The following is a 72,089-nucleotide window of genomic DNA, read 5'->3' on the forward strand; positions in this document are numbered from 1 at the left end:
AAGTTTATCAAAACAGACAGGAGCCTTAAACTGGTGCCAGGGGTAACCTGCAACCCCACCATCTAGTGCCCAGTTTAAAAAACAAACAGGCTAAAACCTGAAACTGGTGCCAGGGGTAACCTGCAACCCCACCATCTAGTGCCTAGTTTAAAAAACAAACAGGCCAAAGCCTTAAACTGGTGCCAGGGGTAAGCTGCGGCCCCACAATCTAGTACCCAGTCTTAGAAGTAAACAGGTCAGAGCCTTAAACTGGTGCCAGTGGAAACCTGCGAACCCACAATCTAGTGCCCAGTCTAACAGAACAGGCTGGAGCCTTAAACTGGTGCCAGGGGTAAGTTCTGGCCCCCCATCTTGTGCCCAGTCTAACAAACAAATAGGTTGAATCCTTAAACTGGTGCCAGGGGTAACGTGCAGCCCCATCATGTAGTGCCCAGTCTTAGAAACAAACAGGGTGGAGCCTTAAACTTGTGCCAGTGGTAACATGCAGCCCCACCATCTAGTGCCCAGTCAAAGAAATAAACAGGCCGGTGCCTTAAACTGGTGACAGCAAAAACCTGAGACCCCACCATCAACTGCCCTGTCTAAAAAAAAACAGCCCGGAGTTCTTAAAACTGGTGCCAGGGGTAACCTGCAACCCCCCCATCTAGAACCCAGTCTAACAAACAAATAGGCCAGAACCTTAAACTGGTGCCAGTGGTAGGCTGCGCCCGCCAATCTAGTGACCAGTCTAACAAACACAAAGGCATAATCCTTAAACTGGTGCCAGGGGTAACCTGCAGCCCCGCCATCTAGTGCCCAGTCAAACAAATTAAACGTCCGGAAACTTAAACTGGTGCCAGGGGAAACCTGCGAACCCACAATCTAGTGCCCAGTCTAACAAAATAGGCTGGAGCCTTAAACTGGTGCCAGGGGTAAGCTGTGCCTCCCCCCATCTTGTGCCAAGTCTAACAAACAAACAAACAGGTTGAATCCTTAAACTGGTGCCAGTGGTAACATGCAGCCCCACAATCTACTGCCCTGTCTAACAAATAAACAGCCCGGAGCTCCTAAATCTGGTGCCAGGGGAAATCTGTGGCCCCCCCACCTAGTGCCCAGTCTAACAAACAAACAGTCCGGAGCCTTAAACTGGTGCCAGGGGTATGCTGCGCCCCCCAATCTAGTGTCCAGTCTAACAAACTAATAGGTTGAATCCTTAAATGGGTGCCAGGGGTAACTTGCAGCCAGATGCGGATTGGCCACAGGTCTCACCAGGAAGATTCCCGGTAGGCTGACGTCTCTGTGGGACCTGTTTTGTGTGTTGTCATGTGGCCCACCACCCACATGACAGTCAGCCCACTGTACTCAGTACATTGCATTGTCCCCATTCAATCTGTTATTCCATCTCTACAGTACAGCAACTCTGCCATCCAGTGATGCTTCCATGGCTACACGGTATGTTATTGTTTTTGTGCTGCCCATATCGGGCCACTTTTACAGAATTTTACAGGGCCACCTTTTAGTTCACAATCCGCCTCTGCTTGCAGCCCCATCATCTAGTGCCCAATCTTAGAAAAAAACAGGCAGGTGCCTTAAACTCGTGCCAGGGGTAACCTGCAGCCCCACCATCTAGTGCCCAGTCTTAGAAATAAACAGGCCGGTGCCTTAAACTGGTGCCAGCGAAAACCTGCGACCCCACAATCTACTGCCCTGTCTAACAAATAAACAGCCCGGTGCTCTTAAATCTGGTGCCAGGGGAAATCTGTGCCCCCCCCCCCTCCCCATCTAGTGCCCAGTATAACAAACAAACAGGCTGAATCCCTATTATTGAACACCCACAGGGACAGGGTGTACGAGATGGAGCCTATCCCTTTCATGTGCTCAGTGTGGCAGCTCGGACCACTGTGCATTCGTGGACCTGCTTATTGCACATTCACAGCAGTCATTTCATACCCTCCAACTGTTCGTTTTTGGCAGGTACAGTACCTTTATTTTATGGTCTGTACTGATATTTGGCTATCCAAACTTCCATTGAAAGTATAGGAAAAGGGGTGTGGCCACAACACCCCCCCCCCCTTCCTTTACCCGTGGCAACGAACCCTTCCCTAATTTAGACCGATTTTTATGTTTTATCGACGCCAGAATGCTGGCAGTGGGGTGAGTGCTGAGTCCCCTTGTGGACTTGCAGCGCTCACAACAGGATCTATTCCCACTCTATGGGTGTAGTGGGAAAAGCCCTGGTACACCGGAATTCCGGCTGTCGCCATTATCAGTTGTCGGGATTTCGTGTCGGTATCCTGAACGCCGGCATTTTAACTGCAACCCCACTAGGGACCCAGCTTGGCAATGTTGTGAGTACTATCAAATTATTGTATTATTTACCCAGTTTTAAACATTATATTACCCACTTTCATATTTTTGCAACAAAAAAAAACTTATATAATTAATTGTGAAAGTACAGTATATGCCCATCACAGCAAGAAATTGGACACATTTAAATGAAGTGTTAGCTTGTAAATAAGCCTGAACACGTGGCTTAAATACTGTACTATGGAAGTTCATTTAAAAGACAGCAGTTGGTGCAGCACATAATACTGCCTAACCTAAACGTATACGCATTACATCATATGAGAAGAAGCAGGTTTTCTGGGTATACAGCACGAAACTCTCCTCCTTGCACTGAGAGCCCTGTGTTTGTACAGCATTAGTAGTAGGCGAAAACTCCTGTAACCTAAAACAATCGCAGCTGGTAACATAACACAGCCTCGTGTGGGGGGGGAACAGTGGCTGTTACTCCATTCTCTTTGGAGATATACGGTAGAAGGGCAGTGTCAGACCCGGTTCTCCTGCCACCGAGGTTTAAAGTTTCAGCAGTAGATGTGAGAACACAATGCTCTGGATGACACACAGGCTGCATGAGTGCAAGGTGACAGTGCGGCCGCCTTACTGGATAGAGCTGTGCTTGCCCTGTCATAAGTTTAACCTTGTACATTACAGTCACTTTGATCAGGATAGTATTAAGTCAGGATAACCGCAGCAAGCAGAGAAAGCCCTGGAGGGGAGGAATATGGGTGTATAAAGGAAGAATAATTACTGGTACGTAATTTCATAGTAACTGCACACACCCATATGAAGAAGTTTTGACTTGTCCCCAAGAAGCAATGACCTACTCGTCTGACGATCTCTCTGCCTGAGATTTGTCTGTAGCCTGCCATCACACCGGAATCACTGTGACATCTGGCCGATTGCACAGTTACAGTATTTTCTATGTGTAGCCTACACTAGGCGACAAGTCCTGTGCGATAGCTCTAGGGGAAGCGTTATCCTCTGATAGGAGAATGGCTGATTCCTCCACGCTGCTGGACCTGAGAGACATAGAGATCAAGCTGGGGCGCAAGGTGCCCGAGAGTCTGGCCAGGTCCCTCCGGGAAGAGCACAGTGATTGGAAGAAGGATGCCACAGACGGGTACTCGGACTTTACAGAGACCCGGGATAACCTCCCCCAATCTAGCACACTGGACAGGCTGGAAACTAAAATACAGCTTCTCAAACAAGATATGGTAAGTTAGTATGACTGGTGAAAGATATGAGGGCACTGACTGATCAATATGCAATATACAGCCCTTGTGTTTACAGAACTATCAGTTTATGTTAATGGTTCTTTTGCTATAAATGTTGTCTTTTGTCATGGGATGACTGCTGTGAAATTGAAGCAGTTGCAAATCCTAAGGAACAGGTGCCCCTAACATCCGTGTATTTAGCTACATGTGTCTCTCACAACAGAAGGGTCTACTTCAGTACACTGCACCAGTGCTACGAAACAGATGGCTCTCCAGCTGCTTTGTGACTACAAGTACCAGAATGCCATTTAGCAGAACAACCAAATGTTGCTTAAGTTAGTTCTCCTGCATGAGTTTAGGATTTATCTAGCATTTTTTTTTTTTTTTAAGAAAAACACGGGTTACTTTTTGTCAGGAGCTAATTAAGCTACTGTAAAAGCATATTTTGGGATTGTGAGAGGACACTGGAGTACCCAGAGGAAACCCATGCAAACTAAAGGGAAAATATGCAAACTCCACACAATTTGGGCTACAGTGAGAATCGAACCTGGGACATAAGTGCTGTGGGGCAGCAATGCTAACCAACGCACTACCGTAGTATTGCCATATGTATGGATAGATAGAGAAATAGATAGATTGATAGATAAATCCATTACAAAGTTTCTTTTGTTGTACTTTGTAAAATAGTTGTAGCTGCACGATTTGCAATTAAACTAGGATAATCTTTACTACTGAATCTAAATTAAAGCCAAGTGAAAGCTTCCTATAGCTGAGCTGCACCTGGAAATTATGTGAAATATATCTGTCTTGGGTGTGTATAAAAAATTCTATCTGAGATTATGCGATAATATAATAGTTACCTACAGTATATGAAGGGTATGTAAATATCACCTGTTCCCTCTAGTGGAGAGCTATTGTAATGGAATTACAACTGCTGTCAGGAACCCAGAAGTGTAAACGTTGATTTAAAGCTGCAAAAGTCTTGTTCAAAATTGTTTTACTTTTGACCAACATTGAGTTATTTAACACACATCAGAGACAGCAAACTTTTTTGGGTTCACTTGCTTGCATACAGAACATCATCTACCAATTACAGGACCACTGGACATAAAATGACTCTCATTAGTTACTTTATTCAACACACTTCTTCAGAGCATATTTGGAAAATAAAAAAAACACGAAACACAAATTGATGGCCCACTAAATCTAAGCTTTTTCCATTTTAAAGCAGTCATTCTGTTTGACAAAAATTGCAAGCCCTGCAATGAGAAACATGGGCGTTACGAATTGATAACACTACATGTAGCCAAATCTGATATTACTTTTCATAAGCCAAACAATGTACATTTGGTTATTATAACTGTGCTGTAATGAGTCATTAATTATGAAGTAAATAATTTTCTGCAAGAGCTGAACAATTAGTACCCGCAGCACATCAATCACTGGAAAAGCAGAGTTATGTACAAACATGGGATCTGTTATCTTGAATGTGTGCGCCTGGTGGTTTATCAGATAAGGTTTTTGTTTTCTGTATTTTGGAACATGACGCTTAACATAGATTTGGTTTAAAACCCCATTGGCCACTAGCCAATAATTGATTTTGAGCCCGCTGCCCTCCAGGGCCCCTAGGCAACTAACTGATTTTGGGACCGCTGCCCTCCAGGGGCCCTAGACAATTAACTGATTTTGAGCCTGCTGCCCTGCAGGGCCCCTAGGCAACTAACTGATTTTGGGCCCACTGCCCTCCAGTCCAGCCCTGCAAATTTATGAATGGTGGTGTCTATTGCTGTCTATAGTAAGTTAGGCTTTATGAGAATTGGTAGTGTAGTTAAAACAAAATAGATTAAAAAAATACATAGTCAGTGTGAGCACTAGAAGACTCTAGTCCTTGCTAGAGTCGTCTGCGTTTTGCAGGTCTTCTTCCTACTGTTTATGCACAAAACACTGGGAATGTGGCAGTTGCGCCATTGTCCCAGTGATTCTTCAGCATCACTGCAGTGGATGCAGCTCTGCCACAGGAACCTATATTGGCACTTAAAGACCTAGATATTATAAATGGCTAAAGTCACTTATGGCTTGGAGTCTGCTCCAGCAGTGTTTTCCTCACCTGTAGCTGCCAATAACTACTTATCCTCACTGTGGAAAGTGGGAGGAAATGTCTAATGTCAGAGTGTTCTTTTACAATAAAGTTTGTTGAATATTTTTTATTATATGCAGCTACAGGCATGATAGAGGCCTGTTTTGGTGCATGTGTCGACCCTGAATATAACCGCACAGGTGCATAAACACTGATGATGCATCTCAGCAGTAAACGCCAATGGGGTGACTTATCATTTACCCACTTTGGCTTGCCATTTTTATTTACATACTACGGTAAATGTGTCTTGCTTAGGCGCAGCAGAAAAGTAATTATTATGGAGGTAAGTGTACCCTGACGGGTCTATTTATCATCATATTCAGTGTGATCTGTGTGCGATATTAGCACCTAGGATCGCATTAAAATATGCGATAATGGCAGCTATATGTACTGTATGATGCAGCACCCGCAGCGACAGGGGCTCCTTATCGGATCTCGTCCCTGTGATGTGCTTAGTGTGAAAATAGGACTACTGCGCACGTGCTGACCACATGCACAGCAGCCATTTCCAGGGAACCCTCTGCTGGACAGGTTTGTGCATACCTCCCAACTGTCCCGATTTTTGCGGGACAGTCCCATTTTTTGGGGACTGTCCCACCCGCGGGCCGCAGTGTCCCCCGGGTGGGGGGCAGTTGGGAGGCTAGTGTCACTGCTGCACTGCTTAACAGAGCAGCGGTGAATAGACGCTGTGCGCATGCACACAGCGTCTATTCAGTGGAGACAGCAGGAGAGGGGGCATGCCAGCGGCTCACAGAGTGCTGGGCATGCCCCCTCAGTGACGAAACTGGGGGGCTTGGCTCGCGATCGCAGGTCCTCCCGTGAAGCCATGCCCCTTTTTCATAGGTCACGCCCCCTTTTCAGGAGCGAGTGCAGTGAAGCCTCACGTGTGTCCCTCTTTCGATGAGATCAAAGTTGGGAGGTATGGGTTTGTGATGCTACACATGCTCATATGCTACAACGAGCAACCGCTATCTTCAGCTGAGGGAGCAATCTTCGGAAGGCTTTGCATTCTGAAAATTGGTAAATCTGGCATCATTGCATCCCCCATAGAAACCTATCTGATTAAGAAAAAATAATCGAGGCACAAAAAAACAGCATTATCAAAATGATAACCATATTGATTCTTATTGTGCAATGCAACTTTTGATCAAGGCAAACCTGCAGTAATGTGGTTAAACAGAGATGGAGTAAATATATATATAAATATACATTGTATACCTTTTATAACTAGATGTGCAAACGAATTGTGATTTATACGTAAGAATTTAAGTCAATTACCTAATTTAAGTAATTAACTTAAATACTTATGAAACATACTATATATAGATAGAGAGATAGATAGATGTGTTGTTTTACCGTCTAGTGTTATGTTTGCCGATAGTCATGGACGTCACTTACTTTATGGTTTGGAGAATCATATTACTCAGTATTTCCATGACTGTATTTTCGCAGTGTACAACTATCATCACCATACCACATGTTGTTAATGAAAATAAAAATAATGGAAACGTTGAACTATAAATATATTGGAAATAATAGGGCAGGAAATAATAACTGTGAAATTAGTCCTTTTGTCCTCATGAAGTGTACCTATTACCTTTATATAATATGCTGCAGTGGGAATACTGTTTTGGCATGTGCTCCAGGGACTTCATGAAAAAAAATATATAAATAAATAAAACAATAATAACTTGAGCAGAACTTTATTTACCATTATAATTCAAGTGTACTGGCACAGCTACCTGTGGGCCTGATTCAGAAATGTACGCAAAAGGCAACGCAGCAGCTGTACTAAAATATGTAAAAGCCACATGAGGTGTTAAGTGTTAAAAATGCCCACTGCGGGCTACTGTGATCCATTTGACACAGCAATGGATGCACTGCACAAACATTGGGCGGCCATCGGACATCTGAGTAACCCTCAGGTTTCTCTGAATTACTAAGTGCAACAGGATAGAGAAATGCTGAATGTGGTCAATAGGCTGCTAGCAATTGGTGACTAGTAGTAATTATTCTGGTACATCATATCATGAACAATTAAGTGAATTTAAGCTGCTTTATTTATTAGTATTGTAATAGTAGGGTTGGACGTGATATGCCGGCGGTCAGGATCCTAGGGGCCCGAAGACCAACTGTGGCATCCTGATGGTGAGAATCCCGACAGGGACTAGGTATGTATACTTACCTTCCCCCAATGCCTCCCTAACCGTAACCCTCCTTTTCCGCAGCCTAAACCTAACCTTTTTTCCGCAGCCTAACTCTAACTCTCCCTGGTGGTACCTAAACATACCCCCCCCCCCCTTCACACAGCCTAACCCTAACCCTCCTTTTTCAAGAGCCTAAACCTAACCCTCCCCCACAGCCTAAACCTAACCGCCCTCCCCCCCCCCTCCCCCTCACGCGGCTTACCTGTCCACTGCCCTGGCAAACCCTCATTTGGGATCCCGGCGGTCTGGATTCCGACGTCGGGATTGTGATCTTTGTGAGGATGCCGGTGCCAGCATTCCGAGAAGCGTTGGGATTCCAGCGTCAGTATTTCAACTGCCGGGATCCTGACCGGATCCCCAGTATTATGTTATCCTTGTCCAACCCAAACAACAACACAGAGCAGAAAGAGCAGACCATTACAAATGATAAATTCAGTGGCAAACAAATTCACAAATTTAGTAAATTATTTCTTTGGCTAAAAGGTGGGTATATAGATTGTTTGTCAATATGAAATTTAGATACTACAGACATATCTTCATTGTGGACACAAATAAATAGACAATACATTTTGCAGTAGTAAATACAAAAATGGAGAATGTATAAAAAAAAATACCCCGTGTACTGTACATTTGGAACCAAGGGCCTGATTCATGTTTGTAAGTAAAGCAATTAAAAAAAAAGCACATAACTTTGTGTCTGGAACAAACCATGGTGTAAATTTACTAAGATGGGAGTTCTATTTAAGATGGGATGTTGCCCATAGCAACCAATCAGATTCCAGATATTAGAAGATGCTAGATAAATGAGAAGTAGAATCTGATTGGTTGCTATGGGCAACATCCCATCTTAAATAGAACTCCCATCTTAGTAAATTAACCCCCATGTTGCAATGCAAGGGGAGCAAATACATTTCTATTTTCTCTAACGTCCTAGTGGATGCTGGGGACTCCGTAAGGACCATGGGGAATAGACGGCTCCGCAGGAGACTGGGCACACTAAAAGAAAGATTTGGTACTACCTGGTGTGCAGTGGCTCCTCCCTCTATGCCCCTCCTCCAGACCTCAGTTAGATTTCTGTGCCCGGCCGAGCTGGATGCACACTAGGGGCTCTCCTGAGCTCCTAGAAAGAAAGTATATGTTAGGTTTTTTATTTTACAGTGAGACCTGCTGGCAACAGGCTCACTGCAACGAGGGACTAAGGGGAGAAGAAGCGAACCTACCTGCTTGCAGCTAGCTTGGGCTTCTTAGGCTACTGGACACCATTAGCTCCAGAGGGATCGACCGCAGGCCCAGTCCTTGGTGTTCGTTCCCGGAGCCGCGCCGCCGTCCCCCTTACAGGGCCAGAAGCAAGAAGATGGTCCGGAAAAGCGGCGGCAGAAGACTTCAGTCTTCACCAAGGTAGCGCACAGCACTGCAGCTGTGCGCCATTGCTCCTCATACACACTTCACACTCCGGTCACTGAGGGTGCAGGGCGCTGGGGGGGGGGCGCCCTGAGCAGCAATAATATCACCTTGGCTGGCAAAATAACCACAATATATAGCCCCAGAGGCTATATATGTGGTAATTACCCCTGCCAGAATACAGAAAAAAGCGGGAGAAAAGTCAGCCGAAAAAGGGGCGGAGCCATCTCCCTCAGCACACCGTCGCCATTATTCCCTCACAGTTCCGCTGGAAGGAAGCTCCCTGACTCTCCCCTGCAGTCTACACTACAGAAAAGGGTAAAAAAGAGAGGGGGGGCACTGATTTGAGGCGCAGAAAATATTATAGCAGCTATAGGGGACATAATTCAGTTAGTCCCTGCATTATATAGCGCTCTGGTGTGTGCTGGCATACTCTATCTCTGTCTCCCCAAAGGGCTTTTGTGGGGTCCTGTCTCCTTTAAGAGCATTCCCTGTGTGTGTGTGCGGTGTGTCGGTACGGCTGTGTCGACATGTTTGATGAGGAGACTTATGTGGAGGCGGAGCAGATGCCTATAAATGTGATGTCACCCCCTGCGGGGCAGACACCTGAGTGGATGGACTTATGGAAGGAATTACGTGCAAGTGTCGACTCCTTACATAAAAAATTTGACGACAGGCCAAATACGGGACAGCCGGCTTCTCAGCCCGTGCCTGCCCAGGCAATTCAATGGCCATCAGGGGCTCTAAAACGCCCACTACCTCAGATGGCAGACACAGATGTCGACACGGATACTGATACCAGTGTCGACGACGATGAGTCAAATTTAATGTCCATTAGGGCCATTCGTGGCATGATTGAGGCAATGAAAGAGGTTTTACACCTTTCTGATATAAACCCAGGTACCTCAAAAAAGGGTATTATGTTTGGGGAGAAAAAACTACCAATAGTTTTTCCCCCATCTGAAGAATTAAATGAAGTGTGTGAAGAAGCGTGGGCTTTCCCTGATAAGAAATTGGTGATTTCAAAAAAATTACTAATGGCGTTCCCTTTCTCGCCAGAGGATAGGTCACGTTGGGAAACTCCCCCTAGAGTAGATAAAGCGCTCACACGTTTGTCTAAAAAGGTGGCACTACCGTCTCCGGATACGGCCGCCTAAAGGAACCTGCTGAGAGAAAGCAGGAGGCTATCCTAAAGTCTATATATACACACTGGTGTTATACTGAGACCAGCTATTGCTTCAGCGTGGATGTGCAGTGCTGCTGCTGCTGCTTGGTCAGATTCCCTGTCAGAAAATATTGACACCCTGGACAGGGACACTATATTGCTTACCATAGAGCATATAAAAGACTCAGTCTTGTACATGAGAGATGCACAGAGGGAGATCTGCCGGCTGGCATCTAGAATAAGTGCATTGTCCATTTCTGCTAGGAGAGGCTTATGGACTCGGCAGTGGACAGGGGATGCAGATTCTAAAAGGCACATGGAAGTTTTGCCTTATAAGGGTGAGGAGTTATTCGGGGACGGTCTCTCAGACCTTGTTTCCACAGCAACAGCTGGGAAGTCAGCATTTTTACCCCATGTCCCCTCACAGCCTAAGAAAGCGCCGTACTATCAGGTGCAGTCCTTTCGAACCCAGAAAAACAGGCGGGGAAAAGGCGGGTCCTTTCTGTCTAGAGGCAGAGGAAGGGGAAAAAAGCTGCACCACGCAGCAGGTTCCCAGGAACAAAGTCCTCCCCCGCTTCTTCCAAATCCGCCGCATGACGGTGGGGCTCCACAGGCGGAGCCAGGTTCGGTGGGGGGCCGCCTCAAAAATTTCAGCGATCAGTGGGTTCGCTCACGGGTGGATCCCTGGATCCTTCAAGTAGTATCTCAGGGGTACAAGCTGGAATTCGAGACGACTCCCCCCCGCCGTTTCCTCAAATCGGCCTTACCGACAATTCCCTCGAGCAGGGAGGCTGTACTAGAGGCAATTCACAAGCTGTATTCCCAGCAGGTGATAGTAAAAGTACCCCTACTTCAACAAGGACGGGGTTACTATTCCACACTGTTTGTGGTACCGAAACCGGACGGTTCGGTGAGACCCATTTTAAATTTTAAATCCTTGAACACATACATAAAAAAATCAAAGTTCAAGATGGAATCGCTCAGGGCGGTCATTGCAAGCCTGGAAGAGGGGGATTACATGGTATCCCTGGACATCAAGGATGCTTACCTGCATGTCCCAATTTACCGTCCTCACCAGGAGTACCTCAGATTTGTGGTACAGGATTGTCATTACCAATTCCAGACACTACCGTTTGGACTGTCCACGGCACCGAGGGTGTTTACCAAGGTAATGGCAGAAATGATGATACTCCTTCGAAAAAAGGGAGTTTTAATTATCCCATACTTGGACGATCTCCTAATAAAGGCGAGGTCCAGGGAGCAGTTACTGGTCGGAGTAGCACTATCTCGGGAAGTGCTACAACAGCATGCCTGGATTCTAAACATCCCAAAGTCACAACTGGTTCCTTCCACACGCTTACTGTTCCTGGGGATGATTCTGGACACGGAACAGAAAAAAGTGTTTCTCCCGCAGGAGAAAGCCAAGGAGCTGTCTTCTCTAGTCAGAGACCTCCTAAAACCAAAACGGGTATCGGTGCATCACTGCACACGAGTCCTGGGAAAAATGGTGGCTTCATACGAAGCAATTCCATTCGGCAGGTTCCATGCAAGGACCTTCCAGTGGGACCTCTTGGACAAGTGGTCGGGATCGCATCTTCAGATGCATCGTCTGATAACCCTGTCTCCAGGGACCAGGGTGTCTCTACTGTGGTGGCTGCAGAGTGCTCATCTTCTAGAGGGCCGCAGATTCGGCATACAGGACTGGGTCCTGGTGACCACGGATGCCAGCCTTCGAGGCTGGGAGCAGTCACACAGGGAAGAAACTTCCAAGGACTATGGTCAAGTCAGGAGACTTCCCTGCACATAAATATTCTGGAACTAAGGGCCATTTACAATGCCCTAAGTCAGGCAAAACCCCTGCTTCAAAACCAGCCGGTACTGATCCAGTCAGACAACATCACGGCAGTCGCCCATGTAAACCGACAGGGCGGCACAAGAAGCAGGATGGCGATGGCAGAAGCCGCAAGGATTCTCCGATGGGCGGAAAATCACATAATAGCACTGTCGGCAGTGTTCATTCCGGGAGTGGACAACTGGGAAGCAGACTTCCTCAGCAGACACGACCTACACCCGGGAGAGTGGGGACTTCATCCAGAAGTCTTCCTACTGTTGGTAAACCGTTGGGAAAGGCCACAGGTGGACATGATGGCGTCCCGCCTCAACAAAAAGCTAAAGAGATATTGCGCCAGGTCAAGGGACCCTCAGGCGATAGCTGTGGACGCGCTAGTGACACCGTGGGTGTACCAGTCGGTCTATGTGTTCCCTCCTCTGCCCCTCATACCAAAGGTACTGAGAATAATAAGAAGGCGAGGTGTAAGAACGATACTCGTGGTTCCGGATTGGCCAAGAAGAGCTTGGTACCCGGAACTTCAAGAAATGATATCAGAGGACCCATGGCCTCTACCGCTCAGACAGGATCTGCTACAGCAGGGGCCCTGTCTGTTCCAAGACTTACCGCGGCTGCGTTTGACGGCATGGCGGTTGAATTCCGGATCCTAAAGGAAAAGGGCATTCCGGAGGAAGTCATTCCTATGCTGATAAAAGCCAGGAAAGAAGTAACCGCAAACCATTATCACCGCATTTGGCGAAAATATGTTGCGTGGTGTGAGGCCAGGAAGGCCCCCACAGAGGAATTTCAGCTGGGTCGTTTTCTGCACTTCCTACAGTCAGGAGTGACTATGGGCCTAAAATTGGGTTCCATTAAGGTCCAGATTTCGGCTCTGTCAATTTTCTTCCAGAAAGAACTGGCTTCACTGCCTGAAGTTCAGACTTTTGTAAAGGGAGTGCTTCATATTCAGCCCCCTTTTGTGCCTCCTGTGGCACCTTGGGATCTCAATGTGGTGTTGAGTTTCCTAAAATCACATTGGTTTGAACCACTTAAAACCGTGGATCTCAAATATCTCACGTGGAAAGTGGTCATGTTATTGGCCTTGGCTTCGGCCAGGCATGTGTCAGAATTGGCGGCTTTGTCGTGTAAAAGCCCTTATCTGATTTTCCATATGGATAGGGCAGAATTGAGGACTCGTCCCCAGTTTCTCCCTAAGGTGGTATCAGCTTTTCACTTGAACCAACCTATTGTAGTGCCTGCGGCTACTAAGGACTTGGAGGATTCCAAGTTACTGGACGTAGTCAGGGCCTTGAAAATTTATGTTTCCAGGACGGCTGGAGTCAGGAAAACTGACTTGCTTTTTATCCTGTATGCACCCAACAAAATAGGTGCTCCTGCTTCTAAGCAGACTGTTGCTCGCTGGATTTGTAGCACAATTCAGCTGGCGCATTCTGCGGCTGGTTTGCCGCATCCTAAATCAGTAAAAGCCCATTCCACGAGGAAGGTGGGCTCATCTTGGGCGGCTGCCCGAGGGGTCTCGGCTTTACAACTTTGCCGAGCTGCTACTTGGTCAGGGGCAAACACGTTTGCTAAATTCTACAAATTTGATACCCTGGCTGAGGAGGACCTTGAGTTCTCTCATTCGGTGCTGCAGAGTCATCCGCACTCTCCCGCCCATTTGGGAGCTCTGGTATAATCCCCATGGTCCTTACGGAGTCCCCAGCATCCACTAGGACGTTAGAGAAAATAAGAATTTACTCACCGGTAATTCTATTTCTCGTAGTCCGTAGTGGATGCTGGGCGCCCATCCCAAGTGCGGATTGTCTGCAATACTTGTATATAGTTATTGCCTAACTAAAAGGTTATTGTTGAGCCATCTGTTGAGAGGCTCAGTTGTTATTCATACTGTTAACTGGGTAAAATATCACGAGTTATACGGTGTGATTGGTGTGGCTGGTATGAGTCTTACCCTTGATTCAAAATCCTTTCCTTATTGTGTCAGCTCTTCCGGGCACAGTATCCTAACTGAGGTCTGGAGGAGGGGCATAGAGGGAGGAGCCAGTGCACACCAGGTAGTACCAAATCTTTCTTTTAGTGTGCCCAGTCTCCTGCGGAGCCGTCTATTCCCCATGGTCCTTACGGAGTCCCCAGCATCCACTACGGACTACGAGAAATAGAATTACCGGTGAGTAAATTCTTATTTTTTCTGTGCAAAGTAAATACTGGCTGCTTTTGCATGTAGCTCACAAATGTTAGACAGCTTTATTTTTACACTGCATTTTAGATTTCAGTTTGAACACACCCCACCCAAATCTAACTCTCTGTACATGTTATATCTGCTCCACCTGCAGTCCAACATGGTTTTTGCTCAGTTGTGTGCTTTTTTACTTTATTTACAAACATGTGATGGGGAATATAGGTGGTCATTCCGAGTTGTTCGCTCGGTAAAAATCTTCGCATCGCAGCGATTTTCCGCTTAATGCGCATGCGCAATGTCCGCACTGCGACTGCGCCAAGTAAATTTGCTATGCAGTTAGGAATTTTACTCACGGCTTTTTCATCGTTCTGGCGATCGTAATGTGATTGACAGGAAATGGGTGTTACTGGGCGGAAACAGGCCGTTTTATGGGCGTGTGGGAAAAAACGCTACCGTTTCCGGAAAAAACGCAGGAGTGGCCGGAGAAACGGGGGAGTGTCTGGGCGAACGCTGGGTGTGTTTGTGACGTCAAACCAGGAACGACAAGCACTGAACTGATCGCAGATGCCGAGTAGGTCTGAAGCTACTCAGAAACTGCTACGAGGTGTGTAATCGCAATATTGCGAATACATCGTTCGCAATTTTAAGATGCTAAGATTCACTCCCAGTAGGCGGCGGCTTAGCATGAGCAAATCTGCTAAAATCCGCTTGCGAGCGAACAACTCGGAATGACCCCCATAGATTGTAAGCTCTACTGGGGTAGTGACTGATGTGAATGACTGAAATATTATCTGTAAAGTGCTACAGAATATGTTTAGGCTATATAAATAACTGTTAATAAATTATAGCACTGATCCTCTTGACAAATTCCTAATTGACCAAATCGTCTTGTTTATAAGAGCAGTGAATGTCATTTTTGAACTGATGGCAAAACATTGCACATGATATTTTAGAAGTGTAATAATCACATGTTACTGTACAAGAAGGTTCATTTCAAAATCTCTGCTGAATATTACAATATTGCTGACATATAACATTGTAATACCCAGAGCCGGCCATAGGCATAGGCAAACTAGGCAATTGCCTAGGGCATTTGATATGCCTAGGGGCATCAGTAGCTTCTGCTGATTAAAATGATATGCGGCATGCCTATAGTCTGTGTGTAGCATTTCATATGCAGATACAGCCACAGTCTCACACAGTATATAGGCATGCTGCATATCATTTTAATCAGCAGAATCTGCTTGTGCATCATAGCCACATAGCAATGCAAATAAGATGCATTTTCATTAAAAAAAGGTGCCCAACGTTAGCATTGAGGCAAGATTTATGAGTACACATCTGTATCCAAGCAGAGGCAGAGGTCACAGTGTTAGTGGCTGTGTGCATGTGAGTGGGTTGGTTGTGCAGTAGTGTTTGGAATATGTGTAAGGAGCATTATGTGTGTCATGTAAAAATGCATTAATAATGTGAAACATATGTGTAAGTAAGGGGCACTATGTGTGTCATTATGTGTATAAGAGCATTAATAATGTGCGGCATATGTGTAACAGTGTACTACTGTATGTGTATCATTATGTGTATAGGGGCAGTAATAATGTGCAGCAAATGTGTAGGGGGCACTATGTGTGTCATTATGTGTATAAGAGCATTAATAATGTGTGGCATATGTGTAACAGTGTACTACTGTATGTGTATCATTATGTGTATAGGGGCAGTAATAATCATGTGCAGCAAATGGGTAGGGGCACTATGTGTGTCATTATGGTCTCATGTGTAAGGGGCATTACTCTGGCATTATGTGTATAAGGTGCTCTACTATGTGGCGTTGCCTATAGAAAGGGCACTACTGTGTCGTCTAATGTGACTAAAGAGCAATAGGGTGTGGTGTAATGTGAATAAAGAGAAATATGGTGTGGTGCAATGTGAATAAGGGGCTCTACTGTGAGGAGTAATGTTTATAAGGTAAAGTGATACTACTGTGGGATGTAATATGAAATATGGACACTATCACCTGATCAAATGTGAATAAACTTGCAGTATTGTGTGGCGTAACTGGAATTGGGGTTACTATTGTGTGGCCATGCCCCTTGCCAGGAAAAACACACCCCTTTTTGGGCTGAGCACCAAATGTGCGAACTGTTCCTCTTTAAAATATAGGGGGCACAAACACCAAAATAAGGACTGCTATGGGTGAGGGGTGATAGTGCTGGGAAAGAGGTGCAAGGTCAGAGGCAGAACCAGCAGTGGTGCTAGGGGGCACCAGCCAAAATCTTGCCTAGGGCATCATATTGGTTAGGGCCGGCTCTGGTAATACCAAAGTTTAAACCTACCTACTTCTCTACTCAATTAGGAGTTTCCCCATTTGGATAGAAGCTCACCACTGACACTGTAAAAATAGTTATGAAATAAAAATATTAACAAAATAAGACCTCCCGAACCTAAACAAATCTTGCCCCTAAACCACCTATTGTCTGCAAAAGTCACACACTTCCCACTAAAGTGGGATATATGGGAGGTACTGTATATAATGTTGATCTTTTTGTGAGCTATCTACAGTACATATCTGCCCTTTTTTGTGAGATACCTGAGTCCTATGGGAGAAAACAAAAATACAATTATTATTATTATTATTATACTAATACCCAGTAGCCCCAGAATGTTTAAGGTTGGGCTGGCCTCCACCCAAACCCCCCCAATACGAGAGAGCATTTTCCTCCGCATCCTTCTCCTTTGAAAAGACTGCCACCACAGCGTGTTATGCCCCATGCTCTGTACTAGCTGGCTCTTCACAGATGCATTACTGGGAGGAGGCGTGGCCATGCTGAGCCTGCTGGGACATAATCCTTGCCTCCCCCCCAGTAATGCATCTGTGACGAGCCAGCTAGGACAGAGCATGGGGAATAGGTTGGTTCTAAATTGGAGTGGGAGAAGGGACCTTCTGACATCACTAGGGGAGGAGACACGTCACCAGGGGGAGGAGCTATGGCCGAACAGGGTACACGAAAAGTCCGCTCGCCATGCTTCGGGCTCGGTGGCTCGCTCCACTCCGTTTCGCTCGCCACCAGGTTACTAAAGGTAACAGTTGGTGGCGTGGATAGTAGAGAAACTATCCCGCTGACCTAGCTCCTCCCCCTTGTGTAAGTGGCTCCTCCCCCTGACTTAAAAGGTCCATTAGGCCACTTGAATCTAGCATCTACCATGGGGAATAGCACGCTGCAGCGACAGACGTTGGAAAGTAGGTCACCACGGGGATCCGGAGGTAAGCAATTCCCCTCCGCAGCGCCTGCGCCTCTGCTATGGGTTTTTTTTTTGGGGGGGGGCATGCCCCTTTTTGCCCCCACCCCTGTTCTGATGCCTCTTTTACCGCCAAACTATTGCAATTTAAGCATTTGTGAGGACTGAAAATTGTTCCCTGAGTCATGATTTTTACTTCAATCCTAGGACACTTGTGAGAAGTATCCCATGCCTTTTCAATGCTGTATATAGTTTACCAGGGGCAGCTGCATGCAGCTTTGAAGGAATGTTTTATAGTAGTTGGGTGGGGTGGCATTTAAGTAGCATTCTTAAGCCTATTAATCATGCTTTGAGGCTGATAGTTCAGAAAAGTTATTTAAGTTAAAGACCCTGTACACACACTGAATACAAATAAGAAGGAAAGAGGGTTGTCTTGGGGTGAGGCACAAAATTACAATAAAACTAAACTTTTATTCTGTTTAATAATAATAATAAATGTTTTACAATTCTTGACAAAACCAATAAAATATTTAAAAGCATGTAGACACAGAAAAGTTATGTACAAAGATGTGAAACAAAGACACCACAACCAAAGTATTCCCACAGTGTGATTTATTATGCTAATTCTTCACATCGGATCAGATTTGTGGATATAAATATGTAAGTCTAAGTTACATGTGTGTGTGAGGGTGGTCTTCTGTTTGCCGGCGGCCGGGCTCTCGACGACCAGCATACCGGCGCCGGAATCCCGACCGCCGGCATACCGACATCTTTTCTCCCTCTTGGGGGTCCACGACCACCCTGGAGGGAGAATAGAATGCGTAGCGCGCCACCGTGCCCGCAGCGTGGTGAGCGCAGCGAGCCCGCAAGGGGCTCATTTGCGCTCGCCCAGCTATCGGTATGTGTGTGTGTGTGTGTATGTCTCTCTATATATATATATATGTATAAATAATTTTAACAAGTCATAATACAGATGTGTTCTCATGCATTATTGCAGCAGTCATACCTAACGGCACTTCTCGGCACACAAGTTCCATACGACTCGGCTTGTGTCAAGCGTCTTTTTCACTGGAATGTGCATCTAAAGTTGCAGAAAATGTAGCAATTGGATGTGACAAAATTGCTAAACAAGGCTGCACTGACTAATTTGATGTGACAATTGCACATCTGTGTGCAAATGAGAATTAATCTGTATATGATGGGGTGGTCTTTAGTTTGCCGGCTGTCGGGATTCCCGCGCACCGACACCTTTTCTCCATCTTGTGGGTCCACGACCCCCCTGGAGGTAGAATAGATAGCGTGGCACGCATAGCGCGCCACCGTGCCCGCAGCATGGCGAGCGCAGCTTGGCGAGTGCAGTGATCCCGCAAGGGGCTCATTTACGCTCGCCCGCCGAAACGCCACAGCTCCTCACAGGTCACTGTGGGTGTGTGATGGGTGCAAGCAGGGATTGACATCATGACATCTCTCCCAAGCCTCAGGAGACGCTATGGACAGAGGCAGAGGGCGGAGCATTTCGGCATGTAGCGGCAGCTCTGATCGGCTATCTACAAGTATTATCAGTGAGAGAAGGGGCCAGGCTCAAACCTTCAAGGGGTGTGGTATGTTAGGTTGACATGGACCATGTTGACATGAGAACGTTGACATGATCACAATGTTGACATGCTTAGTCCTCTTCCATGTCCTGCCGGCCAGCATTTCCAGAGACCTGTGCCAAGCAGCAGTTCTGATGAGTTTTCTCCCAGTATACCTAATTACCTACCACTAATTGATCCCCTAGCTGTGACGTGCGGTGGGGTGAGGCAGGTGAAGCAGGGCCTTTCCGGGCCTATACTAACGTTTCCTCCAGAGTTTTGAGCATAAAAAGTATATGAAAAATACAAAGAATATATTAGAAATATCTTCTTTGTATAATTCTAATCAGTTTTATGGTCAAAACTCTGTAGAGAAAAAGTCTATGGCAGGTGAGGCAGTGCATGCGCACAGCATCTATTCAGTGGAGACAGAGGGAGAGGGGGCATTCCAGCAGCTCACAGAGTGCTGGGCATCAGAGCCGGCCTTAGGCATAGGCAAACTAGGCAAATGCCTAGGGCATTTGGTATGCTTATGGGCACCAGCAGCTCCTGCTGATTAAAATGATATGCGGCATGCCTATATTCTGTGTGTGACTGCGGCTGTATCTGCATACGTTACAGCGTATTCCTGGAAATCACTGTAATGTAGCATTTTGTATGCAGATACAGCTGCAGTCGCACACAGAATATAGGCATGCTGCATATCATTTTAATCAGCAGAAGCTGCTTGTGCATCCTAGCCACAAAGTAATGCAAATGAGATGCATTTTCATAAACAAAAGGTGCCCGACATTAGCAGAGCTGCCAGCTGACTCATGCCAGGTATCTCCTGCAGAACTAGCGGCGGTGCTAGGGGGCACCAGCCAAAATCTTGCCTAGGGCATCATATTAGTTAGGGCCGGCTCTGCTGGGCATGCCCCCTCAGTGACAAAAACGGGGCATGGCTCACGATCGCTGGCCCTCCAGCGAAGCCGCACACCCTTTTCCACAGGCCACGCGCCTTGTCTGGTGGGCGGGCGCTACGCGCGCAAACGTGTCCCTCTTCGTGAAGATCTAATGTTAGGTATGATAATGTAACTTAACCGTGTATAATAAACAATAGTAGAAAACAAAGTAGCTATTAATCAATGTGTCCGTATTCAATGTTTGTTTCATTTAAAACATGAACTCTCTTCAGAGTCCATTATAAATACATCAAATAATTGCATTGCAAAACTAAATCAACTAGAGGGACAAGAAGTTTTCCACAGACTTCACTATCTTATATTTGGATCTATGGCCTTCACTGAAAGCTGCTCATTAAAATTGCATTTTAGTTAAATTTTGCCCTAAACCATCACAACCATTTGCATTAAACCTTCACTCTCCTACAATGAGGGGTTAATTCAGGTATCCACAATGTGCTCTTGCAGCGGTGTGAAAACACCAGCAACAGTACAAAAAATCGCCTGCAGTATGCCCAAATTTTGGCCGGAAATCACAGGGCTTCTGTAAGTGTCGCATATGCTCTTCCCAGAGTGAACAGGCCTTGGCTTATTGAATCATCTACTAAAAGTTTTTGGCACCAAAATGTAATGTCATTAAACAAGATTCTTGTTTTCTAAATGTTACAAATAACGAGAAATGAGAGGAACAGACCATTCATTTTATGTATTTCATTGAAGATATTATTTCTCTTACAGGGGCCTATAAGACTGCAGGGAAAAGTCTGAATGTAACAAATCTCTTTGGGGTGGTTATGTTTACTTCAAACAGCAGATTCTTTCAGGCATAACATACTCGGAGCAGATTATTTGATGTCTTAGCTCAGACTTTTATGCATATCCTGGAACTTGTTTACCTTAAACAATGAGCAGTTTCATTCATTTTAGGGTTAATTTGCAGCTATACTTACACATAATGCTTACTCTAGTCTGTTGCTAAAATCACATTCCATGCACTTGTACATTCAGTAACTCTGATGGAACATGTCTCCCTCTAGGTATGTTTTAAAGAATATATCTGTAACTGGACTTTGCTCTTTAGTTTTAAACTAGTTGTTGCAATTGTTAATGAGGAGATATAGCAGATCCTCTCACAGGAATAATAACTTGTCAAGAACGCTCATTCTTATTTCCATACATCTTTCTCCACTGTTCCAAGTACCCCCCATCCACACACCCAGCCCTAACCCGCCCTCTATACTTACATTTGGGATGCCGGCTGTTGGGATTCCGGTGTCAGTCTCCTGACCCTGGGGGTCATGCAGATCCAAATGCAGCCATGCGTCTGTACGCATCAGGGGGCTGCTGAGTGATTCACATGCAACCCTTCCGATTAAAAACATGACAGCGGACCGCCTGACAAGCTTGTGACATCGCTCATCACGGCATGTGTGTACGGAGCCACAATGAGTGATGTGCACAATGTGACATTGCGGCTCCCTCCCTGGCAGCGTCTGCAGGTCCCTTCCTGGCAGCGGCTCCCTCCCCGGCAGCGGCTCCATTCTAGCTTAGCCCACTGCCCCACCAATGTATTTTCTCCCACTGCCCCACCAACGTAATAAAAAATTTATTATAATGGTTAATATATATGTGTGTGTGTGTGTATATATGTGTGTATATATATGTATATGTGTGTGTGAGTATATGTGCGTGTGTGTGTGTATATATATATATATATATATATATATACACACATGCGATCGATCGGTGGTACTCAGAAATACAACAGCACACCATGGCAGATATGGTCTACGTTTCGTTAGTTTACAAAACATTGACCGTACCCGGCGTGGTGTGCTGTTTTATTTCTGAGTGCCACCGATCGATCGCATATTGTTGGACCCAGGTCTGATATTTATCATTGAATGGTTGTGCTGCCACATCTGTTTGTGTGTGTGTGTGTGTGTGTGTGTGTGTGTGTGTGTATGTATATATATATATATATATATATATATATAAACAGAAGTCCAACAATGTGGAGGTGCACTCTTCCAGTTCAATGATTTCTCACACGTTCATCTTTCACAATAGCTTTATTGCAGTCAAATCTAGGCTTATTTAATCGACGTTTCGATCCTCAGTTTAGGATCTTTATCAAGATAAGCTTCCAGTTTATGAGAGCATCATATATTGATTACTGGAAAAACATAAAATAAAACATATACATACATTAAACAAACACAATACAAAATGAAAACAAACAAATAAAACATTAGTGGACCACCACGCCCTTTTTGGTTGATTATAAAAAAAGATTCATTAATCACCAGAGTGAATCGTACGTATTGACCAGTGTCTATATAAGTCATAGTCGTGTGTGGGCAAATCTACACCGCGGATATATATCACACCATATGTGGATACCAGGTGTCACCAACCTATAAAATAGGTAAACACTAGCTACAAAATGTCGCTAGCCCTGGACACTTACTCACACTAATCAATATGTCAGGTTCAGACAATGCCAGGTCTGTAGGGTTAATAAGGCCATATTCAAGCAGAGTTTCTGTAGATAAATAAACCAATGCATATATCTGAAAAAAACACTCAAACTTACTAACATGTGTATAGTACACATTTTCACCTATCAGTGAACACACACCCAAGTACTTACTATTAGGTTCATTAGAGTTCACTTCTCATGGGACGACTGAGACAACCAAAATAATCACTGCAAGCAAATACACAATAAGCCAACCTCTTAGTCCTAGAGACCACCAGTGCAATTGCTGTCATACCACAAATATACAAACTACAGTACTCACAAAGGGTGTTCGAGTCCTCACCACCTCTACAGCCACACAGCTTAGAAGCTAATGGGCTGTCCTTAAATACCCTTCAGACCGGAAGTGTATAGTGCACCCTCTCTAATCCATCCCTGAACGCTCTCATGGTGTACAAAAATCACACGAGTCAAGGCTGCCGTCCTCGCTGGCATCTATCCGACCTCCCTATTACTTGAAGGCCCGTCCTGCTGTCGATATACCGCCGCATAGGTGAAAAGCAACAGTCGCGACTTCAGTGGAACGCAAATGCGTTCCACAACCCGGAAGTCGGAAACCGGAAGCGCCGTGCGCTCCGGTCTCTACGATAGCCAAATAGGTTCAGACAGATAATTCACATTACTGACAGGCGAAACTTCAGTTAATACAGAAGGGGAGAAAAAAACATACATACTGGAGGGGAGGATACGTACAATCCACTAGGGAATATAAGAATAGATCACAAGGGAGCTTAATAGTTCTAAAACATGCTCACAGCTTAAATCATCAAAGGGACGCAGTGGTCACTGTGTACAGACATATTACAAAAATCATATACATCCAATAAAAAAAATTCAAACCTCTATGTGTTACAGTATGAGACCGTAAACAGAAACCTCCAAGATTAATTATCATGCATCTGAGTAATCTTCCTCCATAATTGATACCATCAATATTTATTAAGGCCCTCATTCCGAGTCGTTCGCTCGGTATTTTTCATCGCATCGCAATGAAAATCCGCTTAGTACGCATGCGCAATATTCGCACTGCGACTGCGCCAAGTAATTTAACAATGAAGATAGTATTTTTACTCACGGCTTTTTCATCGCTCCGGCGATCGTAATGTGATTGACAGGAAATGGGTGTTACTGGGCGGAAACACGGCGTTTTATGGGCGTGTGGATGAAAACGCTACCGTTTCCAGAAAAAACGCAGGAGTGGCTGGAGAAACGGGGGAGTGTCTGAGCGAACGCTGGGTGTGTTTGTGACGTCAAACCAGGAACGACAAGCACTGAACTGATCGCACAGGCAGAGTAAGGTTGAAGTTACTCAGAAACTGCAAAGTAGTTTGTAATCGCAATATTGCGAATACATCGGTCGCAATTTTAAGAAGCTAAGATACACTCCCAGTAGGCGTAGGCTTAGCGTGTGTAACTCTGCTAAATTCGCCTTGCGACCGATCAACTCAGAATGAGGGCCTAAACACGTAATTATTGACCAGTAGTTTCCATCCCCCCTCGTTAAAAAACAATTTACCCATCTCACAATTTCTACGAGTAATGCGTATCAATAATGACGAAGAAATTAGGGAGAAACAATTGGTGGAAATGAAACAGAGGTTCAGAGAAAGAGGTTACTCTACCAAAGTGATCAGCAACAGTTTGCGTAGAGCCAGGAACCTATTCAGCAAAAAATCACCTAAGGTTGTTGCTAATGATAATCGTATGATTTACACTACGAAGTTTGACAATTATGCACATTTTACACGTAAAACATTGCGGAAGCATTGGCCAATCTTAAAATCTGATCAAGGGTTACCATTTACACACACAAACCCACCGATGATGGCTTACAAACGAGGGCCTAATTTACGACAGATGCTGATGAGGCCTACATTAGTACCTGAGACTAAGTTGAATTTTCTTCAGATTATGAGTAAAAAACCGGGCTCCAGTATGTATGTTTTTTTCTCCCCTTCTGTATTAACTGAAGTTTCGCCTGTCAGTAATGTGAATTATCTGTCTGAACCTATTTGGCTATCGTAGAGACCGGAGCGCACGGCGCTTCCGGTTTCCGACTTCCGGGTTGTGGAACGCATTTGCGTTCCACTGAAGTCGCGACTGTTGCTTTTCACCTATGCGGCGGTATGCTCGACAGCAGGACGGGCCTTCAAGTAATAGGGAGGTCGGATAGATGCCAGCGAGGACGGCAGCCTTGACTCGTGTGATTTTTGTACACCATGAGAGCATTCAGGGATGGATTAGAGAGGGTGCACTATACACTTCCGGTCTGAAGGGTATTTAAGGACAGCCCATTAGCTTCTAAGCTGTGTGGCTGTAGAGGTGGTGAGGACTCGAACACCCTTTGTGAGTACTGTAGTTTGTATATTTGTGGTATGACAGCAATTGCACTGGTGGTCTCTAGGACTAAGAGGTTGGCTTATTGTGTATTTGCTTGCAGTGATTATTTTGGTTGTCTCAGTCGTCCCATGAGAAGTGAACTCTAATGAACCTAATAGTAAGTACTTGGGTGTGTGTTCACTGATAGGTGAAAATGTGTACTATACACATGTTAGTAAGTTTGAGTGTTTTTTCAGATATATGCATTGGTTTATTTATCTACAGAAACTCTGCTTGAATATGGCCTTATTAACCCTACAGAACTGGCATTGTCTGAACCTGACATATTGATTAGTGTGAGTAAGTGTCCAGGGCTAGCGACATTTTGTACCTAGTGTTTACCTATTTTATAGGTTGGTGACACCTGGTATTCACATATGGTGTGATATATATCCGCGGTGTAGATTTGCCCACACACGACTATGACTTATATAGACACTGGTCAATACGTACGATTCACTCTGGTGATTAATGAATCTTTTTTTATAATCAACCAAAAAGGGTGTGGTGGTCCACTAATGTTTTATTTGTTTGTTTTCATTTTGTATTGTGTTTGTTTAATGTATGTATATGTTTTATTTTATGTTTTTCCAGTAATCAATATATGATGCTCTCATAAACTGGAAGCTTAGCTTGATAAAGATCCTAAACTGAGGATCGAAACGTCGATTAAATAAGCCTAGATTTGACTGCAATAAAGCTATTGTGAAAGATGAACGTGTGAGAAATCATTGAACTGGAAGAGTGCACCTCCACATTGTTGGACTTCTGTTTAAATATTGTGGGTCTACCATGTATATGGAGATTTCCACTAGGAGCACCCCACTGTTGTTATAACATTCCGATGTGAGTGCAGGAATATACTTGTTATATATATATATATATATATTTCTCTAACGTCCTAAGTGGATGCTGGGGACTCCGTAAGGACCATGGGGAATAGCGGCTCCGCAGGAGACTGGGCACAAAAGTAAAGCTTTAGAACTACCTGGTGTGCACTGGCTCCTCCCCTATGACCCTCCTCCAAGCCTCAGTTAGATTTTTGTGCCCGAACGAGAAGGGTGCACACTAGGTGGCTCTCCTGAGCTGCTTAGTGAAAAGTTTAGTTTTAGGTTTTTTATTTTCAGTGAGACCTGCTGGCAACAGGCTCACTGCATCGAGGGACTAAGGGGAGAAGAAGCGAACTCACCTGCGTGCAGAGTGGATTGGGCTTCTTAGGCTACTGGACATTAGCTCCAGAGGGACGATCACAGGCCCAGCCATGGATGGGTCCCAGAGCCGCGCCGCCGGCCCCCTTACAGAGCCAGAAGACAGAAGAGGTCCGGAAAATCGGCGGCAGAAGACGTCATCTCTTCAACAAGGTAGCGCACAGCACTGCAGCTGTGCGCCATTGCTCTCAGCACACTTCACACTCCGGTCACTGAGGGTGCAGGGCGCTGGGGGGGGGCGCCCTGAGACGCAATAAAAACACCTTGGATGGCAAAAAATGCATCACATATAGCTCCTGGGCTATATGGATGCATTTAACCCCTGCCAGAATACATAGAAAAACCGGAGATAAGGCCGCCGATAAGGGGGCGGAGCCTATCTCCTCAGCACACTGGCGCCATTTTCCCTCACAGCTCCGTTGGAGGGAAGCTCCCTGGCTCTCCCCTGCAGTCACTACACTACAGAAAGGGTTAAAAAAGAGAGGGGGGGCACTAATTACGCGCAGTATTAAAGATACAGCAGCTATAAGGGGAAAAACACTTATATAAGGTTATCCCTGTATATATATAGCGCTCTGGTGTGTGCTGGCAAACTCTCCCTCTGTCTCCCCAAAGGGCTAGTGGGGTCCTGTCCTCTATCAGAGCATTCCCTGTGTGTGTGCTGTATGTCGGTACGTTTGTGTCGACATGTATGAGGAGAAAAATGATGTGGAGACCGAGCAGATTGCCTGTAATAGTGATGTCACCCCCTAGGGGGTCGACACCTGAGTGGATGAACTGTTGGAAGGAATTACGTGACAGTGTCAGCTCTGTATAAAAGACAGTGGTTGACATGAGACAGCCGGCTACTCAGCTTGTGCCTGTCCAGACGTCTCATAGGCCGTCAGGGGCTCTAAAGCGCCCGTTACCTCAGATGGCAGATATAGACGCCGACACGGATACTGACTCCAGTGTCGACGGTGAAGAGACAAATGTGACTTCCAGTAGGGCCACACGTTACATGATTGAGGCAATGAAAAATGTTTTACACATTTCTGATAATACGAGTACCACCAAAAAGGGGTATTATGTTCGGTGAGGAAAAACTACCTGTAGTTTTCCTGAATCTGAGAAATTAAATGAGGTGTGTGATGATGCGTGGGTTTCCCCCGATAACAACTGATAATTTCTAAAATGTTATTGGCATTATATCCTTTCCCGCCAGAGGTTAGGGTGCGTTGGGAAACACCCCCTAGGGTGGATAAAGCGCTCACACGCTTGTAAGGGCTCTACCCTCTCCTGAGATGGCCGCCCTTAAGGATCCTGCTGATAGAAAGCAGGAGGGTATCCTAAAATGTATTTACACATTTGTGTTATACTGCGACCAGCAATCGCCTCAGCCTGGATGTGCAGTGCTGGGTTGGCGTGGTCGGATTCCCTGACTGAAAATATTGATACCCTAGATAGGGACAGTATATTTTTGCCTATAGAGCATTTAAAAGATGCATTTCTATATATGCGTGATGCACAGCGGAATATTTGCCGACTGGCATCAAGTCTAAGTGCGTTGTCCATTTCTACCAGTAGAGGGTTATGGACACGACAGTGGTCAGGTGATGCGGATTTCAAACGGCATTTGGAAGTATTGCCTTATTAAGGGGAGGAGTTATTTGGGGTCGGTCTTTCAGACCTGGTGGCCACGGCAACAGCTGGGAAATCCACGTTTGTACCCCAGGTCGCCTCTCAACATGAGAAGACGCCGTATTATCAGGCGCAGTCTTTTCGTGGACAAGCGGGCAAAAGGTTCCTCATTTCTGCCCTGTGACAGAGGGAGAGGAAAAAGGCTGCAGAAATCAGCCAGTTCCCAGGAACAGAAACCCTCTCCCGCCTCTGCCAAGCCCTCAGTATGACGCTGGGGCTTTACAAGCAGAATCAGGCACGGTGGGGGGCCCGTCTCAATGAATTTCAGCGCGCAGTGGGCTCACTCGCAAGTAGACCCCTGGATCCTTCAGGTGATATCTCAGGGGTACAAATTGGAATTCGAGACGTCTCCCCCTCGCCGTTTCCTAAAGTCGGCTTTACCGATGTCTCCTTCTGACAGGGAGACAGTTTTGGAAGCCATTCACAAGCTGTATTCCCAGCAGGTGATAATCAAGGTACCCCTCCTGCAACAGGGAACGGGGTATTATTCCACACTGTTGTGGTACCGAAGCCGGACGGCTCGGTGAGACCGATTCTAAATCTAAAATCTTTGAACACTTACATACAGAGGTTCAAATTCAAGATTGAGTCACTCAGAGCAGTGATTGCGAACCTGGAAGAAGGGGACTACATGATGTCTCGGGACATCAAGGATGCTTACCTTCATGTCCAAATTTACCCTTCTCACCAAGGGTACCTCAGGTTTATGGTACAGAACTGTCACTATCAGTTCAGACGCTGCCGTATGGATGGTCCACGACACCCCGGGTCTTTACCAAGGTAATGGCCGAAATGATGATATTCCTTCGAAGGAAGGGAATTTTAGTTATCCCTTACTTGGACGATTCCCTGATAAGGGTAAGATCCAGGGAACAGTTGGAGGTCGGTGTAGCACTATCTCAGGTAGTGTTGCGGCAGCACGATTGGATTCTCAATATTCCAAAATCGCAGCTGGTTCCGACGACTCGTCTTCTGTTCCTAGGGATGATCCTGGACACAGTCCAGAAAAAGGTGTTTCTCCCGGAGGAGAAAGCCAGGGAGTTATCCGAGCTAGTCAGGAACCTCCTAAAACCGAGCCAAGTCTCAGTGCATCAATGCACAAGGGTTCTGGGTAAAATGGTGGCTTCCTACGAAGCAATCCCATTCGGCAGATTCCACGCAAGAACTTTCCAGTGGGACCTGCTGGACAAATGGTCCGGGTCGCATCTTCAGATGCATCAGCGGATAACCCTGTCACCAAGAACAAGGGTGTCCCTCCTGTGGTGGTTGCAGAGTGCTCATCTTCTAGAGGGCCGCAGATTCGGCATTCAGGACTGGGTCCTGGTGACCACGGATGCCAGCCTGCGAGGCTGGGGAGCAGTCACACAGGGAAGGAATTTCCAGGGCTTATGGTCAAGCCTGGAGACATCACTTCACATAAATATCCTGAAGCTAAGGGCCATTTACAATGCTCTAAGCTTAGCAAGACCTCTGCTTCAAGGTCAGCCGGTGTTGATCCAGTCGGACAACATCACGGCAGTCACCCACGTAAACAGACAGGGTGGCACAAGAAGCAGGAGGGCAATGGCAGAAGCTGCAAGGATTCTTCGCTGGGCGGAAAATCATGTGATAGCACTGTCAGCAATTCCGGGAGTGGACAACTGGGAAGCAGACTTCCTCAGCAGACACGACCTCCACCCAGGAGAGTGGGGACTTCACCCAGAAGTCTTCCACATGATTATAAACCGTTGGGAAAAACTCGACAGGTATTGCGCCAGGTCAAGGGACCCTCAGGCAATAGCTGTAGACGCTCTGGTAACACCGTGGGTGTACCAGTCAGTGTATGTGTTCCCTCATCTGCCTCTCATACCCAAGGTACTGAGATTGATAAGATGGAGAGGAGTAAGCACTATATTCGTGGCTCCGGATTGGCCAAGAAGGACTTGGTAACCGGAACTTCAAGAGATGCTCACGGAGGATCCGTGGCCTCTACCTCTAAGAAGGGACCTGCTCCAGCAAGGACCCTGTCTGTTCCAAGACTTACCGCGACTGCGTTTGACGGCATGGCGGTTGAACGCCGGATCCTGAAGGAAAAAAGGCATTCCGGATGAAGTCATCCCTATCCTGATCAAAGCCAGGAAGGATGTAACCGCAAAACATTATCACCGCATTTGGCGAAAATATGTTGCGTGGTGCGAGGCCAGTAAGGCCCGACGGAGGAAATTCAACTGGGTCGATTCCTACATTTCCTGCAAACAGGAGTGTCTATGGGCCTGAAATTGGGGTCCATTAAGGTTCAAATTTCGGCCCTGTCAATTTTCTTCCAAAAAGAACTAGCTTCAGTCCCTGAAGTTCAGACGTTGTAAAAGGGGTACTGCATATACAGCCTCCTTTTGTGCCTCCAGTGGCACCTTGGGATCTCAATGTAGTTTTTGGGTTCCAAAAAGTCACATTGGTTTGAACCACTTAAATCTGTGGAGTTAAAATATCTCACATGGAAAGTGGTCATGCTGTTGGCCCTGGCCTGGGCCAGGCGCGTGTCAGAATTGGCGGCTTTATCCTGTAAAAGCCCTTATCTGATTTTCCATTCGGACAGGGCGGAATTGAGGACTCGTCCTCAGTTTCTCCCTAAGGTGGTTTCAGCGTTTCACCTGAACCAACCTATTGTGGTGCCTGCGGCTACTAGGGACTTGGAGGACTCCAAGTTGCTAGACGTTGTCAGGGCCCTGAAAATATATGTTTCCAGGACGGCTGGAGTCAGAAAATCTGACTCGCTGTTTATCCTGTATGCACCCAACAAGCTGGGTGCTCCTGCTTCTAAGCAGACTATTGCTCGTTGGATTTGTAGTACAATTCAGCTTGCACATTCTGTGGCAGGCCTGCCACAGCCAAAAATCTGTAAATGCCCACTCCACAAGGAAGATGGGCTCATCTTGGGCGGCTGCCCGAGGGGTCTCGGCTTTACAACTTTGCCGAGCAGCTACTTGGTCAGGAGCAAATACGTTTGTAAAATTCTACAAAATTGATACCCTGGCTGAGGAGGACCTGGAGTTCTCTCATTTGGTGCTGCAGAGTCATCCGCACTCTCCCGCCCGTTTGGGAGCTTTGGTATAATCCCCATGGTCCTTACGGAGTCCCCAGCATCCACTTAGGACGTTAGAGAAAATAAGAATTTACTTACCGATAATTCTATTTCTCGTAGTCCGTAGTGGATGCTGGGCGCCCATCCCAAGTGCGGATTGTCTGCAATACTGGTACATAGTTATTGTTACCAAAAAATCGGGTTATTGCTGTAGTGAGCCATCTTTTCTAGAGGCTCCTCTGTTATCATGCTGTTAACTGGGTTTAGATCACGAGTTGTACGGTGTGATTGGTGTGGCTGGTATGAGTCTTACCCGGGATTCAAAATCCTTCCTTATTGTGTACGCTCGTCCGGGCACAGTATCCTAACTGAGGCTTGGAGGAGGTTCATAGGGGGAGGAGCCAGTGCACACCAGGTAGTTCTAAAGCTTTACTTTTGTGCCCAGTCTCCTGCGGAGCCGCTATTCCCCATGGTCCTTACGGAGTCCCCAGCATCCACTACGGACTACGAGAAATAGAATTATCGGTAAGTAAATTCTTATTATACCCCCATTATAATGAATTTTTTTTAAGTTGATGGTACAGTGGAAATTGGTGGGGCAGTGGGTGAAAAAAACTTCATTGGTTCCCCCTTCTACAGCCCTGCCCACACACCCAGAAATGCCTCCCCAATATTAAAATATGTAAAAAAGGTGCCAATTCCAAAGACATCTTTTGTCTTTCAAATTGTTTGAAAAATTGCTTAGTGTGTACACTCGGCCCTACACACTGATCGAGAATACTGAAAGATATGAACGATCTCATTCATTAATGAACGAGATACCGTTCATATCTTTGAGTGTGGAGGCACCAGCGATGAACAATGCGCGGCCCAGCGCTCGTTCATCGCTGGTGCCCCGTCGCTTGTGCATGCAGGCCAATATGGACGACCTCATCCATATTTGCTTGCACTGCTATGGAGCCAGGTGACGGGGGGGTGAAGAAACTTCACTGCTCCCGTCACTGCCCCCCCCCCCCACTGCCGGGTCACCCGTCGGCCGTATCCGCCGTCGGGCAGCTCGGCGGCGAATAGACAAATGTGTAGGGCCCATCAGCTTCGTTTGTCAGGGCTTTGGGAAGTTCAAGGGAAATTGTTCATCTTCCACATTGTTCATCTTTCACATTTGTCATCTCTTCTAGTGTTTAGGGCCCTTAAGCAATCTAGTCAGACTGCTTAGACTTTAAGCACACATCGCCACGTGTGTACCCCCCTTTACTGTTCCAGCAGTGTCAATGCCTCTGTGAGATTATATTCATACAGTATATTGCACCAATAAGACCTGCTAAAAGTGCCAATAAAATGGTCATGGCTACTTGTTAGTAATTAGAAATCCGAACCCTGCATATATATATATATATATATATATATATATATATATATATAGTATTTTTTCTAAAAAGTGTAGAGCATTAATAAAACACAATGGTATATACAAATAGTCCTGTGCAACGTGACAAAAAACACAGTAGATGTGGCTGTATTTTTATATTCCTCTTACATGTCATAGTGTTATCGTACACCCCTCTTTCATTCCTATGATCACTTCAGATGTATGTGCTCACAGTACTACAAACACATTCTTCACTGTTTATTTTAATTGCATGTTTGTCTTGCTTTATTATGTGACTCAGTGTCTTGGAGGTATGTCTGTCATTTAATGTTTCCCTTCATGGAACATATTGTAATAGCTTTCTTGTGGTTCTATAGAGAAACAATATCAGTTACATATAGGGTTAGGACAAGATCTTGATTTGATACCAGAATAATTTTCATCTTACAATAATATTTGCTTTCAGGTTAGTAGAATCTTCTCAGGCTGTGATGACATGATACTGAACCAATGTAATAATTGGATAATCAGGAACAAGCAGTTCTATCCCAAGAAAAAACTTTCAACGGCCGAACAATGCTCTTGGTGTTAGTGCTGGTCCTTCAGTTATTTTTTTCATTTCCTCGTACACGTCTTGACAGAGTTCACCAGTCTCAGAAACATTGCAATGCTTTTTAGAGCATTTTCTAACAGACAGATGTCATCTACTGTATTATGTATGCAAAATATAGCCAAAGTGTGTACATAGGGCTTGATTCTTAGGGGTACTATAGTGCGGGCAGGGCTGTTTCCAGACAACTTGGCTCCCAGTGCAAACAGTGAATACATGCCCCTGCCCCCCAAAGACATTGTAAAATGTGCCCCCCTCCCCCCCCACAACATTGAAAAATACTATTTTGCGCACTCCCTCCCGGCGAGAGGAAGTGACCTCATTAAAATAGGCAAGGCCTCCCTAAAATGGAAGTTGCTGCTATCCATTACATCTGACCATTTGTTTGCTGTGTCGGACGAATAAAAAATCGTGTGTTTTTGAAAAAAGCACTGGTCTGCTTGATTCCTGCCACCCACACTGTGAGGGATGTGAAAGATACCTTTTTGTGCATGCGAGACAGGACACTAATGTAAGTGTTACTCCAAAAAGCTAAGCTCATTTTAAATGAATGTACCCCCGATGTTTGGTGACAGAAAGATACCTTTATGGGAAAGCGAGACAGAACTATAAAGTGAGTGTCTTTCTAATAAACGGGAGAACATCTGAAAGAAGTTTTGGATGAAGATAAAAAGTCTCAAGTTGTTTAGTTTTAAAATTTTATTATTTTAAATCAGCGCTAGTTTGCAACCATTTATTGTTTTTGTATCCATTTGTTCTATAGGGATTAACAAGGGAAAATCCCATGTGTTGCAAACAAGCAGCTTTTATCTGGTAGCGCAGGGCTACATACATATACGGTTCTCAGGATAATACCACTTACACCCCAGTTTTTGACCCTGCATCAACAGACCTCAGCAACCACAGGAAAGAAAAAAATTCCACCATATTAAGCCCCACACATTAATGCTCCTTGCACCGTATTATACCCCCTGCGCCATATTATGCCATACACTGCAATGTCCGTGATGCATTATGCCCTACAGTAAGGCTTCTAATTACTTTTAAATTACCTACTCGTCATGCTCGTTGCCAGGGGTGTAATGCTCGTTGCCAGGGGTTTCATGCACTTGGTGTCATGCTCATTTCCGGGAGTGTTGCTTGTTGCCAGGGGTTTCATGCTCTCAGTGTAATGATCATTGCCAGGGGTGTAATGCTCGTTGCCAGGGGTTTCATGCACTGGGTGTCATGCTCATTTCCGGGAGTGTTGCTTGTTGCCAGGGGTTTCATGCTCTCAGTGTAATGATCATTGCCAGGGGTGTAATGCTCGTTGACAGGGGTTTCATGCACTGGGTGTCATGTTTGTTGCCAGAGGTGTTGCTCATTGCCAGGGGTTTTATGCTCTCAGTGTCATGCTTGTTGCCAGGGGTGTAATGCCCATTGCTAAGGATTTCATGTGCTGAGGGTCATGCTCATTGCCAGGGGTGTTGCTCATTGCCAGGGGTTTCATGCTCTCAGTGGTATGCTCGTTGCCAAGGGTGTAATGCTCATTGCAAGGGGTTTCATGCTCTGGAAGTCATGCTTGTTGCGATGGGGATGAAATGCTCATTGCCAGGGGTTTAAAGCTGATTGGCATGGTCAGTCCCTCCTATTACCATTGCTGACTCTCACCCCTACCGCCTATAGTACTCTGCTTGGAGGGCAGAATTTCATGAAATAACGTGGTTGCATTGTAACATTTGTGAAACTTTCACCCCCGGGTGGAATGCTATGGGTGTGAGGAGGAAGAGCGGTATTAGCAGCCAGCAGATGCCGTGGCGGGCTCTCCATGCGGGTTAGCAAATGTAGAGATGTTGCCCACAGAAACCAATCAGATTCTACTTATCATTTTTCTAGCACCTTCTAGAAGATAATAACTATCTGATTGGTCACTGTGGGCAAAAGTAACATTTTTGTAAACCCACATGAATTTAGTAAATATACCCCTGAGTTGGGAATAAAGTAAGAAAGAGCAAGTAACTGTGCACCTTGGTAAACCCGTGTTGCACTGCAGGTGGGTCATACTTGGATTTTAGATTTATATTTTATATTTTTATTTTTTTATTGAAATTTAGAGATTTAAATAGATATGGTCACTGCCATTGATGTCTGCAAAATATCGATGGTAGATAGCCGATGTCAGATAGTTTTGACGAATGGTTTTCCACAATCAATAGTACAGAGCACACACCCATTTCCCTAACCACCCCCTCCCCCTTTTTTTTAATGCACGGTAATGGATCAGAGTTCCGCCCCCTGATACACCCACAATGCCTCTCCCCCTAGTTCTGATTGACTGGCAGCCAAGCCTTTTATACAGCAGGGATGACTATCGGTGTGTGAAACCATCAATGGTTTCCCTGTGAATGGTTTATACGAGCAATAGTAGCCATCGATAGTGACAATTAATGGTTGACCCACTGATGGCCATCCTTAGATTCAGATTTTAGAGGGGCGTGTCCTAGCTCAACTCAAATTTGTAGTGTACAAATAAAGCTGTCCAGCATTTGTGGGCTACATGTAAAAGCAGCCAGTATTTATCATGCAAGGTTGCATGCAAAAACAATACATGCATTTTTACCACCTGCAGTGCAACATGTTTTGTCCAGGTGCACAGTTGCTTGCTCTTTCAAACAGTGGGGCAGATGTATTAAGCCTGGAGAAGTGATAAAGCAGTGATAAGTGGAAGGTGATAACGCACCAGCCAATCATTACGGGTTTGAAAAATGACAGTAGCTGATTGGCTGATGCGTTATCACTTATCACTACTTTATCACTTCTCCAGGCTTAATATATCTACCCCTTTATTCCCAACTCAGAATCAAGCCCATAGTCTTAAAGTGCTTGAAACACAAAATCATTTAAAAAAAAAAAAAAAATTCTAATATTACCAGATTTTTAAATAGTATTCTGGTGACAGAAGAAGTAGGCTGTGCATAGTGTTGCTACTCCTCTGCAAGCTATGCCTTTTATGGAAGAATTATAGCTAATATACACTATGTTTAATCATCGAGGAGGCTCTAGTATCTTTAGTAACTGTCCCCTGTGAGGCGGTGGCTATTTTGGGAGGGACGTTTTAAGTAGTTCTGACTATTGAAAGGAAGCAGGCATGAGCGAACAGGTGGCCGCAGGGGGAAGACACCCCCACACCCCTTGGGGAGACACCACCTGACAAGGAGCAAAACCCCTTGACAATGAGCAGAATCCCCTGACCATGAGCAAATCTCATTGACAACGAGCAGAACCCCCTGACAACGAGCAGGTAATGCACAATTATTGCGTGGGCATATTATGGTGACAACGGCATTAATGTAGGGGCATAATATGTTGTCAGGGGCATTACTGTGGGGACCTAATATGATGCAAGGGGCATAATATGCTGTTGCTCTGTATGTGCATAGGATGTTGTTTCAAATATATATTTAATGATATTATATATATATATATATATATATATATATATATATTTTTTTTTTTTTTTTACTCTTTTTTTGGGGGGGATGGGGTGTTGCCTATTTTGTCAGTCCCGGGCACCACAATTTCTGATGGCAGCCCTGAGTATAACCTATCCATGAAAGAATGTAATATGCTTTATATTTTGTAACTACACAACATCATGAACACATTAATTTGGCTATCTTTAAAATATGTTTTTGTTTTTAATCTGATATAATCCTCATTAATTATTTTATACTCTTTGCTTGTCTTATTTAGAAAAGGTTTACATTCTACAATATACACTACTAAGACACTCTAATTGGCTTAGACTGTACAGTCAGCTTCGACATTGGCTCATCCTAGATATTCATTTTAAGGAATTAGTGTTGAAATAATCATCTTACTTACTGTACAGATGTGTCCTTATACATGTAGCCTCAATATGCCACACAGCGGGAGATGCCTGGCAGAAGTGAGCTGCCAGGTCCTGTGCAACTCTGCTTAACATCAGACGTATTGTTTTGCCAAAAATGTGTCTTAGCATAGCAACATGTTGCAACTAGGATGCACCATGTGACACTTGTATATCTGTGTGCGACTGAGTCTATAGGAAGCGCAAAGGAACTTGGAGTGGGAAAAAAGCCTCGACCACTGCACTGCTGCGTAGCACTTCATATGCAGATTCAGAGATTCAGTCACGCACAAGTATCGCATATCAAATTAATCAGCACAGTCTCCCAGTGCCCAGCACTAGCAGAGTCTCACGGGACCTGGTGTTCCAAGAAGATCTGTTTGGTGCGACTGCAGCAAAGATATATGAGGACACATCTGTATGTCACATACTGCTTGGAAATACTTTAAACATCCCAGACCACAATGCCAGTCTATATTCACCAGCTTATTGTCTAGGGTGCATTTGGGTACGAGGGAAGCAAGACTTATGGTGATTAGCTGGAGAGCAGGGACACCTAGTAAAATAACATTTGGAGAATTGGGGGGTAGGGAGTGACTAAACATTATACAATCATGCATATACTGTCTTTAAGAACATTTTGTTCCTTTGTCTTACTCTTTTGGAAAAGCCCTGCAAAATGTTTTCTTGCAATAAATAGTAATATTTTCCCTGTAAGTATGCAGGTGTGTTACACTAAGGAATGTGTCTGTATATTTCAGCAAGTAGTATTCTTATCAAAACACAAGCTTATAATAAGGCTTCAGACATGAAATAGAATCTAGTCGCCTTTAGTGGAGTGACACAGATGGTATTTATAGTCAAACAAAGATAAAGATTTGATTCCTCAACACAAATAACATTGTCTGTGTCAAGTTACTAGAAGAACAAGTCTAATAAGAAGATTAGAGCCAGACATAACTCTAAGCCGTGTAAAATAAGTTCTGTATAAACTGTGTCTTGGTGCGAACCACATGTCACCCACAACAAAGCCAGCAATATATATACATATATGAGAAGAGGTGGAGGGCTGGGATTTTTTTATATTCTTTCACACATCCTGCTATAGGACAATGCTGTCTGGTAGCAGGATTTGGTATTTATGCGACAAATATCAACACTTTAGGCTTCAGACAGCATATCAGTTTTACAATCCCTTAGTTATTGTAGCTTTCTTTATCCTTTTAGGTGAACAGTATTTGAAAAATGTATTCAGAAATTACACATATGAGTTAGCAATATTAGCAATTTACATATTTGCCAACCAAAAAAATATTATTTCAATATATGAAGTATGGAGCAACAGTAAATGCGTTGTTCAGTTTTTACCATGACTTGTACCACAATATTAAAATACAGTGTAGCAAATGAAAGCTCTTAGGCCATAGATTTGCAGAATTATATTGGCATTGTAATTGGTTGCTTCATTTTGGATTTATGTGGCAAAACGTCTGCCTGTCATTTACAATACATCACCATTGTGCTCTTTGAAAATGTGACAGTAGGTGAACTCTCCCTGTGCATCTGCTGGGTGACCTGGAACATTTGACCTGCTGGGTGGTCTGAAAACTGTGGCAGTTATTTGCAGCCACCCACTAAAGGATTTTTTTTACTCCAAAGAAGGTGAAAAGGGGTAAAATGTTCTGATCAGCAAACATTTGCACAGTTGAAACAAGCCACATCAGCTAGTCTTTTATATAATGCTGCTAAGTGTCAGACTACTGTGTATGCAGTTAGATCTGGGGAAAAGGCAGTTGTTCCTGTGCATTTTATTTCTCCATACACTTGACTCGGAGCACAGCAGCTCCCTATGACTTGCTGTGAGAAGCGGATAAACACAGCCATGACAGCAGCCACCAGGATGTAAGACACTATTGAAACCACCAGTAGATAAGTTGAGCTGTGCAGAGAGATTTGTGTGTGAAAGAGAATGGAGAAAAGTAGGGGAGGGAGAAGAACAGGGGGAAATGATGGAATGGGGGAGAGAGAGTGTGAACGGGATGTAGTCAATTCAGCGTACAGAATACTGCGCACCAGGGTTATTCCCACTCGTGGGTGTCCACGACACCCAGAGAGTGGGAATAGATCCTGTGGCAAGTGCAGCGAACCACCGAGCACCACTGAGTGCTGTGTGGTGAGCAGACTTTTAGCGCTCGCCCCGCTGCCAGCATTGTGGCGGGAGGGATGCCACTGTTGGGATATGGACAGCCAACATGCCGTCTTGTGGTAATACATACAGAACCCGTGTGAATAGATGGAACAGAGAGAATGGGCGAAAAGAAGACAGTGAAAGAGGGTTAAAGAAAACAGAGAAAAAGTAGAGAAACAGGATAAGATGAAAGTAGAGAACACAGTAGGGGAGAGAGAGAGCAGGGGGCAAGGGAAAGATGAATGCAGGTCTAAATTGGTAGTTAAGATTATAAATCATTCCTGTTTCTTTTGGGCACCCCCTCGTATCTTGACAACAATATCAGCATAATAATAAGCATTATGATCAATCATTGCTGTTCACATTTTATGTGTTTGTTAGGTCGTGAGTGTTATGAGAATATGAAGGACATATTTACCATACTGAATAAACCTTCATACAAAATGTTATGACATCTGGACAAGATCCCAGTAGAGGTGCAGCTTGTACTTATTATGTTTATTGTAGGGAAACGTGAGCATGTAGACCGTGCAGAACAATATTTGTATTCTCTGGCAGGTGTACAATAGTTTTATCTTGTAAGGACTTTTGAGGAGGAAAAAAAAATATTGAAACTTTAATTTGACTCAACTTGAGATAATCTAAAACAATTAGGATTGACCTTTTTAAGTTTAATAGACTTTGCAAAGCTACTGTACGCTCACAATTAATATATTTTATTTTCAAAATCTACAGTGGGGCAAAAAAGTATTTGGACAGCCACCGATTGTGCAAGTTGACCCACTTAAAAAGATAAGAGAGGTCTGTAATTTCCATCATGGGTACACTTCAACTGTGAGAGACAGAATCTGAAAAAAAAAACCCAGGAAATCACATTGTATGATTTGTAAACAATTTACTTGTATATTCTTGAGGAAAATAAATATTTGGACACCTGCCAAGCAGCAAGATTTCTGGCTCTCACAGACCTGTTACTTCTTCTTTAAGAAGCTCTTCTATCCTCCACTCGTTTCCTGTATTAAATGGCACCTGTTTGAACTGGTTATCTGTATAAAAGACACCTGTCCACACCCTCAAACAGTCAGACTGCTACCTCTCTACCATGACCAAGACCAGAGAGCTGTCTAAGGACACCAGGGACAAAATTGTAGAGCTGCACAAGGCTGGGATGAGCTACTCAACAATAGGTAAGCAGCTTGGTGAGAAGAGATCAACTCTTGGCGCAATTATAAAAAAATGGAAGAAATACAAGATCACCGACAATCTCCCTCGACCTGGGGCTCCATGCAAGATCTCACCTCGTGGGGTATCAATGATCTTGAGAATGGTGAGGAATCAGCCCAGAACTACACGGGGGGACCTGGTCAATGACCTCAAGAGAGCTGGGATCACAGTCACAAAGGTTAGCATTAGTAACACACTACGTCATCATGGATTGAAATCCTGCAGCGCCCGAAAGGTTCCCCTGCTTAAGCCAGCACATGTCCAGGCCCATCTAAAGTTTGCCAGTGACCATCTGGATGATCCAGAGGAGAATTGGGAGAATGTAATGTGGTCAGATGAGAGCAAAATCAGACTTTATGGTATAAACTTCACTCGCCGTGTTTGGAGGGAGAAGAATGATGAATGGCATCCCAAGAACACCATACCCACTGTGAAGCATGGGGGTGGAAACATCATGCTTTGGGGCTACTTTTCTGCAAAGGGGGCAGGACAACTGATCCGTATTAAGGAGAGGATGAATGGGGCCATGTATCATGAGATTTTGGGTAAAAACCTCCTTCCCTCAGTAAGAGCATTGAAGATGGAACGTGGCTGGGTCTTCCAGCATGACAATGACCCCAAACACACCGCCCGGGCAACTAAGGAGTGGCTCCGTAAGAAGCATTTCAAGGTCCTGGAGTGGCCTAGCCAGTCTCCAGACCTCAACCAAATAGAAGATCTGAGGAGGGAGTTGAAAGTCCGTGTTGCCCGGCGATAGCCCCAAAACATGACAGATCTAGAGAAGATCTGCATGGAAGAGTGGGCCAAAATACCTGCTACAGTGTGTGTAAACCTGGTCAAGAACTAAAGGAAACGTTTGACCTCTGTAATTGCCAACTGAGGTTATATTACAAAGTATTGAGTTAAACGTTTTGATTGTCCAAATATTTATTATCCGCAAGAATATACAAATAAATTTTTAAAAATCATACAATGTGATTTCCTGTTTTTTTTTTCAGATTCTGTCTCTCACAGTTGAAGTGTACCTATGATGGAAATTACAGACCTCGTTGGTGCACATTGAGACGATCCTCAGGCAGTGGTATTTACACTAACTTATGTCTCTTAAGACGAGGACCCTATTATCGGTTTCCAATACTATAGGAGAGTGAACTACAGGGACTTCTCTTATGCTTAATAGTATCTTGTATTCCAATAGCAAACAGAGATGTAATAATGCGACGAGGCAGTTACAATATGCCTTCCCTATGAACAGTGAGAGCAGCAGGAGTACTGAAAATAATTGTCTGTGAATAAGTTAATGAACTAGTGGGGTTGTTCGGTACTGGTATTGGATGAGGAATGACCAGTTCCTACCTCAATAACTTTCAGATAGCAGAAGATCTGCTAGTATACAAGCTGTCTCTAGAGTCTATCACTGGTTTAGTAGGTGCCAGATATATTAATAGTAACTCCGATGCAGTCTATTCTGTACTTTAATAAAGTTTCTATTGCTTACACTCCAATATTGTAGAAGTGGTTTCTTCTTATAACTGTAACTACCGATATCTCCCAAGAATTGTCTGTCACTCTCTCTAATGAGGCTGCTGTATGACGAAGTGGCTGCAGGTGATAGTACAACTGGCTGTGTCTCTGACAAGGCTGGGCTAAGCAGCTGGCTATATCTCTGACAGGGCTGGGATAAGTGTGAGACTAACAGCTGACTGTCTCTCCTGCTGTAGAGCTGAATTTTGGATACCTTTTACACACCTCTAATTATGCCTTCTCTGTCACTCCTGGCTGCCGTTACCTCCCCTGGGGGTGTATCATTACAACTGGTGCCGGCCGCTCCTACTGACGAAGTAATGTCCAAGCCCGCCTCCCGCTATCACTCACCGCTCTAGGACACCTTCTTTAGGGAGGTCTGGTCGAGCAGCGCCACCTCTGATCTGCCCGGTGAGTGACCTCACGGATGCCGCTCCCCACAGCTACACAGAGCAACGCCCAGCAGACGCCTCCTCCGCTCCACCCAGCGGGATTTACTGATGCCGGGTCCCGCTGCCGATTACCGCTCGCAGCTGTCCCGCTATTCACTCCACCGTAAGTCTCTCCTTAGATTTGGCTACCAAACGGGGGTGCCGCAGTTTCTAGCCAGGTCCACGGGCCGTGCGCAGCTCCTCTCACCGTTGCTGAGTCCCGGGCACTGAACCCAACGGTCTTTCTGGGTGTCCCATTTATCTCCTTCTCCACAGTTGCCCGGATCTGTCCCGCCAATCTTTGACTGCACGAGCTGGCTCGTGTTCCACAGTTGCCCCTACATCATCCCCCTCTTCCAAGGTTTGGGCTCGTGTCACTCTGCCCATATTCCCTGCGGCACTACTGCGTGGGTCAGTTAATCTTTCCCTCTGTGAGGGGGACATTTATTACTCTCCAGGAGAGCAACTATATTTATATTTTAGTAAAATTCCTCTGTGAGAGCTTTTGTAAATCTATAAAATTTAAATTTTACTTATTTAAACTTGTACACAACATATAGAAGAACTATAGACCTGCAACTTGCACAATAGACCTAGCAGGGTATTACACTAACATTTCCTATTTGTATCAAATGTGTGCTACACTTTGAGAGTCCTGGTACAAGAAATATATTAACTGATATGCAGTACAGTCTAAAGCTTGATGTGGGGGAATTTAAATTTTGTCACATTATGGGCAGATGTATTAACCTGGGGAAGGGATAAAGAAGTGATAAAGGAGTAATAAGCGCATGGTGATAACGCACCAGCCAATCATTACGGATTTGAAAAATGACAGTTAGGAGCTGATTGGCTGATGCGTTATCACCTTGCACTTATCACTGCTTTATCCCTTTTCCAGGCTTAATAAAATGTTTATTCCTATAATACCTTCTCCAAATATCTATCATTACTATTATTAAACTATCATTTTATATTTCTTCCAAGCTCTAGTTACCAATGTGACGTCATGATCTTTAGAAGTGTCAGACACGTGTAATATTATATTATATAAAGATGTGTTATCCCCAATAAGCAGCTGCCAGAGCAATGATAACACATGGAATCGTAGACTTATCCCTGATCCCATGTGTTTTCGTGCGATCGTGGGTCCAATTTTCAGCTGATAAAAATGGCCTCTTATTGGATACCGCGATAATGACTATTGGTCATTAATCGCGATATCCGGCCAGGGATCAAATTAATCATCAAAATGTCCTGGTGTGTCCTAGTTACATCGTGTTGTGAATAAGATGCATTTCCGGCCAAAAAAACACCCATTGCTAGCAGAGTTGCACAGGACCTGGCAGGTCACTTTTGCCAGGCATCTCGTGCTGAGTGGCGTATTGAGGCTAGATATAAGGACATATATGTATTACTGTCCTCTCTAAACCATCTTTAAGTTCTTAAAAGCATTGCTAACAGACATGTAGTTACAAATGAATTGTGCAGAGGCGCACTGAACAACTGATTTGTTTTGACAATCTTCTTATGTAGTTTTATTTTAAGTTTTTGGCTGCTTAACTTCCCAGAAACTATTTACTGTATATACAAAAAACTACTGTTTGCTTTACCGGGATGCGATTAATATACCGGCTGTCGGGATCCCGGCATTCAGAATACTGATGCCTCAATCCCGACAGCAGGGGAACATGGCAGCGGTCGGAATCCTGACCACTGCCCTGAATTCCCACTCGGGTGGTGGGTCCACGCCACCACCCGAGGGGGAATATAGCCTGTGCCATGAGGCCTGATGCGTGGCGAGTGGACTTGCTGACGGGATGCTGCTGTCGGTATACTGACAGTCGGCATTCCGTCTGCCGGGATTTCGTATGTATTCCATTTTACCTGGACTCTGTTTATTTAAATAAATCTGTGAGCAACATCTTGACACAGAAGGCACTCAGGCCTGGCACATGTTTGTAAGAAAAACAAAACAAAAAAAAGAAAGTGGCTAGTACAAACCATGTTGTCCTGCAACGGGAGCAAAATAATTTATATTGTTTCTGTGCAGGGTAAATACTGTCTGCTTTTGTATGTACTAGCCCACAAATGTTAGACAACTTTATTTTTACGCTGCAGTTTAGATTTCAGTTTGAACGCACCATATATCTAAATTTTACGTATGTCCTGTCTGCAGTATAACATGGTTTTGCCAACATGCAGTGTTACTTTTTATTTTACTTTGCTCCTTCCCTGAATCAGCCCCAGAATGCACACAGTTACATAAAGCAGAAGGTAAAGTTGGCTCTTCCCAGGTGAGCTTGCAAACTGAGCGCTGTGGGAAATAATTGGTAGAGTGCATGAGGTACATACATTACAGTTGTAGGTGTTGATGGGGAATGTGTGTGGCTACAATAATCAGAAGCATTATCAGTAAGCAGTATTAAGTAACCTCTGGCAAATTACATTTTTGTGTTGTTACTGGTCGATTGGTACAATTGAAAAGAGACATGAAAGATGGACTAGTCATTCCACAAATCTTAAAACAACTGATGGCCGTTATGTTTGTATTTCCCCATAACCTGTAATTCAATGATTTTGCTGGTATGATGAATGTATGTTTTAATACATTTTGCAATGAACAAGTGTATGGTAATACGTGGGCTTGTTACTGTGGAACTCCAGGTTTAGAAGAGTTAAAACAAGTCTCACTGGGTACTATGCAATCAGCAGGGTTGTAGAACCTTAAAGGGTTTTCCTAATGTAGAGTCTTCCATTTACTTTTATGGGTTGTGAAATTCCATTATAAACAAATTAATTAGTTTAAATATATTTTTCTTTGATAAATTTAGCACATTAAAAGTAATGTAGATTATTCAGTGTTATATGTCAGATACTACAACCTTATTACCATAGATGTTATTGCATGGACATACTGTCAAGCACATTCCCCACTCTGCAGCTACTGTCTTTGTAATCACTTTCAGACCATATGATAGAATTGATAAAGCTAACTTTTTATCGTATATAAAACACTTTAAGAGGTCTAAGAACACTATACGCTATCTACGTAAGAAGTACCGTAAGGGTACGCAAGTTGTGTAGCGTTCGCTCAACCGTAGTCGAGACGCTCAAGCGTCACGTTCGCTTACGGCCCAGTGATCACAGGCAGGCACGCTATTGGCTGCCGACTAACGTAATGATTCGCTATAGCGTAGCGTACGCTCGGGACCACGAGGAGATCACCAGCGGTGCAGACGCTTACAACGTTTAAACCTTTATATCTATACCTTTAACGATGAGATACACAGTATACCTTAGTGTGGAGACAGAGTGTAAGTGCAACCTGGTGTAACCTGATTAACTACAAAGCTGCTTGAGCGTCACCGACGCTCAGAGAATACTTAACCCTTATAAAGAATACACAGATACCTGGGCTTAGGGTCCAAAACCTATTATATGTATTATAACTATTATACTTGCAAAAGGAATCACAGTACAAATGATACACTACAATATAACATAAACCAACTAACCAGATAAACTAGACAGGAAATACAATACAATATAATTAAAGGAAAATACGAGAGAAAGAGTAGAGAGAGAGAGAGATGGCTCACAGTAAGACAATATGATTACGGAGAAAACTTACGCACAAAGGGAAACGATCGCATGCGCCTCGATATCCAGCTCCCGATTATCAGCAATGAGAACCGTTGAAGAGAGTGAACTGGATACGGTCGGCCTGCCTATTTATGCCCCACACACAATACAATTCAATGGTCCCTACAATCTCATTGTTCATTGGACATAGGAATTCGGCTTCGCATTATAACAAAAGGTCATAGGTTGATTCATACAGGTGGGCTGTGACTATTTCCAACTGCTCAGGTGGGAGGGAAACTGGGTTTCCCGCCGCATGGGTAATAAAGTGCAAATAAAGTAAATGTTCATAAACTTCTTATGTCCATAACTATTCGCACGAGCGATTGATCTGCTTCAAACCAACACCGGAATATTTCTAATTAAATATTCTTCCGATGGATACTAAACACCACTGTATTACTCCTGTCTGACCCTTCGTATCAAACAAAGAGGGATTTCTCTGTTCATGAACATTCTATATTAACCAAACTTTCAGAATCTATCAAAGGGACCATGATCTACAAAATACATTATTAGTGAAAATATGTAATGATTGAGTCGCACGCTACGATCGCATAAACTCTACCGTAAATACGCATACCATGCGCCTGCGGGTGCCCGCGACTGTGAGTATGCGCACGTACGGGAGAGCGTACGCATGCGCAGCACGGACCTGTGTGAGGTGCAAATATGGTAGTGTGCATAGAGATATTTTTCTGACTTTGACAGTCAACCCTTTGGCAGTCAATAATAACTGCCACCTTCTAAAACATTTCAAAAGGAGAAAAATATATGTCAGGGGTTAATTCATTTCCATGGTTGGGTAAGGGAGGAGAGAGGAGTAGGTGGGAAGAGGGTATGACCTAGTGAGATAGCAGAAGCATGTGTGTATGAGTCCATGTTTGGGGGGTCATGTATCATCGTGCCGTACGTGTTGTAAATCAAGCTTCGAGGTATTGCGAAGTATACATTTGAATTCCTTCTTATCCCGTGGTACGGGTCTGTGGATGGGCTGTCAAACTTTACCGAGCTCTTTTCGGATTTTGAACAAAATGGGGAGCACATTTTAGTTGATGATACATGAATGGGGGAATATGTGATTGCTGATATCTGTGCCTGTATTCCCTATACTATGTGTGTCATTACCTGAGGGTTGTAGAAATGAAGAAAAGACATAATTACGGTAAATGCGGTGGTATTCTATGTCAGGTTAATGTACATCTGTCGGTTGAAGTTTTGTTCGGTATCAGTTGAAAGTCGTCTTCTTTGCGCTGTGTTGCCCATTAGGTGTGAGCAAAAAGCTTTGTCAATGCCATTAGATTTACAAAAAATGTTGGGCTAGCGTAAGTTTAAGAATTCTAGGGAAACTGGGGATCCATGGCAAAGTTCATCAAATGTCCATATCTCAAGTGGTCAAAACTTCTTCTTTGGTCTATCCGTTGTCTGTATAGCGTCTCGTCAACTTCCTCGTCCAAGTGGGTCTTTTTTATCTTGGAGAAAAACCAGAAAAACAGGTGAAAGAAACGGACCGTAGAAATCGCATTTTCATCACATCATTGTTTCTATCATTGGGTCATAAATCAAATCCAGGTTAATTACAGTTTCCTCACTCCTCAAACTCATTACCCTGGTACGATGTTTGCACTTCATTAAAGCCTGACCGCATCTAAATATCAAGCCAATTGATATGACAACACCTAAGATACATAGGAGAAACTTCCCAACATCCATTATGACTCCTTGAGCCCAGTCTCCCAAACCGGAGAACCAATTTCGCGGGTTCAACCATGACACCCAACCAGTCAGCTCATTACCTACAGCAGCAAGAGTGAGATTGTGTTTTCGGCGAAATTCCCACTTCAATTGGAGAATATCGTCCATCTTTTGGTCTATGACCTCGACCGGATCCTCGGTGCTATTCGTGATATACGTGCAACACTTCACGCCGTACTGTGTTGCTAATGTAACACAATATCCGCCTGTCACTGCTGTGAGGTAATTAAGAACCATTCTATGCTGCACCAGTTCTGTTTTATAAGCTTGAAGTTCCCTTCCAGTATATCTAAACGTGTCATCATACATTTCAGTGATATTATCTAACAAATTTGCGAGCGCCGATATGTATTTATAATTTAGCACTCCTCTAGCGGTGCGGGTGAAATCTAACGCGATTAAGAATTGAATCCCGGTGGATTCACTTATCAGATCAGAGGCCGGATGCTCTGTCTTCTCTATCAGGTGCCTTTTAACAACGTGCTCGTAATGGGTGTGAGTATAAGGAGCTTGGGCACCACGATGTATGTCTTTCATTTTGTCATGTGTTACAGTCATCACTTCAGGCAATACTTTTCCAATATAACACAATCCTTCAGAGTTTAGGGCAAGCCACTTGTACGCCTTTCTCCCGCATATGAAATATGCATCATCGGGGAGAACATATGGGACGGAGAAGGACATAACCATATTACACACCTTCCAGGTGAAATCTCCTAACCCTAATTCTTCCATCTGCTTAATACACGTATCAGGTTGTACGATATGTGCACAGTATCCTGGTGATACTTCTCCAACTCTCGTAATCCTATTTCCTAAGGTGTACCTATACCGGAAAGATTTTCCTCTACTGGCTATGTGGCGTACAAGCTCTGTATCTGTAGGCATTCTATCTGCTCTATGCGAAAAGGTCATGGTGTGGTTACTCCATGACACTTCCCAATTTCCCGGCTTTCTGGGATTGGAGATGTTGAAACATAATAGGGACCTATCCACATGGTATTGGTGGAGCTTCAAACTAGGAGGGCTGGAGATATTAAACCTCCTGTCCACCGGTCTCCCACCATTTAACTCAAGTACCTCCCCTATCGTTAAAGGAAATGGTACTAGCCCTGATTTGCTATGACCTTGAGGTACTTGAGAGCATACCCAACAATCTGTTTTGTTTAACACATTACCCACTAAAGAGTGATAGTCACTCAATGGATGTCGGTCCATATGGATATTAAAACTGGATTGGCATTTCTTAATGCACCCATCTTCAATGACATTGTTACAGAGCCTACAGATACAGTTTTCCTCAGCTAACAATCCGTCACAATTCCTTCTATGGTCAATGCTATCGGATCGTTTTCTGATACTCGCCTTTGCTTGTTGGTTAGGTTGATCCTGGAAAACTACGCCTCCATCTTTATCATCAGAACCCATTCCAGAACCTCTATCGACCTCCATGGTACTCTCGCCGGAACAGACTGCTCTGGTCAACATCATGGTCAACAGGAAAATCCGGATCACAGTCTCTTGGGGCAAGTCCATCTTATAGGAGGAAATGGAGAAGAATGAGAAGGAGGAAAAAGAAATTTGAGGGAGAGGGGATGGGAAGTGGAGGAAAATAATAAAAGGGAGTGGGGAGTCGACAACAGCTCTCGGTCTTCAAGGCTCAGGTGCCGCCTCAGTCCTCCTGGAACAGACACTCCAGTGATACAACCTCTACCGTCTGTTCCTTATCACGGGACTTCTCTGGATCAGCAACCTTCTTGCAGTGGGATGAATGGACCCAAGTCTCTCTCTCAGCAACCTTCAATGCTGTAGTGCTAGTCAATAAGACCTGGTATGGTCCTTCCCATCTATCAATAAGGCAACCAGTTGATACGACCTCACCTATCCCTCCGCTAGGGGCCTTTACTAATCTCGTGGGTGGAGCTGTGCCTACTGTGGTCTCTGCTATGGTGGCTGCTAGAGAGAGCGCTGAAATCGTTGCCGATTCGTCCTCTTGATCACACTCCTGAGGAAAGTTCAAAACAGGGTACAACTTGCACGGGTTAATACTTGCATGGGTTAATGGGTTAACATTATCATTAACATTTACACAGTTACTAAGTGATTTTGTGTTACACCTTAGTGCGTCTTTCTCCGCAATCAACTTCTCTCCTGATATATATGGTGGCGGTGGGGCCGTGGCAATCAGTTTTCTGTTAGAGCCAGATCCCGCCGCCTGAGCCAAACCTCTCTGTATCTCACCTTCCTGTTGCCACAACTGTAAATAATCATAATGCTGGATTCGTCTCTTTGTTGATTTTATGAGACATATCCTCCTCCTTAAATTTTGTAACACTTCTGAGCTGAAGCTCCCTACTCTTGGGAATTTCTCCCCGTCATGTACAGTCATTCTCTCCCATTCATCACATAAAGTTTCTGTGTGACTTCCATATTTCTCACACATTATATACCTGGCCGACCCAATTGGTCGGACCACTGAATCAACCCGAACCGAGGTTGATCGCCCCCTACCTGAACAAGTGGCCCCCATAGTTCGAAAGTGTTGCTTTATTTAGCCAACCCTTACGAAAAACCAAATGTCAACAATAGGCTGACGGTGGCGGTTTACCGAGTACCCCACTCACTCGCCCACGCCGACCAATACGACCTGATCACACCGATATGGTGCTGGCGTACTCGACCTAGGGCCCCTGCGACCTGAACCTCTATTTACTGGAACCTGCGAGGGTTATCCGAAGAACACTTACTCTTTCCAGTAACTATTGGTTGCTGGATAGTTCCTGAGTGAGCAGCGAACTTCCCTTAAAATAAAAAAATTACACAAATCACGTTAGAGTGTACAAATAGCGTTTGTGACCCCTTTACTCTAATGGTATTAGGTCAGATTACTAACTACTGCACACACTTACGTGCGGTCCAGTCGTTCAGTACACAAACAACTAAGCTTATGTACGGAAAGACCAATGGAATCGAAACTTACGACTGCGAATTCCTTCAGCCAGAGCTTATATGGCCTATATGGGTGTTGCACCAACCCTTTTCGGTGTTGTGCCTGTGAACTGTATAGCGGACTTCCTTGTCGGCTGTACCTGGACCTCCTGGTCTGTTATGACCTCCTGGTCTTGTTACAGTATGACCTCCTGGTCTTGTTACAGTATGACCTCCTGGTCTGCTATACTCTAATGCTCAAAATTGTATATTTAACCAGAGATGCCTCCCTAGCCACCGTGCACGTCACTTACACGCATGTACCTCACGAGTACTCGACTTTTCTTGTGGTTCAACCTTTAAAAATTGTAAAAACACTCACTCATCACATGTACACTTTTGTTTCTATTTCTATTTCTGCGCAGAAATTTTTCTTCAGATCAGGTGTGTTACCAATTAGGAGCAGGATCTGTTAATTAAAATTTCGGACACCCAAAAATAGACTTGCGTTATTTCTCGCCTCGCGTTATTTATCGCTTTGCGTTATTTATCGCTTTGCGTTAAAAATCAAACTTATCGTGACTTGAGCTACGTGGGCGTAACCGGACGCTCCGTTGCGTAACGTACGCTGCGTGCGTCGGCCTTTGGATTGCGTACGCAAGTCTTTGTTAGAGACACGTATACGCAAGGCAAAGATCCACCGTAACACAATTTATACTTTTATCAATGTAGATGATCCTTGATCATCTACCACACAACACACTGACTTCGCCTTATCTCCCAGGCAAAACTGTGTGTTTGTCTATCTTTTAACTATATTACCTTTACTCTTAAACTATGAAATAACGGCAAATCTTTTTTTAGCACTTCTATCAACTATAAAACTGGCAGACAGGAGAGTGATATACGAAAATGAAAAAGAAAAGGAAATGCAGATATATATGTGTGCGTGCGTGTGTACGCAAGACAGAAAAATAAACAGTTTTAAAAGACACTAGCGTTTTGTTCTTACCTCCGGTTCCCGGATTCCTTCAGCACTCTTTACCTAAGCGAAGCAGACGCTTATCCTGTCAGCACTACGAGGGATACAACCTCCCGCCCTTTGCTGAGGGATAATGTCTGCTGATCTACCTAGTGCAGATATGTGAAGGACGGGCGAGCCGCCAATTGATAAAGCTAACTTTTTATCGTATATAAAACACTTTAAGAGGTCTAAGAACACTATACGCTATCTACGTAAGAAGTACCGTAAGGGTACGCAAGTTGTGTAGCGTTCGCTCAACCGTAGTCGAGACGCTCAAGCGTCACGTTCGCTTACGGCCCAGTGATCACAGGCAGGCACGCTATTGGCTGCCGACTAACGTAATGATTCGCTATAGCGTAGCGTACGCTCGGGACCACGAGGAGATCACCAGCGGTGCAGACGCTTACAACGTTTAAACCTTTATATCTATACCTTTAACGATGAGATACACAGTATACCTTATTGTGGAGACAGAGTGTAAGTGCAACCTGGTGTAACCTGATTAACTACAAAGCTGCTTGAGCGTCACCGACGCTCAGAGAATACTTAACCCTTATAAAGAATACACAGATACCTGGGCTTAGGGTCCAAAACCTATTATATGTATTATAACTATTATACTTGCAAAAGGAATCACAGTACAAATGATACACTACAATATAACATAAACCAACTAACCAGATAAACTAGACAGGAAATACAATACAATATAATTAAAGGAAAATACGAGAGAAAGAGTAGAGAGAGAGGGAGATGGCTCACAGTAAGACAATATGATTACGGAGAAAACTTACGCACAAAGGGAAACGATCGCATGCGCCTCGATATCCAGCTCCCGATTATCAGCAATGAGAACCGTTGAAGAGAGTGAACTGGATACGGTCGGCCTGCCTATTTATGCCCCACACACAATACAATTCAATGGTCCCTACAATCTCATTGTTCATTGGACATAGGAATTCGGCTTCGCATTATAACAAAAGGTCATAGGTTGATTCATACAGGTGGGCTGTGACTATTTCCAACTGCTCAGGTGGGAGGGAAACTGGGTTTCCCGCCGCATGGGTAATAAAGTGCAAATAAAGTAAATGTTCATAAACTTCTTATGTCCATAACTATTCGCACGAGCGATTGATCTGCTTCAAACCAACACCGGAATATTTCTAATTAAATATTCTTCCGATGGATACTAAACACCACTGTATTACTCCTGTCTGACCCTTCGTATCAAACAAAGAGGGATTTCTCTGTTCATGAACATTCTATATTAACCAAACTTTCAGAATCTATCAAAGGGACCATGATCTACAAAATACATTATTAGTGAAAATATGTAATGATTGAGTCGCACGCTACGATCGCATAAACTCTACCGTAAATACGCATACCATGCGCCTGCGGGTGCCCGCGACTGTGAGTATGCGCACGTACGGGAGAGCGTACGCATGCGCAGCACGGACCTGTGTGAGGTGCAAATATGGTAGTGTGCATAGAGATATTTTTCTGACTTTGACAGAGGTGAGTCTCCTGATGCTCCCCAAGACCTCCAGTCACAGTCCTCAACAAGTGGTTTATGGAGCAAACCTCAAGTACCCAAACTGAGGTACAGAAAACAGCTGACTCCTCCTGAAGGGTGGAGATCGCAGCTGAAGACTGGAGTGGATAGTTTTGAAGTGATTAGTTCTAATAGATAACTTAAAACCAGTAAATTAAGAATCAGAGACAAAGAAGACAGACTAGTGGTATGCAGGCAAAAAGTGTACAGCCGACGATTAGAGAATAATAGAAAAGTTACAAAGTTATAAAAGGAAGAATAAAAAGAGACACTCTTTAAATTAATTATGAATATGTAGCAAGATGGTGATAGTGCTACTCTGGGAAATAATCATTTCTATGAACTGAACATTTAAAATGAATGTACTGTAATTATAGTGTTCTTAATTTCAGAATATCCAAGTGATTAGAGATCTGTAGGGTTATGTTCAAAAATGAAAGACTCTTAAAATAAGCGCTGTAATTCCCAGTTGTTACTTTAATAATGTTTGTTGGTACTTTAGCCATTTTGTATCTAGCCTTAATAGTTCCACGCTGCTTTCCATTACCCATGAAATAAAACAGTTTAATTTAAAATTAATATAATAATTACTGATTACCTGGTCACTGCATCATGTCAAATGAGTTCTACAGATACAATGTACTGTATAACGTAGACTATATAAAATAAAAAACAGTTTCCCTAAACCTAGCATACAACTACATTTCCTAAATCTAAACCTAAATATCCCAACATAGTAAAAAAACAACATATATTTTTTTTAATAACCTGTTTTGGTTTGACATCCATTTTTATGCTTAAGCATATTGGGCCTACATACAGCAATACAGTTACAATTCTGGCCCTTCCAGCGACCGGAAGTCCTATGCAAACACCGGCCTGTTATCTAATTTGAGATCTGACTGAATTAGTTGTGAACTCTGCAAACGATCAACTCAACTATCTACACACTCCCTACATGCCCATGGAATGCTTCTCCTATATGCAATGCTTATTCAGGTGTGGTCATGAAGTGACTTATACCCCTTTCAGACTGCCTGAGGGGGGTTGCACACGGGAGCCTGACCTGCCTCAGGCTCCCCGCCATCGCTGACTGTAACCCGGCATATTGCCGGGTTGGTGATGTCAGCGGTGACGCGGCAGGGGTGTCACTTGGAGATCCCATGATCTACAAGCGCCGCCTGTACACAGAAAGTGAACGGGAAATGGGTCGCATCGACCCGCAGAGCCGGCCATAGGCATAGGCAAACTAGGCAATTGCCTAGGGCATTTGATATGCCATGGGGCATCAGCAGCTTCTGCTGATTAAAATGATATGCGGCATGCCTATATTCTGTGTGTTGCTTTTCATATGCAGATACAGCCACAGTCTCACACAGTATATAGGCATGCTGCATATCATTTTAATCAGCAGAAGCTGCTTGTGCATCCTAACCACATAGCAATGCAAATAAGATGCATTTTCATAAAAGAAGGTATGCCCGATGTTAGCATTGAGGCAAGATTTATGAGGACACATCTGTATCCAAGCAGAGGCAGAGGTCACAGTGTTAGTGGCAGTGTGAGCGCTGTGTGCATGTGAGTGGATTGGTTGTGCAGTAGTGTTCGGAATATGTGTAAGGAACATTATGTGTGTCATGTAAAAATGCATTAATAATGTGCAACATATGTGTAAGGGGCACTATGTGTGTCATTATGTGTATAAGGGCATTAATAATGTGCGGCATATGTGTAACAGGATACTACTGTATGTGTGTCATTATGTGTATAGGGGCACTAATAATGTGCAGCAAATGTGTAGGGAGCACTATGTGTGTCATTATGTGTATAAGTACATTAATAATGTGCGGCATATATGTAAGGGACGTTATGTGTAAAAGGGCATTAATAAAAGTTGTCATAATATGTAAGGCACATTATGTTTATAAGGACATTAATAAGGTGTCTCATATGTGTAAGGGGCATTACTGTGTGGAATTAGGTGTATAAATGCATTACTAATGTGTGGCATTATGTGTATAAGGTGCTCTACTATGTGGCGTTGCGTATAGAAAGGGCACTACTGTGTCATCTAATGTGAATAAAGAGCAATGGGGTATGGTGTAATGTGAATAAGGAGCAATTCAGTGTGATGTAATGTAAATAAGAGGCTCTACTGTGAGTAGTAACATTTATAAGGTAAAGTGATACTACTGTGGGATGTAATATGAATTATGGACACTATCGCATGATCAAATGTGAATAAAGTTGCAGTACTGTGTGGTGTAATTGGAATTGGGGTTACTATTGTGTGGCCATGCCCCTTGCCAGCAAAAACACACCCCTTTTTGGGCTGTGCGCCAAATGTGTGAACTGTTCCTATTTAAAATATAGGGGGTACAAACACTAAAATAAGGACTGCTATGGGTGAGGGGTGATGGTGCTGGGAAAGAGGTGCAAGGTCAGAGGTGGAACCAGCGGTGGTGCTAGGGGGCACCAGCCAAAATCTTGCCTAGGGCATCATATTGGTTAGGGCCGGCTCTGGTCGACCCGGCTCCCGTTCACACCGCACAGTGAACCGGGTTGAAGACATGTTCAACCCTGCCCATGTCTAGGGTTGAAATACCGGGTCACTGGATCCAGTATTTCAACCCTTGCACCTTTCAGACTGCACCTGAACATAGTTTATGTGCGTTCATGTGCCAATAACCAGTGTTCAGAGGTGGCGGTCTGAAAGGGGTATTAGATGCTTTATATTGTGTTTAGGCAGGCTATGACTCTTGCAATTTGCAAAAAAAAGCCTAACAGTGCCCACACAAAGTGCAATTCTCACATACTATTTGATCTTTTTAGTTCAAATAGCATCGCGTCTAGTTCAAATAGCATCTATGGGGTAATTCAAAGTTGATCGCAGCAGCAAATTTGTTAGCAGTTGGGCAAACCAGGGTGGTCATTCTGAGTTGTTCGTTCGTTGCCAATTTTCGCTATGCTGTGATTTGTTGCTAAATGCGCATGCGCATGGTACGCAGAGTGCATGAGCTAAGTTATTGAACACAAAACTTAGTAGATTTGCTTGTGTTCGTGCAGCGCTTTTCAGTTGCCCTGCTGATCGGTGAATGATTGACAGGAAAGGGGCGTTTCTGGGTGGTAACTGAACGTTTTCCGGGAGTGTGCTAAAAAACGCAGGCGTGTCAGGGAAAAACGCGGGAGTGTCTGGAGAAACGGGGGAGTGGCTGGCCGAACGCAGGGCGTGTTTGTGACGTCAAACCAGGAACTAAACGGACCGAGCTGATCGCAATCTAGGAGTAGGTCTGGAGCTACTCAGAAACTGCAAGAAAATATTTAGTAGCAATTCTGCTAATCTTTCGTTCGCTATTCTGCTAATCTAAGATACACTCCCAGAGGGTGGTGGCCTACCGTTTGCAATGCTGCTAAAAGCAGCTAGCGAGCGAACAACTCGGAATGAAGGCCCATGTCCACTGCAGGTGGGGCAGATATAACATGTGCAGAGAGAGTTAGATTTGGGTGGGGTGTGTTCAAACTGAAATCTAAATTGCAGTGTAAAAATATAGCAGCCAGTATTTACCCTGCACAGAAACAATATAACCCACCCAAATCTAACTCTCTCTGCATATGTTAATCTGCTCCCCCTGCAGTGCACATGGTTTTGCCCAACTGTTAATAAATTTGCTGCTACGATCAGGTCTGAATTACCCCCCCATGTGTATTGTCACTTACGATGCTCGTTCCCGTGTAGTCAATATCGCAAGGCAAAATAGTATGTGCAGGCAGGTATTTCTGAACTACATCACATACATTACATATTGTAGTGTTGTCAAATTCGGGTGTAGTTCAAATCGCATACCACTAAAGTACAAATCGCATAGCACACATAAGCCAATATTTACTAAGAATTCGAGTTTGTCCGTTTTGTGTTTTTTTTTCTAAGTCCCAATCCGGGAATTCACTAAGCACCAATCTCGGCAGTGTTTGCTCTATTCGTAATGGTTTGATTTGCAAAGTTCCGAAATACAAATGAATAGACCATCGGTCAAACGCGGCTGTTATTTCATACAATACGGGCATTCACTATTCATTCGTATTTGGGTGTTAGTTTCTGAGTGCTCAAGTGCGGGTCTGTTTTTTTTTCAATTCGTTAAAAAAAGCAGCAAAAAAATAGACCTGCTTTTTCCAGTCGAGTTTGGATAACCATGCACGGATCAGTGAGATCTGTGCATGGTTATCTATGGGAAAGGGTCTGTTTACTGTAAAAACTGGGGGGAAAATTGCGTGGGGTCCCCCCTCCTAAGCATAACCAGCCTCGGGCTCTTTGAGCCGGACCTGGTTGAAAAAATATGGGGGGGAAAATGACAGGGGTTCCCCCATATTTAATCAACCAGCACCGGGCTCTGCGCCTGGTCCTGGGTTCAGAAATACGGGAGACAAAAAGCGTAGGGGTCCCCCGTATTTTTGAAACCAGCACCGGGTTCCACTAGGCAGGTACATAATGCCACAGCCGGGGGACACTTTTATACTGGTCCCTGCGGCCCTGGCATTACATACCCAACTAGTCACCCCTGGCCGGGGTACCCTGGAGGAGTGGGAACCCCTTAAATCAAGGGGTCCCCCCCTCCAGCCACCCAAGGGCCAGGGGTGAAGCCCGAGGCTGCCCCCCCCATTCAAGGGCGGCGGATGGGGGGGCTGATAGCCTTTTGTAAAAATGTGAATATTGTTTTTAGTAGCAGTACTACAAGTGCCAGCAAGCCTCCCCCGCAAGCTGGTACTTGGAGAACCACAAGTACCAGCATGCGGATGAAAACCGGGCCCGCTGGTACCTGTAGTACTACTACTGAAAAAATACCCCCAAAAAAACAGGACACGCTTTTTGTCCCCCGTATTTTTGGAACCAGGACCAGGCACAGAGCCCGGTGCTGGTTGATTAAATATGGGGGAACCCCTGTCATTTTTTCCCCAAAATTTTTTCAACCAGGACCGGCTCAAAGAGCCCGAGGCTGGTTGTGCTTAGGATGGGGGACCCCACGCAATTTTTAACAGATTTTTTAAGACTTTAAACAACTTTTTAAGGTACACAATGAAGCCCTGCACGGATCTCACAGATCCGGCCGGGATTCCTTGTGTTTTTTCAGGCAGTGTTTTACTCATCACTTTCGTAAAACACTGCCTTATAGTACGAATCACATCGACATCGGAAAAAACGAATGTGCAAAACTCGGCAGCTTAGTGAATGATCGTATCAGGATTCAAAAAGTTGCAGTAAAATGCACCCGATACCATTCGAGTTCAAACACCCTTAAAACGGCCAAAACACGAATCTTTGTAAATATACCCCATAGTGGCCCTCATTCCGAGTTGATCGGTCGCAAGGCGAATTTAGCAGAGTTACACACGCTAAGCCTACGCCTACTGGGAGTGTATCTTAGCTTCTTAAAATTGCGACCGATGTAATCGCAATATTGCGATTACAAACTACTTTGCAGTTTCTGAGTAACTTCAACCTTACTCTGCCTGTGCGATCAGTTCAGTGCTTGTCGTTCCTGGTTTGACGTCACAAACACACCCAGCGTTCGCTCAGACACTCCCCCGTTTCTCCAGCCACTCCTGCGTTTTTTCCGGAAACTGTAGCGTTTTCAACCACACGCCCATAAAACGCAGTGTTTCCGCCCAGTAACACCCATTTCCTGTCAATCACATTACGATCGCCGGAGCGATGAAAAAGCCGTGAGTAAAAATACTATCTTCATTGTTAAATTACTTGGCGCAGTCGCAGTGCGAATATTGCGCATGCGTACTAAGCGGATTTTCATTGCGATGCGATGAAAAATACCGAGCGAACGACTCGGAATGAGGGCCAGTATACTGTAGCTCAAATCGCACTTAGCACAGATAGCACCATGTGTGGGCACCATAAGATGCAGTCGCATTCAGAATTGCATGCAAGTCAGAATCAGAACCATTATGCTTCTGTTATATATAGCATAATTATATATAATATAATTGTCTGTTTTTATGGTGTTTATGGCATGAGGTTATGTTTTTTTGTTTATTTATTTGGAGGTCAAACAAAAATCTTTTAAACTAATTTGAAACTTCTATCTTTGCTTTTCTTGTCCTCATAGAACCATCTTCGAGCTGCCGATGTTAAACTGATGAGACAGCTGCTGATTATCAATGAAAGCATTGAGTCTATCAAGTGGATGATGGAGGAGAAGGACATCATCACCAGCCAAGGAAGCAGCCTGAGTGGGAGCCTTTGTAGTCTCCTTGAGAGTCAGGAGAGTTCATTACAAGGGAGTTACACCAGTTTGCATGGCTACAGTGATGGAATGGATGATATATCAGTGGGAAGTTACCTGGATACTCTTGCAGACATAGTTCCAGGACATAGTACTCCAGATTTTGATCAATACAGTGGTATACAGCAGAGCCATGAAGACTATCAACCACTATGCAATGATTCCAACCATCATTTTGATGAGTATTATTGCTTTAGATAGCTCATGAAATGACAACAGTCCATATTGGATGATTGGCAGGTTATTAATGCTTTTAATAGATCTTAAAATAAATCAAATGCACACATGTGTAAAACAGGAATCATGCACTGTGTCGGCTGTTCCATGTTTATGAGATAAATGCTTTGTTACTATTTATTACTTAACTTGTAATTTTACATATTGTATCATGTTTTTGACACAAATCTAAATTAAAATATGAATGAGCTGTTTTATTATAATAAATCTGGGAAAAGGTTATTATGTATAACAATAACACTGCCACTTGTTGCTATGCTGTAGGTAATTATTTTGTACTGTACTGGACAAAATAAAAATCGTCACTGTTGCTGAGCAGTAATACCTTCATTAGGATGTGGATTTCTGGGATCAGTTTGATTTACCTACAATCAAAATACTAACAAGGTCAAAATACTGACATGGTCAAAATACTGACATTTAAAATGTCGACATGGTCAAAATACCGACATTTAAAATGTAGTCAGGTCAAAAGTCGACACACGTTTTAAAAATGTATGTGTATGTCGACATGGTCAATGTATAAGTGTACCATATATTCTCCCCCCATGTCCACTGGCATGGTAAAGTATGAACAAGTCGGCTTCAATGAAAACATCATGGAAAACTCATGTTGATTTTTTAAATGTCGATATTTTGACTGTGTCAACATTTTTAATGTCGGTATTTTGACCATGTCAGTATTTTGACCGTCGGTCAATGGTTGTCGGTATTTTGACCATCAGGATTTTGAATGTAGGTAAACTGACTGCATCCCGGATTTCAAATAGTGGTCAGCTACATGGTGGACAAACTATTCTATCCTGTCTTTTTGTGCTGCAAATTATTTACTATTAACTTGTATTTTAAATTCATCCATAGTTAAGAGAATCTGAATTTCTCTTGTGTGCCTCAGTACCAAACAATTCAAAAAGACTGTTCTTATCCTCACTGCAGAATATTTGCACTCTTTACATAAGACCTATACTCAATGACATTGGGCCTTAGCCAGTCTTGTCATTACATACAGCACTGTAGCCTACCCTTGTATTTGTCTTATAATAAATTGTTGAGGTACAGTACTGTGCAAAGGTTTTAGGCAGGTGTGGGAACAATGCTGCAAAGTAAGAATGCTTTCAAACAATAGAAGTGTTAATAGTTTATTTTTATCAATTAACAAAATGCAAAGTGAATGAACAGAGGAGAAATCTACAGCAAAACAATATTTGGTCTGACCACCTTTTGCCTTCAAAACAGCATCAATTCTTCTAGGTACACTTGCACACAGCTTTTGGAGGAACTCTGTAGGGAGGTTGTTCCAAACATCTTGGAGTACTAACCACAGATCTTCTTTGTGTTTAGGTTTGCTCAAATCCTTCTATCTCTTCATGTAATCACAGACACATTTAATGATGTTGAGATCAGGGCTCTGGGGGCCATATCATCACTTTCAGAACTCCTTGTTCTTTTTGCTGAAGATAGTTCTTAATGACATTGGCTGTATATTTGGGGTCATTGTCCTGCTGAAGAATAAATCTGGAGCCAATCAGACACGGTATTACATGATGGATAAGTACCTGCCTGTATTTTCTGTCTGTATTTTTATATCTGAAGTGACTATTTCTTTTTTTTGTGTAAACTGTTTTTATTGGTTAAAGCAGCAGACAAAACATTACAGCAATACTTTTCCAAAAAAGAGGGGGAACAAAAACATCACATAACATATATATGTCAGTACGCTACACATAGAGCGCCCATAGTAGAAAAAAAATTTGTCTGCTTTACTTACAACATTAAAACTTATAAAGGAGGAACATTTTAACAAAACAGCATAGGAAAATGGGAAAGAGGAAAAAGAGAGAGAAGAGAAGAAGGAGAGGGGAGAAGAAAGGGAAAATTAGGATGGGTAGAGTCAGGTGTGAGAGTCTGCGCAGTAGGGACAGACTATTTGGGGGACGGAGGGGTGGTCTGAGCCATGTTATAGAGACATCGTTGTCGGAATATGAATATGGATATGAGTATGAATATGGGTATAAGTATGAGTATGTTTATGATTATGAGGGGGGTTATGCCGCCATGTAGGACCGATACAACGGTGTGTCCTTAAAGTCGTACCAGGGAAACCAAATAGCTATAAAATTAACTGTCTTCCCGGATGAGAAGGAGACAAGGTCTTCCATATCTAAAAAGTAATCAACCTTTGTGAACCACAATTTAATCGAGGGTGGAGAGGTGGATCTCCAAAGGATTGGAACAACCGCTTTAGCTGCGTTGCTAAGATGTCTCAACAGGGAATGTTTGTAGGAGTATGTTCCCGCGGGGGTGTGATTGAGGAGCCAAAAACCTGGGTCTTTCGGGATCTCATCTCCCACTATCTGTTCGGTGCATTTAAATACCTCTGCCCAAAATGGAGTCATAAGAGGGCAGTCCCACCAAATATGTATAAAACTCCCTGGGGCGTTTGTGCATCTCCAACACAGATTCGAGAGAGAGAGGGAAACATTTTATTGAGAACACGAGGAGTCCTATACCACCTATATATAAGTTTATAGAGGGTCTCTAATGTCGATAAGCATAGAGAACTCGCCTGGGCGTTCTTAAATATGGAATCCCAGTCAATCTGCGTAGGTAGCCCTGACAATTCTTTCTCCCAGGAAGCCAGAAAGGTAGGAGGTTGTGGGAAAAAGTTTTCCATGATAAGCGCATAGATTTGTGAGATAATATGTGTGGGAGAACTGGGAGAGGTGCATAGTTTTTCAAACCTGGTGAGATCCCTAGTTATGTCAGAGAGGTTCTTAGAAGATGATATGAAGTGATGAGCCTGCAGGAACCTCCAAAACTCAGCACTATGTAGGTTCCAAGAAGACTGAACATCTGAAAAGGAGCGCACCCTACCCGAGCTCACCAGCTGACCGACTCTAAAAATCCCGGCTTCCGCCCATGGAGCGAAAGCAGTCCCTTGAAAGCCAGGGGCAAACTCGGAGTTATAGAGAAGGGAGGTTAGGGGGGACCATTTTGAGGATATATGGCTCTGGGATCTCAGCGTGGCCCATAATTTGAGCGTGGGGGAGACCGTGGGGTGTGAAACCTTCGGGAGGGTAGGAAGCCAAGGTGCAATTTCAATATAATGTGGGAGACAGCCCTCCTCCAGTAGGACCCATTGTTTGCGGTCCTTGGCACGCGTCCATTCCAGAATCCTATTCAAGTGTACCGCGTGGTAGTAGTTAGGAATATGTGGGAGTTGTTGCCCCCCTTGATGTTTTCTCCTAAACAAAATGTCGTGTTTAAACCTGGGTGTCTTACAACCCCATACAAACGCGCGAATAAGATTCTGGACGTCTTGGAGCCAAAGCAGGGGGATGTGTATCGGGAGGGTCTGGAGAAAGAATAGTATCCTAGGGAGGGCATTCATTTTGACAACGTTAATCCTGCCGAACCAGGACAGTCTTAGTTTCTTCCATTTCAGGAAGTCTAGGCGAAGCCTAGCCAATAAGGGGTTAAAATTTAGGGAGAACAATTTGGATAAATCGTTGGTCAGTAACACCCCCAAATATTTTAATTTATGATCATGCCAGGTGAAGGGGAAGGCATGTTTCAGGCTTTCTACTATAGCAGGAGTAGTTAAATTCATGGCAATAGATTTGGAATAATTTATTTTGAAGTTAGAGAGGGCTCCAAGCTTCTCAAATTCTACCATCAAGTTTGGCAAAGAGGTGACCGGTTTTGTGATTATAGCGAGTAGATCGTCGGCATATAAAGCCAGTTTGTATTCGGTCCCTTTTACCAACAATCCCGAAATACTCGGGTTAGCCCTGATGCTTCGGGCTAATGTTTCCATGCAAAGGACAAAAAGCAATGGGGATAGTGGGCAGCCCTGTCGCGTGCCATTGGAAATTGGGAAGGAATCAGAAAGGGAGCCATTAATCCTAATTTTGGCGGACGGGGAGGTATAAAGGGATAGGATTCTGTGAAGACAGGCGTTACCAAGTCCCAGATGTTTCAGTATACCAGTCAGAAAGTCCCAGTCCACTCTGTCAAATGCTTTTTCGGCATCGGTCGACAGTATGATTGATGGGGATGGAAGCTGGCCGGCATAGTGAATTATGTTGAGCACTTTAGAAGTATTATCCCTAGCTTCTCGCCCTAAAACAAATCCAGCTTGATCTCCATGTATCAGACCAGTTAATAATAGTTTAAGGCGGTTTGCAATCAGTTTGGCGAAAAGTTTTATGTCTATATTTAATAGTGAGATTGGCCGGTAACTGGAGCAAAGACTGGGGTCTTTACCCTCCTTGGGTAGAACTGCAATATGGGCTTCGAGAGATTGTGGGGAGAAAGGCGATTGTTCTGATATGGTGTTAAAGGCTCTCGTGAGTATAGGGACTAATTTCTCTTTAAAAGCTTTGTAATAGGCAATAGTATATCCATCAGGGCCGGGACTCTTGCCATTGGGAGAGGATTCAATAGCTTTCTGAACCTCCTCAGTAGAAAACGGGGCATCTAGATCTTCTACTTCTTTTGTAGTTAGCGTGGGGAAGTCTAAGGCCCGTAAGTAGTCAGCTATGGCTGTTTGATGGGACAACTTGTCAATTCTTCCGGTCGGGCCAGAGAGGTTATACAGAGTGGAATAATATGTCGTAAAGGCCCTAGCTATGTGGGGTGTCTGGTGTTGGGATTGGCCGTGACTATTTTTAATTGTATGAATAAAAGTAAGAGCACGTTGTTCTCTAAGTGCTTTGGCTAGTAATTTCCCAGGTTTATTGCCCCATTGATAGTATCTGCTACGGCACTTCCGATAAGAAAACTTGACTCTATCAGAGAGTAACTTATTCAGATCTGCCCTAGCAGTTTCGAGATCGGCATAACGTTGTGGGGTTTGGGATTTTTTGTGTAGAAGCTCGAGAGATTGTATCTTAGACAGTAAATCACCCCGAAGTTTCTCCCTCTGCTTTTTGCGGAAGGATCCTATTTGAACACAAACCCCTCTAATGACACATTTGTGAGCTTCCCAGACTGAGACTTTGGAAATGTCATCTAAGTCGTTGGTACAAATATAAGAATCTAAAGCGTTGTCGATTCGGGACTTACAGTCTGCGTCCTGCAGGAAAGTGTCGTTAAAACGCCAGGACCATTGGCGATGTGTATTGGGAGGCAAGCGTAGAGTGAGGTTAACTGGGGCATGATCTGACCACACAATCTGTCCTATAGAGGCATCAGAAAGGAGGTGTAAATGCCGGTGGCTCAGAAACAAGTAATCAATTCTGGAATATGTCTGATGTGGGTGTGAGAAAAAGGAGTAATCTATCTCAGTAGGATGTATCAGTCTCCATGTATCAATCAGCTGGTGGTCGAGCAGGGCGCGCCTCATTCCCCTATGCTCCCTCTCCGGCCTGCAGGAAATCTTTTTAGAATTGTCCTGGCGGGGATCTAGGGTCCAATTTAGATCACCTCCCATCGCGACCACCCCCTCTAAAAGAGGTTCCGCGTCATCTAGAACTGAGGATATAAAGGAAGGTTGTTTAGCGTTAGGAGCGTATATGTTCAAGAAAGAGAAACGTTGGCCATGTATGTCGCATTTCACCAGCAACCCCCTACCCTCTATGGGAGGCAACATTAAGGACAGGCAGATGGCGAGCCAATAATCTAGCCACGCCCAATGTCTTACCAGCAGAGTTATTAGACAGAAAAACATGCGGATAATAGTGACATTTTAGGGACGGCACGTGTCCCATCTTGAAATGTGTTTCCTGAATAAAAGCAACGTCAATTTTCTCATCTCTAAGCCATTTGAGAAGTTTAGACCTTTTTTCAGGAACATTCAGCCCTTTGACATTAAGGGTAGTTACGTGTAGATCATTCACCCCCATTATCAGGCGGATCTAATTGCTTCACATTAGTCTTCCCTATGGCAGACCCTGGGGAAGGTGAAGGAAGAGCAGCAAGGGAAGGAGATAGGAAAAAAGGGAAAGCAAAGAAAAGAAGAGAAAAAGATGCAGCGTGGGAAACCACGCCGAAAGGTACTTTGACATTAAACAAAAATGATACTACTACAAAAAGGACAGGAGCAGAATCCTGCCGACTCCCAGTCCAAAGAAACAGGGGATGCAGCATAGTGGGGTCCTGCGGGGGGCCCAGGACAGCGACCATCCTCAAGATAGAATCTAGATAAATGTGTGGTATTACCGAGGTGTGCACAAGGCACAAGTGAAACAAAAGTAAAAATATAAAAGTATAAAAGCTTATATAAGAGTGTACAGATAATCCTTAAATTATCAAACCAGGTTTCATGAAACTATAGCATCTGTACACTATTACCAAATTGCAAAAACCGATCTCACGTGTGAGCAACACATAGCACTATTTAAGAAAGAAAAACTCAGTGTATAACATAGGTAGCAAGTAAATTTACGTCCACTCGGGACGAGACTTCTCATTCAGGGAGGCTTTGAAGGACGTGGACCAGGAGTGGCTCCCCGTATCCATGGGGAACGAACTTGCTGCCACGCGTCATCTGGAGGGAGCACAACGGGCAAGTCCGGTAGGTGGTGAAAAGCGTCCCAATCTGGTAACGGAACCGGAGGGATTCCCAAGATCGTGAAGAAGGCCTGTAAATCCGAAGGTCTAGAGAGACTTGCGACTTTGCCACCATGAGAAACCTGGAGGGAGAAAGGGAAGCCCCATCTGTATTTCAGCTCGAGTTTCCTGGGAGAGTCTGTAAGAGGTTTCAAGGCTCGACGTTGTTGTAAGGTCGACCAGGCAAGGTCAGGAAATATCTGAATCTTGTCGCCTTGAAAGTCAATGCTGTCCAGCTGACGGGCCGACCTCATTATTTCCTCTTTTTGGACATAATAATGGAGCCTGCAAATCACGTCTCGTGGTCTGACGGAGGGCTCTGTGAGCTCTATCGAATATAATGTCCTTGTTCGGATCCAGGTCAATAAGGTCTCCAAATATCTTAGATAAGGCGGCTATCTGGTCAGCCTGTTGGACACTCTCGGGTAGGCCCCTGACTCTAATATTATTTTGCCGGCCGCGATTATCCATATCCTCAATACGTGATTTTAAAAAGGAGATATCGTCCCGTTGGTGAGATAGCACTTCCCGAAATTTAGTCAGAGAATCCACAGTAGACGATTCATGGCGTTCCAGGACATCAACTCGAGTCGCGATTTGGGACATATCTTGTCGGAGCGCTGTCACTTCCTGAGTGATGGTGGAAAGTAGGCGAGTCTCCAAGGCTGAGAAATCTTGTTTCGTGGGAAGTGTCCTTACATGAGACAATATCTCGCTTATCTCCGCAGACAGAGAGGGGGCCTGTGGAGGCAACAGAGTCCCAGGGGATACCATGTCGCCTACCGGGCCGTGTAGATTCGGGGAGGTCGGGACAGTAGAAGAAGCAGCGGGGGTTGAGGTTGGAGAAGTTAAGAACTGACGTGGGTCTGACGAGTGTCGGTTTGCGGGAGATGGGATCGCGTCCGGCTTGGTCTTGGCCTTTTTTTTCTTTATCCCTCTCACCATGAGATCGGTCTTCAAATAAAGCAGTTTAGAATTACACTTTCACATATCCTCGGCAATGTAAAGCATGTGGGTCGTCGCCGTGCAAAAGCCCCCACGTGGCCTTAGGGTGACATCAGACAGGCATGCACATGGCTAGGGATCCATACGTCAACTCACAGTGGCAATACATCCGATATGGTCTGGTGGGGGTGTAACTGCGGGACCCTAGGCCATTAAGCAGGAAACCGGTTGACGCAGACACCTGGATGGATGGATGGATGGGTGTGGGGGGCACTTTGGCAGATGTTATATTGCACAAAGGCCTGTGTGGCCCAGCCTTATGTGTATCCCTCCCCTCTCCTTCACTTAGGCACCGCAGGATACTGGCCCTGGGACCGCAATCTCACTTAGTGGCCCAGCAGGAGTGAGACCTGCAGTACCTTTAAATGAATCCAAGATGGCCGCCGGGCGCCCGCCGGCGCCGTCCCGTGCGTCGTGTTGCAGGGTCCCCGCCGGGCAGGTATGTGTTGGTTGCAGCTGGGGACAAGTAGGCACGTCTAGTCGCGGCCAGCGGCTAGCGGCAGCAGAAATGACGGAGCTCCGGAGGAGGTCCGCGGTCCGAGCAGCGGGTCCCGGAGCCGTCCCCGGCCTGAAGCCAAACTCGAGGCACGGCTTCCCCGAGCCCCGTAGGCCGCAACCCGCAGGAGCAGTTAAAACTGCTCCCCGATTCCGCGGCACTTCAGGGGGCCCAGCAGGGGGTACAAGAAGGGTAGTAGAGGAAGTGGGGTAATCGAGGAGGTGTAGGAGAGAGAGAAATATATGTTTTGTGTTGTGGATCCCTGGAGCTCTCACAAAACACGGCTGCTTCCTTCAGCATCCAGACCACGCCCCCCGAAGTGACTATTTCTGTTTCATGTCAGATAGATAACACTGCCAGATTGATTTATAACATGGACCTTAGTATATTTGTTTTTTGCTCAAACACACAATTTTTTCAAAAATATAAAGCCCACAGCAGGTGTAACAGACCATCACTGCATTCAATATTTTTTTTAAAGTACATGGAGGATAATGAATAGAACAAGTACCATTATTCATAATTTATGATCTGTCATGAGCTATTGTAAAAACTTATGTCCATTTAGTATAGGGATCATTGATCACTAAAAACAAGGTGAACACATCTTTCAAGGTGCTTGTGTGTTTATGTGTTAACACTCATATGCTGGTCAAATTCAAAGTTGGGTGAAAGCTGTCTAAATAAGATGACCATTGGGCTTAATCCGCAAGCAATGCCAATGTTCCCGTAGTTGAGCATTTATTTGCAACTGCGTATGAAATCTATGGAGAATGCGTTACCCTAAGTGTACTCACATAGATCGTATTTACGTAAATCTATGAATCAGGGCCAGTGTCAATGTGTGTGTGCATCTCATCACAAAAATATTAACAGTAAAGCTGGTCACACACATGCTAATGTATCAGGGTTATTATTCTGTTCATGCTTTGTGGCTTGACCTGAAGATCGAGACGTTCAATCACTACTAGCTCCATTGAAGACTGGTTTTAAGAAATAATACCACTTAGGAAATAATAGCACTTATTCAGTAAGGATTGCTAATCGCAATCTGGCCGACTATCAAACGACTGCACGTGCGCTGCATTCGCATTGCGCACACGCATGTAATAATAGCGACAGAAAATGCGTACACATCGTGATCGCAATGCAGACACTGACTGACCGAAATACGGCATTTCTGGGGGGAAACCTGCCATTTTCTGGATGTGTCTGGTAAACCGCAGGCATGCCCAGGCGTTTTTAAGGAGGGTCTCTGATGTCAGCGATGACCACTTCTAACCTCTTGTGTCACAAGAATTGTGGATGACCTTGCCTGGTGCAGATAGGAAAAATCTTCGCTGATCCGGTAATTATGTATGGTTTTACGATCAGCCGCATATTGTGATGTATTTGCAATTTCTGCAGTGGGCATTGTTTCTCTATTTCTGGGCGGCAACTATTTGATCGCAGCAGCTGATTTTTAGCAGAAATTGCAATCCTTACTGAATAAGGTGATCAGTGTCATGGCCACTATACTTTTATCTGCCCTAATGAAGAAGAGATTCATAGTCCAGCTGTGGGGCATCCCAATACTTGTTATGGTAAATGGCCCTATTCTATTAGTTGCTCACACGTCTGATCTTGGTGTCCCCACATTTGCATGTTCTATATCGATATGCCAGTTACTATCAGACTCAGTGGGAAACTTCCCTGCAGGACTTCTGCATTCATTTTTAATTATTGCTTGCTTCATGTGAAGGTCACACACAGTATCTGGTGACAACGTAAGGTGACGTGTTTTGATGCTTGCATCTACATGTTCACTGGATTACCAAGAAAAGTTAGCCTTTGCAATGTACAGTAGCTTGCTCAGAAGATTGACAGAGCATGACAGTTATAAGGTAGAAAATAGGATTTTAATTACCTACCGGTAAATCCTTTTCTCGTAGTCCAGAGAGGATGCTGGGGTCCACATTAGTACCATGGGGTATAGACGGGTCCACTAGGAGCCACTGGCACTTTAAGAGTTTGAGAGTGTGGGCTGGCTCCTCCCTCTATGCCCCTCCTACCAGACTCAGTCTAGAAACTGTGCCCGAGGAGACGGACAACTTTGAGAGAAGGAATTTACACAGATAGTGGCGAGATTCACACTAGCTCACACATACAAGGCAAACCAAGCTAACCAGCTTGAAAACTCAGCAACAGCTGAACAATATTACTTAACCAAGTAACAAATCAGTACTTACCAATAACTAAGCAGTACTGAACTAAGTAACCACTGCATCCTCTACGGACTACGAGAAAAGGATTTACCGGTAGGTAATTAAAATCCTATTTTCTCTTACATCCTAGAGGATGCTGAGGTCCACATTAGTACCATGGGGATGTACCAAAGCTCCCAGAATGGGAGGGAGAGCGCGGAGGCTCCTGCAGAACTGATTGACCAAACTTCAGGTCCTCAGCGGCCAAAGTATCGAACTTGTACAACTTTGCAAACGTGTTCGACCCAGACCAAGTAGCCGCTCGGCAAAGCTGTGAAGCCGAGACACCCCGGGCAGCCACCCACGAAGAACCCACCTTACGAGTAGAGTGGACCTTAACAGACGTAGGACACGGCAATCCTGCCGTAGAATACGCATGCTGGATAGTGAACTTGATCCAGCGAGAGATCGTCTGCTTATAAGCAGGACACCCAAGTTTCTTGGGATCATACAGGACAAACAGAGAGTCCGATTTTCTGTGACGAGCAGTCCTCTTCACATAATTTTTCAGAGCCCTTACAACGTCCAAGGACTTTGATGAAATTGAGGAGTCAGTAGCAACTGGCACCACAATAGGTTGGTTGATATGAAATGCCAGCACAACCTTTGGAAGGAACTGCTGACGTGTCCGGAGCTCAGCTCTATCTTCATGGATGATCAAGAAAGGGCTCTTACAAGACAAAGCCCCAAACTCCGACACACGTCTAGCAGAAGCTAGGGCCAACAAAGTGACAGCCTTCCACGTGAGAAACTTGACCTCAACCTCCTGTAGAGGCTCGAACCAATCCGCTTGGAGGAACTGTAACACCACGTTAAGATCCCAGGGCGCCGTAGGCGGTACAAAGGGAGGCTGGACGTGCAGAACCCCTTTCAGAAAAGTCGGAACCTCCGGGAGGGAATCCAATTGTTTCTGGAAGAAAATGGATAGGGACGAAATCTGGACCTTTACAGATCCCAAAGTTAGGCCCATATCCACACCTGCTTGCAGGATGAGGAGAAACCATCCCAGTTGGAACTCCACCGTAGGAAACTTCTTGGACTCACACCAAGATACTTTTTTTTTACAAATATGATGGTAATGTTTAGACTTTACTCCTTTCCTAGCCTGTATCAGGGTAGGAATAACCTTGTTCGGAATGCCCGTCCAAGCTAATATCTGGCGTTCAACCTCCATGCCGTCAAACGTAGCCACGGTAAGTCTTGATAAGCGAATGGCCCCAGCTACAGCAGGTCCTCCCGAAGAGGAAGAGGCCTCGGCTCTTCTAGCAGTAGATCCAGAAGATCTGCGTACCAAGCCCTTCTTGGCCATTCCAGAGCAATGAGGATTGCCTGAACTCTCGTTCTCCTTATGAGTTTTAGAACTCTTGGAATGAGTGGAAGTGGAGGGAACACGTACACCGACTGGAACACCCACGGAGTCACTAGGGCGTCCACCACCACGGTTTGTGGGTCCCTCGACCTGCAACAATATCTACAAAGCTTCTTTTTGAGATGAGAGGCCATCATGTCTATTTGAGGTACACCCCAAAGATCTGTTACCTCCATGAACACCTCCGGATGGAGTCCCCACTCCCCTGGATGGAGATCGTGTCTGCTGAGGAAGTCCGCTTCCCAGTTGTCTACTCCCAGAATGAAGATTGCTGACAGCGCGAACGCGTGTTTTTCCGCCCAGAGGATGATTATTGTTACCTCTGACATTGCAGCCCTGCTTTTCATTCCGCCCTGTCGGTTTATGTAAGCCACCATCATTACATTGCAAATATATGAAAACAGTCAAGCGAGTTCTTTAGGCGCAAAGCTGCCTGTACACTTCTAATGTCAAAATAAATGTCACCACATTTATAGAACACAAATATACACATAAAGTAGACACTAAACTGTGTCCTAGGCGCTTAAAAAATGAATAAACCATAAGTAATGTATACAATACGTTCTTTTTAGGAAAAGATGACCTCGGAGTTGGTTCACTCAATAAGGGAGAATCGTAATTTCATCCAGTTATATTATGTCGTAGTTATTCGTACATATAGGATAAAAAATAATAAC

The 72,089-nt window shown here is 44.4% G+C and overlaps 1 protein-coding gene across 2 annotated transcripts; it reads left to right on the plus strand.

Annotated features, from left to right (window-relative positions):
- The first annotated feature begins 2,844 nt into the window (after window positions 1–2,844).
- LURAP1L (leucine rich adaptor protein 1 like) lies at window positions 2,845–60,553 on the plus strand. 2 transcript variants are annotated; one of them, XM_063914040.1, is made up of 2 exons: window positions 2,845–3,536; window positions 59,334–60,553. In XM_063914040.1, the coding sequence occupies exons 1-2, from the start codon at window positions 3,315–3,317 to the stop codon at window positions 59,709–59,711; spliced, it is 600 nt and encodes a 199-aa protein (XP_063770110.1). In that variant the 5' UTR covers window positions 2,845–3,314; the 3' UTR covers window positions 59,712–60,553. The 2 variants fall into 2 exon arrangements, with proteins under 2 accessions (XP_063770110.1, XP_063770111.1); XM_063914041.1 differs by lacking the exon at window positions 2,845–3,536 and adding an exon at window positions 5,805–5,956.
- The last annotated feature ends 11,536 nt before the right edge of the window (window positions 60,554–72,089 follow it).

Source organism: Pseudophryne corroboree, chromosome 1 (genome assembly GCF_028390025.1).
Source record: "Pseudophryne corroboree isolate aPseCor3 chromosome 1, aPseCor3.hap2, whole genome shotgun sequence".
NCBI lineage: Eukaryota > Metazoa > Chordata > Amphibia > Anura > Myobatrachidae > Pseudophryne > Pseudophryne corroboree.

What these genes read in the sequence shown, in the direction of transcription:
- LURAP1L (XM_063914040.1), top strand. Translation starts at nt 3,315, where the DNA reads ATGGCTGATTCCTCCACGCTGCTGGACCTGAGAGACATAGAGATCAAG. An exon ending in AGCTTCTCAAACAAGATATG is followed by an intron (nt 3,537 to 59,333) that starts GTAAGTTAGTAT and finishes TTGTCCTCATAG; the next exon opens with AACCATCTTCGAGCTGCCGA.